This window comes from Lissotriton helveticus, chromosome 7, assembly GCF_964261635.1.
Source record: "Lissotriton helveticus chromosome 7, aLisHel1.1, whole genome shotgun sequence".
Taxonomy (NCBI): Eukaryota; Metazoa; Chordata; class Amphibia; order Caudata; family Salamandridae; genus Lissotriton; species Lissotriton helveticus.
This window is the reverse complement of record NC_136068.1, coordinates 1778493110-1778565198: the sequence shown is the minus strand read 5'-3', so window position 1 is coordinate 1778565198 and position 72089 is coordinate 1778493110.

The following is a 72089-nucleotide window of genomic DNA, read 5'->3' as shown; positions in this document are numbered from 1 at the left end:
TTTATTATTTTTAAAGTATTTGGAAGGGGGGGAGCAGCTAACTCTGCTCCGTCATGAAGGCAGAGTTTTGCTTATCTCCGCGTTCACCATGGAGCGTGGAGTAGGCAAATCTCTACAAACTCCGCTGGCGGAGCGGAGTTACCCACCCAGGATTAGCGTTCTTAGTAGCAGAACCATGCTGCGTAAACATAAAACAAACACCTCTAACCGAAAGAAAAGAGTCTCACTCCTGGATGCAGTGGTAAATAGCTTTTAATCTTCAACTTATATCGGCAATTCTAATGCATTTCTGTTGCATGTCCTTTATCAAAGGAAGTCCGGCAATCTGATAAGTGTAGTGGTGACCATTCTTCCCTTTACTCAATTTATAGTTTTGGTCCTCTAGTGGACCTCCCGGGTGGAAAACCTAGTTGCATTCTGGGACTTGTGGTCACACAAATACTATGACTGCAATCCAGTGAGCGTTTGATGCCTTTTTCTTTGCCGTTATTATTGCCACTCACAGTTCATACTTGAACAAAATTTTGTACAAGGATGAACTTTGAACGGCGGAGTGGTGGAGAAAGGGGGTGTGGCCTTCTACCAGGTCTTAGCAATCCTGCTGTGTTGGACATACTGGAGGTAACAGGAGAGGTTTTTGGCCCCTGAGGACATCCTTGTGGGACAACTAACGCTACTGTTAACTCCAATAAGTCCCAGAAGCGGGATTGCTAATAGGTGTTCGGAGGCCCAGCCCCCTTCCTCCACCACTCTGCAAACGCAGCTTGTGGTGCATCTCCTGTAAGTCCCATACAGTGGGATTTCTGAGAGCTGGTCGGAGGCCCAGCTCCCCTTTCTCCACCACTCTGCAAACACGACGACTATCTGTTAAAAAACCTCTGAAATTCAATGAAAAAGCTAAAGGTTATAATTCTGAATTGCATTTGAAAAACCTTAGAAGTCATTGAAAAAAAAAACAAGGTTACAGAGACGGTATAATTAAGGGCAGATTTTACTTGTACAAAACCAGAGAAATTCAGCAGTCATAGTTAGCTGAGCTAACTATAACTTGTGCTTCCGCAATCCACTGCTTATGACCTCACATATTACATCACTCATGATATGGTTAATGACCTAGAAAAGGGGGCAGGTTAGGAATACCCTGACCCCCCATATATGGTGGGGGAGACCCACAGGTACCCTACCACGTTTTAAAAGCATTTCATTTTCTTTCTTATTTTACCGCGGACTCACAGGTGGATCCGCAAATCTGTGGCAACATGTAAAAAAAAAGACATGCGGGCACCCAAGCATCTTTTTTAAAGTCCCCCGGTGGGCCGAATCCCGGGTGCATGAAGGAGAGGGGATCATGGGGCCCCCCTCTTGGGCTTAAGCAAAGCCCCAGGGACCAGCACCTTGCCAGGGCTGTGAATAATAAAAAGGGAGGGACCCCAGGTACCACTACCGCTCTAGGACAATGAATACTCAAAATATTGGTGCCCACTCGGCCCCCCACCCCCCTGGTGATGGCCAACTCCCCTGGGTAAAGATATGAAAAGTGATGGAGCAACTGCTACTTTCCCAGGGCTCTTGAATAAAATGAATGCCCACAGCCCTGATGAACACCACCTACCCGGGGCTAAATATGACATATGCAAGTAGGCCACTCCGCCCCCCTTGCAGCCCCAGGGACTGCAACCTCCCCGGGGCTATAGTGAAATATTAATCCAAGGGGCATATCTTTAAAATGTAATGAGGGGGCCATGCGGCCCACACAGCCCCAGGGAGCACCACCTCCATGCAGCGAAATTACATTGGAAGGGGCAACTCCGCCCCCCTCATGGAGCTGTACAAGGCCCTGGGAACCTCATTTATCCAGGGCCGGCTAAAGCAATGTCCGGGATACCCACCCCCGGAACAGTGCAGTTTGCTACAGTGCATCTGCTAAGCAACAGCAAACTCAGCTCTCCTTTCAGCAAGCAAGAACAGAAAATGATCTTGTTTGCTGGAAGCAGAGCATGTCTGTCCCTGTACCCGCTGTGAAGTTAGCAGGGAAACAGACATTGCTTTGAGATCCAGGGAGAAGCATGTTAGCAGCTCCCTGGGTCTCTAAGCAATGCCGGCTGCCGCAGGAGGCAGGGTGCCATCAGGGACAGGGGGCCCTGAGGCTCCCTGCAGTCCCCAACGTTCCACAAGTGTGTACCCAGGGTGGGATATGGGGCACCCACATGAGGTGGGCACTGTGGGATGGGGTCCCCAGGGCCAAAATCAGCCTGGGAAGGGGGCCGTGCAGACCAGGGGGTGAAAATCAGCTCAGGAGATGGTCAATGCACCCCCCTCCTTTTTTTAAATAAAAAATAAACAAAAGGGGCTGGCCCAGGGGCATGGGGTCCCCAGGGCCCTAAATGGCCATCGAAGGGGGAGCATGCAGTCCCCTTTCGTTAAAACTAGAAAAAATCAAAAACTGCTGGCAACTTGCTGGAGGCCCGCCACCTTTCTCCTCTACTCTGCAATTTGTCCTCCTGGTGCACTGCTGGTTGGGGGATGAAGGTCCCCTTCCTGCTGAGGGCCCTTAGGGACCAACAAGACCTCCTGTTACCCACACAGTGGAATTGTTGAGAGCTGGTCAGAGGCCATGCCCCTTTTTTCCACCACTTTGCTAATGTGCCTCTTGAGTCACTGCTGGTTGGGGGATTAGGTCCTCTTGCCTCCTGATGGCTTCAGGATTAAAGTAAACTTCTTTCCCCAAGCAGCAGTGTGCCAGGAGGCGCGTTTGCAGAGTGGTGGAGATAGTGGGTGTGGACTCTGATAATTGAAATGTATCAATCCGTATCTAGCTAATAGTGTTGAATGATTACTCAAAGTTTATCAACACCACCAATGATTGGAGGTCTGAAAACAGGGCCGTCTCCAGGAAGTGAAAGTGCTGTCTGCTGTTGGGGAAGGTACTCCTCCCTGGTAAAAACCCACTTTGGTGGATCTATCAATTGTCATGATTAATGACGGATACTATTTGCCTGGACCTTACTCAGTATGTTACAGACTGCTCTTAGCACTGATGACGGAAGGTACTTTGACAGTTACATTACATCTTGTCTCGGTTTTCATAGGGACCCTAAGGCTCTGATTATGAGGTGGTCTTTATATTCCTACCAGTGCGTAAACCCTGTTCCCACATATAGGTTGCATTTACGAGTTGGTAATTATTTAACGCATCTGATATTTATAGAATGTGTTAAATACCCCAACCCTTGCTACATTTTCAGCAGGTCAAACCTGCCAAGATTTAATGGGGGGAAAGTATACAATATTTATGGAATCATGTGGATTTTGGTGAGTTAAACACCAAAGACCATATGTTATTCCCCACCAACTCAAACAGGTGTCATTATCCCACCGGATAAATAACGCGCCCGTGGTATTGTTGTTTATCGGGTGTGATAAATAGCACCTAAACTCATAATCAAGCCCTTATTGGTGCTGAGGACTGGTGGAGCTGTTTTCAGAAGGCCCACCCACATTCTACAATCACATTCAGACTATGAGCACGCACTTTCTACAATCACCTTTAGTCTGTGGGCACCCACATTCTACAATCCCCATTAGACTATGAGCACTAACAATCTACAATCACCTTCAGACTATGAGCACCTACATTCTACAAACTCCTTCAGGCTATGAGCACCCACATTCTACAATCACCTTCAGCCTTTGAGCACCCACATTCTACAATCACCATTATACTATGAGCACCTACATTCTACAATCACCTTCAGACTATGAGCACCCCCATTCTACAATCACCTTCAGACTTTGAGCAACCACTTTCTACAGCAACCTTTAGACTAGAGTGAAGGATATTAACTCATCCTGTCTGTGTTGGTTCTCATTTTCACCTAAATTTACTGTGCAAATTTCAGTCTGACAATCCAGGTTCAAGCCACATTAGATGTCCTCTTTTAATCTGATTAGTAGGCCTGGACAGTGAACTCCGCTCCGTTCGAGACGTTTACGGGAAAAATAGTTTTTTCCTCGCTTACCAGTGGTAATTTGGCAAGAGCGAGTGAGGAAAATCCAACACTAGACCGCTCCCAGCAAGTTTTCTCAACATGGGGACTCGCAGATGGTAGTGTTGAGGAAGCTGCCACTGGAGTAGAACTTCTACTTGAGCAGCAGAAAGAAGCAGCACCCTCTTGCGCTGCACGTGATGCCATTCATTTTGAATTAACAGCGTGGGACAAACACCCGACACTAAAAATCTGTGTAATCGGTGTTAGGTAAAACACTCCACTGCTTGCAGAACTTTGCATAGTTTTGCAACGTTTTTTTCTCATTTCCAAGAGTTTCACTCCAATCAGGTCTGCTGATTCGACTTCCCATTCAATATTTTTATTTTCTAAAAATTTCACCTGCATTTACTTGTTTTACTATTTTCTATGAACGGTTATGTACAATTGCACAAGAATTACCGCGAGGGGTGTGCTTTAATTAATAGGCCATTTAAAATACATTACTTATTCATTTATAGACTAATACTGAAAAGGAGGTACCATATGGTTGGGCACGGATGAACACCTGACATAGGAACGGTGAAATATTAATTATGTCTAAAGTGATGGAAAAAACCTTTAAATGACGACCGTAGGCATCAGTCTGACAATCGGGTGTAAATGTCCCATGTTTTCCATCCAGTGAATCTCAATAGCCACTGCAAGGTTTAGGAGCTAGAATTTTAAAAGCCTAGTTTCCATTTTTGCAGTTTTAATAGATGTAAACAAACAGCAAAAATCATTTATTTCTGTAAATAGGTAAAGGGAAAACAGTCAGTTAGTTCAGATCTATGAATATTGGAAGCAACTGTCTTTTAAAAAACATAAAGATGAAAAAGTTGGAAAGCAATTAGGTAGTTGAAATACTGTTTTTCCACTTCATATGCCTTTACCCACACAGAGAGGCCATGTAACCTGTTAGAAGAAATACCTTGTATATTAAACTACTCCAACCCCATTATTACCCACTAATTTCAGTGCATTCTCATCATTCAACATATACAGAGAGAGAGTCTCCTGCCCATTTCTCAAAAGTTGCTAGGATGAGATGGCATATACCTTGCTGGTCGGGTTGTCTAGCATTCTGGTACATGCTGTAAGCATGTATTGTTTTGCCTTTTCTTGTTGTGCCGGTCAGAGTTGTTTGCAAATCTGGCAGAAGACTTTTTGAGTTTTGGACCATGTGATCCTGACTTATATGAAGTGGACTAATAATACTAAAAAGCTTCTGAGGTCTCACCTTTGGTGATTACAGAAGCGAGAAAGATGGAGGCGGTGAGGAACACCCACATATTGTTGGAGGAAGTATGTAGCTGGGCAGTACAGAAGATCTGTGTCTGAGCAGTTCTTCAGGCTTTCTCCACATCTGATTATCTGGCCATTGTATTTATTCAGTTGCATGGAGGGAAGGTCCTGCCTGAGCACCTCATAAGGAGACAAACGCTGATGTGGCGGTCTCCTCATTTTCCACTGGTCAGTAATCGGGCGCAACATTATTAAAAGAACAGGCTGTCCTGATGTAATGCACTTCTCTCTACCAACAGCTTCAATTATTAGGGTAATGTATACTGACACACCCTTTCTGAGATGAGAATTAGTTTTGGGCATCTTGCCTTTGGTCAGCTTCCAATGCGGTCTTTGAACAGCTGAGGCAGGCCCCTCGGTCTATTCAGAAGGTATTAGACCATGGAAGGTGATACTTCTTTTGGTGAGATGAGTATAAAAAATGGTTGAAGACAAGTGATAGTTGCTCTGTTTTGGGGACTGTTCCAGTAAAATGGTTTATTAGCTTAGTAACTGAAGTGATTGATGTCACACTTGAAAGGTCAGGAAGATAAGGATGGCATTTGCACTGCGGAAACTAAGCACAGTCTCCTGTCTTTGCTGCACTTACTCGGATGAACTGTAATCTCAAATTCAGGATTAGGGACATCTATTTGAAGATTTGAATCACAGTTGTAGGAAATTGAGTTACTAGTTGAGTAGGGTGAAACCCTATTCAAGCAGCAACCACAATTCTTGTCAAGGTGAATGTTAGATTTGGGGGTCTCTAGTTGGCACAGGTAGGTACTTGTGACAAATAGGGACCTTTGTCTCTAGTCAGGGTAAGGGGGTACACTCCTAAAATAACCCCTACTCACCCCCTTGGTAGCTTGGCACGAGCAGACAGGCTTATCTCAGAGGCAGTGTGTAAAGCATTTGTGACCACATACAGTAGCCCAGTGACAATACCACAGATGGACACCACACAGTTGTATAATAAAAATAAGTATTCTTTATATAGACTTAACACAGACCACAAACAACAAAAATCCACAATACTATACTTAGAATGGTAGCTTTAGCTTAGTGCAGTTTAGTTCTTAAGATGCAACACTTTAAGTCAATGTACCTTACGATGCGTGAGGCTTCCACAGCAAAAGTGTTGCAGCGATGGAAATGTGGCAAAGTTTCGGTGCAAAGAAATAAAGATGTGAAGATCTTCCAGATGCGGCACGCTTCTCCGAGGATGCGAGGAGTCTCGGTTCGATGCATCAGCTGGAGTGCCGACACCCTTGTTCAGCGAAACGACGGCAACAGCCTTGACTGCGGCACTCTTTTCCGACTTTGCAAGAGGCTTCCACACAATGCGATAACTACAGCGGCGACATCCAAGATGCGACGGCAGCGCGTTTCTCCGGGGATAGAGGTGCTTTTTTTGATGCAATGCAATACGACAGCTACAGCACCGACTTTCACGATGCAATGGCAACAACAGCGATGGTGCAATACGACAGCTACAGCGGCGGCACCCTCCTTCGGAGTTGAGTAGCGCTTCATGCTCCTTGCGGCACGCAGTCCCTCAGAAGGCCCAAAAACAGCAGCAGGCACTGCCAAAGAACTCTGGGGAGATTGGGTTTGAAGTCTGTTGTCCCCGAGACTTCAGCAGAAGGCAAGCTCTGTTCTAATCCCTTGGAGATCCTTCACAATTTGGAAATAAAGCACACAAAGTTCTTTCTCCTTTCTTTGGCAGTCAGGCAACCACTGCAGGCCGATCCCCCAAGCAGCACTTTAGCTTAGGGATAGTCTTTCCTCAGTCTCTTCAGGTTCCTCTCCACAGTAAAGGTTTCTTCTTGTAGTCCAAAGTGATCTAATTTCTTAGGATCATGGTCCCAATATTTATACCCCAAAATCTTTTGTCCTCTGAGGGGCCTTCACCTAGTCCAAACCAGTTCTGGAGCACTCTGTTTACAAAACTCCTTCTTTCCTTTCACAGTGCAGGGCAGAAACATCAGACGCCCCACTGGAGGTGGAGCCAGCCTTGTGGAGGGAAAGCACAGCCCTGGAGCACTTTGTTGACATGATTCCTTCTCTTCTTTCACGGTGCAGGGCAGAGACATTAGATGCACCACAGGGAGTGGAGCCAGCATTGTGGCGGGCAGGCACAGTCCTATTCAGGTCCCAGGTGCAACTCCTCCCTCCCATCTAGATGCAGATCTCTCTATTCACCACTAGGTGGACTCATTCTGTCTCCTGGAACCCCCAGCCCTGTCACTCAAACTCCAGACAAGGAATACACAACCTAGGAGAGGCAGGCGTGGATAGTTAAACAAGAAAATACCTACTTTCTAAAAGTGGTATTTTCAAACACAGAATGTTAAAACCAACTTCACTAAAAGATGTATTTTATCATTCTGAGTTCAGGCATACTAAACTCGAATTTCTACCATGTTCCCTGAGTCAGTTAGGATTATAAAATTAAATTATCTAACTGCCCATTCTGGCCTGTGGAGAACAGGTAGCCTTGTAATAGTGAAAAACGAAAATGGCTGTAATTCACTATTAGGACATGCCACACACCAGGGCATGTCCTACCTTATACTTGCAATGCACCCTGCCTTGGGCCTACCATAGGGGTGTCTGATATAAAGAAAAGGGAGGATTTAGGGCCTGGCAAGTGGGTGCACTTGCCCAGTCAGCATGGCAGTACCATACTGTCCACTGGCTCTGCAATGACAGGCCTTAGACACTTTTTTACAGGCTGCTTCTGTGGGTGGTACAACCAGTGATGCAAGCCCACTAGCAGCATTTAGTTTACAAGCCCTGGGCACAGTCAGTGCACTGTACTATGTTCTGACAAGTAAACCAAACCAGCCAATCATTGAATCACCAATTCATACATCAACTTACAATAGGGAGAACATATGCACTTTAGCACTGATCAGCAGTGGTAAAGTGCCCAGAGTCATCATTTTGAAACTTTATTTCGATTCATTAGGACAGAATAATAAAAGTATAACAAGACATTAGATAATTTAAAAACTTTCTACAATTGATTTCAGACCGTTATAAATTTTGTCAATACATCATTTACAAATCAATTTAGTACAAATACAATAAGTTAATGTCGGTGCCAAGCTATGAGCTAATTGCATTTGTGAGGGTCAACAGTCTATAACAGTAGTTAATTAATATCGGTTTCTAATGCTGAGTGCTACTCTAATAAAACTAAGAACAGCATTGCATATTACTGGAGTTGATAATGAGAGTAGATGTTCATATCCCTCTTTAAAATTATGGGATCCAAGAGATAACAAGATTGGTCTAATAAATCTATTCCTTGGATCTTTGTACAGGGAACAAAAAAGTATTAAATGAAGAGTATTTTGAGACACTTGATTGTTACAAGCACACAAGGGTAAACTCTCACACCAACCCACCTGTTGTGGAAATGCAAATAAAAAATGCAATGTGTTCAGACGAAACCTAGTTAAATAAAAACGCCATTGTGTCTGCTCTATATACGAAAGATAAGGTTGATGATACAACCTCCCCCTATGGTAGGCCGCACTCTCACTATTTCGCAACATCCCTAAGTCTAAACGGTACGCCTCTTTAGTTAATTGCTTTGATTCAGCACCGATGGTCTCAACTTTCGAAAAAATGTGACCCAAGCCTATTCTAAGTAAAGTATCCCTAACATATGATAACCATGGGATCTTATCGTAATGTTCAAGGTTAAGACAATCTAGTAATATTTCCCTAGTAAGTTTCAGATCATCAGAGCGCCAGACCTTAATCCAAAGCAACAAAGGAGAAACAAGGATAATGTCACTCACAAATTCCAAGCCTACTTCAGTATGGCAAAAAAGATTAGAAGCGCTTGGAGGGACACATAAGAGGCGTTTTATAAACTTATTTTCCATTACTTGGATGTTGTTGCAGGGTTGAATACCACATACACCCGCGCCGTATGTTACAACCGGGATGCATTTAGCTTTGTATAGGGATTTCAAATCTACAACCGGCTTCTGCCCCAGTTTGCTAGAAAAACGAAAAATAGCTTCAACAGTTTGGGTAGCTTTTTGTATATGCGCTAACTTTAACGGATCCCAACTTAGTGTTTTGTTAAATAAATTCCCCAGATAGTTGAAATTATCAACTTTCTCGATAGTCGAGTCCCTTACCACGAGCCTGCGAGATTTAACCCCTTTGGGGCCGCAGACCATAGCAAAGGACTTGGCAAAGTTGACCCTTAGATCTAACACCTGCATAAAAATCTCAAAAGCATTTAGGCAAATCTGCATGCTATTTGCAGTTAGGGTCATTAAAACCGTGTCATCCGCATAGGATAACATCGGTATACATTTGCCATTTACCTGGGGAAAATCAGCACAACTTTCTAATAAAAAGGCTTCCAACCCATTGGTATAGACCAAAAACAAAAAAGGGGCCAATATGCACCCCTGGCGGACACCCTCAGTTGATGGTATGGGCTTTGTCGTCTCCCCTGTGGGGCCAAATCTGATCTTTACTGTGGTGGCAGCATGAATTCTGCGAAGTAATGTGACTAAGGGCTCCTCAAACCCCATAGACTCCATTATTTGCCATAATTTTCCCCTGCACACAGTATCGAAGGCACTGGATAAGTCCATGAAAGCCAGGTGGATACTGCCACGCTTGGCTCTCATGTACTTACCCATGATCAGCGCCAAATTTAGGCACTGATCATTTGTGCCTTTACCCCGCCTAAACCCATATTGGGATTCGACGATGATTCCATTGGATTCGGCCCAAGTTTCTAAACGAGCCAGAATCACTCTGCCCATGAGTTTGCAGGACGCGTCTATTAGCGATATTGGTCTATAACAACTAGGATCATCTTTGTTGCCTTTTTTGATTATCGGGACCAATACAGCTTCTTGCCATGAGGTCTGGATACGACCAACCACAACTGCTTTAAACAGAAGTAATAAAAGGGGAGCCCACTCATCTGTGTTGTATTTAAAGAGATCCAAAGGCACTGCATCCGGTCCTGGGGCTTTCAAAGCTATACCCTTTCTAAGAGCAGCCTCTACCTCTGAAAGAGACAATGAGAGACTAAGCGTGTCTGCTGATTCCCTCCATGTATCAGGGAGCCCTTCAATACAGGAGACAAAAGAAGAAACCCCCTTAGGGTTAAAAATTCCCCCATAATATGCCTCCCATATGCTCCCTGGGATGTGCATCTGCAAGGTTTCCTTTTCCTCACTTTTTAAAAAGGGACGATTCACGACATCCCAAAAGAGTCGACTGTCTTTTAATTCTGACGCTCTGCCCAAGTCGTCCCATGCCTGTCTTTTTAGTTCAGTTTTACGTGTGATAATGGCATCTCTATAGGTTTTCCTTGCCACTCTGACCAAATCCCTATCACGGGGCTCCTGACGTAGGGCCTTCGTTAGACTAGATTGTGCTCTGGAGCATTCAGAGTTAAACCACTTATGAGTATAACCATTTTTTGACCCCTTTGGTTTCAGTAGATGGGAGGCCACATTTATTAAAAGAGCTTCAAAATTATCAACTATTAAATACGGCTCGGTTGACGGCGTTAAGCAGACTTCGAGCGATTGTTTATTTAGTGTAAAAATCTCTTTCTCCAGGAGTTTTGCGTCAGCCTTATCCCACCTTAAGGTAACCCCCTTATTCTGACTAAACTTAATTGGATGTTCTACGGTCTGCGTTCTCTCAAATGCAGGACACAGGCTCAAAACAAGTGGGTTATGATCACTTGTGGCATTAACCTGAATCTGGAAATCTTTGACAAGATGAGCGTATTTTCTTGAAACTAAAACTAAATCTATAACACTCGTCTGGCCTCCTGCACCATGAAAGGTAGGAATACTCAACATTTTCGAAAAGGTAGACATATCAAAAACACAAAGATCATTAATGATTATGATATTATTTAAGGCCTCACCTTGCTTTGTATGCTTAAAATGTGCAAGCGGCTGCTTGTCTAATTCGGCCAAAACCACAAACTCTTGAGTCACTGAACTTACACAAACAACAGTTAAAATCAACTGCCCACATAATCAAAAGAGGAGATATGCTGTTCGTTGCTTTAACAATCTCATCCTGTAGTCTCTGTATCACCACTGTAGATTGGGGGTCGAATATGTTATAATACCAATTTATTAGAAGGAGAGGGACCGAGAACAAGCCCTTTAACACAAGTAATAAGAACCAAGGACATGACATCAGTATCTCAGTTTTTATATTGTCATATTTTACAGAGATGGCCGTCATAAGGCCACCCTTAGCTCTTCCCGATTGTGAGGGTTCTGCTGCAATGTTAAAGGTTTGATAACCATCTAATCCAGGGGATCCCGTACTCCATGTCTCCCTCAGGCAAACAATACCAAAGGGTTCCACAAATTTTAACCATTCCTGATCCTCCAGTCTCCGCGAAAGACCAGATATATTCCACGAGATCAGACAAAATAAGTGGCCATCAGTCATACCATCTAAATCCACCTCAGCACTCTGGGTCACAGCCACTGGGCTGCTGCCTAAGTCCAGTGGAATGGGTTCTACCAGACGGGGGGAAATTTTTTCGCCATGTGGCAAGGTACCCGTAGTCTGCCACCCCCCATCCTTCCGATAACCATTTGGGGTTGGTGGTCAGTCCACCATCTCCAGACAGCTATATCTATTTGTGGTAGGAACTCCACTCCAGTGATCCCTAAAGGAAAGTTCTTGTGTAGGATATCTGGTAGAATTTCCTCCCCAATCCGCCCTGGGTGTATATGCAATGCGGTTGCCACCCCAATCTTCCCAGTCTCTATCCAGTGCTAGGTTACCTACTGTTTGCCAATTTTGTCGGTGACCTAAGTCATTGTGTGTTCCAGGAGGGTAAAAGAAGGAAAGGCGTTTGGTGTCTATTCCCTCAATGATGTTTCGGGGGCCCCAAGAGCAAATGTAATTCACTTTACGGGGATCCTTGTAATTGACCAGTATACAGTCTCCCTGAATCGATTTCCTTCCATAACCCACCCAGGGGACTCTACGAACCGTTAAAATCTGGCACGGGGTGTAAGGTGGTAGAGGACGATTCTTATTCAGCCAGTGTTGAGCCTTATTCATTAATGCCCAGGGAGGTACGTCTGTGGTGTCAGACAACTCCGGAACCCCAGTCAGCACTACCACAAAGGGGCTAGCCTCTGGGGGAAGATTGACGGGACGTCTACTATGATGTATTTCCCTACGAGGGTCCCTATTATCATTCTTTGTGGGTGCTATGGGGGTATTACTGATCACCTTATCCTGCGCAGCAGGGTCTTTGGGTTTTTCAATAATTTTCTTCTCTGCTGCTGTTGCTATAGCAGGAGATTTAGGTAATATGGAATGCCCTGTAGCCACTGCTTTAGTTACTTTTGAGGCCACAGGTTTGTTTGTGGACAATTTGTTTCCTCCCTGCTTTAGAATCCCCAATGTTAATGGATCTTTCTTTTTGGATACACCAACGAATTCGGCTAGTTGTCTTTCAATGCGTAATAAACTAGTTTCTAACGGAGTGAGGTAGGATTTAATTAGCTCTCCCACTTTTATCAAAAGTAGGTTATCTACCCCTCGATCAGTCTCATTTTCTTTTTCCTTTTCACTCCCTGCTGAAATAGTCAAAACATCAGTGGTCATATTTCCCAATGGCTCATTAATAGGAGGGTTTGATGGATTTAAGTTTCTATTTTCCCCCTTCTTCAATACTGGATTAGTTAGATTATTTCCCCGGTGAGTAGCTAGCTTGTGTGTCTTTTTTGCCCTTTTGTTTTTCTGTTGATTCCTTCTTTTCTTAACGGCCCCCTCCCTGTTCCCTCTCAACTGTCTTGTGACCTCTGGTGTAGTTTGCAATGATAGGTCTGGAGTTTTTTCCAGCTCTAGGCTAGTTAGAGAGTCTGATAGGCATACCGATGCTGATAGGTCCACCACGTTTGGTAGACTATGCACATCAGCACTAACCTCTATTAGGGTGGGTTTCCTAGTTTGATCCGGTGTTTTAGCAGTAGCTAAATGGCCCAAAGAAGAACGTTTTTGGTAGGCAACTGCTAGATCTTGGGAAACTCTTCGTTCAAGGTCAGCGATTCCTTGATCAATAAAAGAGTTCGCCTTCATGAGGAAACTATCTAAGGGTCCTACTATCTGGCACCCTTCAGCGGCAGTTTTACTCCTGCTTCCGCGAGTGGTCATTTTCACAGGAGAAATTATACTAATCCAACCAACTATCTAAGTAACAACATACACAGATATTTGATACTAGGGGCAGGAGAACATGCACACAAATCTTTTAGCATAAGGAAATAGGGTTAGAGAGTGGGCCCGGTCCGGTCTTACACGGGCTCTAACGGGCTACAACGGGCCCGCCCTTGGCCCGGGCTTAGCCCCGGGCTGAGTCCCGCACGCGTCCCGCGATGCGCGTTGGGAATTCAATTAAGTACAAGAAAGAGGAGGGGCCGGAGCACGCACGGGAAGAGGCACCAGCTGTGGATGGAAGGGAGAATGCTGGTCCTCGCAGTCCCGGGCGCCCGCTCTGTCTCCTCGCAATCAGGAACTTCCCCGTGCAATCTCAGCCTCTCAGCGTCCAACACGGCAGGAGTTTTAAAAGAGTCACCAGGCAGGGTAAAACTGAGAACCAAGGATCCAACAACTGCTGCGAGCGGCACCCGCGAAGCAAGGGCCACGAGCAGTAATGAGGCGGTAGATGGGGGCGGAGCATGTCCGGGAAGAGGCACCAGCTGTGGATGGAAGGGAGAATGCTGTTCCTTGCAGTCCCGGGCGCCCGCTCTGTCTCCTCGCAATCAGGAACTTCCCCGTGCAATCCCAGCCTCTCAGCGTCCAACACGGCAGGAGTTTTAAAAGAGTCACCAGGCAGGGTAAAACTGAGAACCAAGGATCCAACAACTGCTGCGAGCGGCACCCGCGAAGCGGGGGCCGCGGGCAGTAATGAGGCGGTAGATGGGGGCGGAGCACGCCCGGGAAGAGGCACCAGCTGTGGATGGAAGGGAGAATGCTGGTCCTCGCAGTCCCGGGCGCCCACTCTGTCTCCTCGCAATCAGGAACTTCCCCGTGCAATCCTAGCCTGTCAGCGTCCAACACGGCAGGAATTTTAAAAGAGTCACCAGGCAGGGTAAAACTGAGAACCAAGGATCCAACAACTGCTGCGAGCGTGCCCAGAGTCATAAAACCAACAATAACAGGTCAGACAAAATACAGGAGGAAGGCAAAAAGTTCAGGGATAACCCTGCAAAAAGGGCCAAGTCTAAGAGTGAAAAACAAGCAAACCCCAAATTAACCTGTTCTTAAGCCTCTGGTAGCTTGGCACAAAATCTGTCAGGCTTAACTTAGAAGAATTTGTAAAGTATTTCTGCAGTACTTAAATTAGTAATAAAGTGAAAACGAAAGACAAGAAAAATCCCACACCAATTTAGAAACATAAAGTAACATTTAATAAAATATTTGTCACCAAAACAGCCAAAGTCCAATTGTTAGAACCACAGATATGCAATTTTAAAGATTTAGGTAAGAATACGTCTGAAAAGCACAAATCGCAACCTGAATATCTGGTAACACTGAACTGGGACAAGTTCAGAATGACCACGATGGAGCGCTGACCAGGGACCACATTAGGCCTTCTGAACAAAGTATCTTAAATCCAGGTTACGGAGGGTTGTGAGGTCCTGTGTAGAGGATGTGTTGCACTTGAGTGGTTCAGGGCTGTGCTGTGTGGTCCTGCGTCGAGAATTTATTGTGCAGCAGTTTTTCCGACCAGCTGGGGAGCAGTGATTTAACACCTTCCCTGCTGCGCACATTCCCCTGCAGTGCTGGGGGCGCGCACAGTGCCTCCATGCTCATGACGAGCTCAGCTCCTCATGTAGTAAAGTGCTCCCGTGCACATGACGAGCTGAGCTCATCATGGCCACACCCGTTTCTTTAGAACGTTCGCACAGCAGGGTAATTAGTCCAGCGTGCGAACGTTCTAAAGGCCATGACGAGCTGAGCTCGTCATGAGCACAGGAGCACTGTAGCTGATGACGAGCTGAGCTCGTCATGAGCATGCAAGAGGTTAAGATCCTACAATGAGGATGTGCAATGCTGCAGCTGTTCCATGGAGCTGCAATGCAAAATCCTAAGTTGAGGATGCATTGTGTAGCGGTATTTCCAATGAGATGTGGTGTCCTGCATTAAGGATGCAGCGTGCAGCAGCAGTCATGTAGGAAACCAGGGCTTTTTGCAGTGTCCCCTCTAATTTTTTGGCCCCATTTTGACTGATGGAAGCTGGTTTTCTGATTCTGATTGTGTCCAGGGCTTGCTAACCATACTCAGGGCATGTGCTCTGATCAAAAGTACAACATAATTAGGTATAATAAAAAATGCTGAAGACACCCTACCTCTAAGTATGGTAGGGTATGTACATTTAGAGGCGCTGCAGATTTAATGCACTTCTTTGTGCACCGCTGTGTTGCCTGCTGTCATTTTAAAGGAAGCCCTGCTTTGCAGACCGCTTTTAAAATTAATGTATATGCAAATTCGATTTTGGAATTAAAGAAGGTACTTTCAAAGTCTTAAACTACCTAATTATTTACATATATGCATCCTTAAGGTCTACCCTAAGTGCCTGCAGGGTAGAGAGCCATGTAAAAATAAGTAGGGCCATTTTAAAAGATGTGTTATATGCCCTGTTGAGGGAATAACTGCCAGTCTCGTTCTTCCTCATTGTAGCACATTGGCTCCATGGGCTAACATGGGAATAATTGAATAAAGTATAACTTTTTACAGGAGTGAACAAACAATATAATTAAAAGACTTAAAAGAATAGTTATGATAAATCCAACACCATGCCAATGTTAGATTTAATATAACTATTGCAGAAAATAAGTTATAGAACGTATCTTCTGATGTGCCAAAATACAGCCTTCCAGCAGGCTCTCCTGATTGACCCACCAAGCTGCTCTAGTGAGGTGTGAGTGACCTGCATAGAGACAAAGGACATCTGATGGGAGGAGATCTGCTGCTGCACAAGACAATGGTTGTGCACAGGGCCTAGAGGCAGTGATAGTGCTTGCACACATGGTCTGTTTTTCCAAAATAGTTGCTGCACAGAGGTGACAATAATTGCATGCAGTAAAATGATTACAGGCACCTACCTTGTGCAGCATGAACCTGCTGACAGTGCAACTGGATGAGGTCTAACCCGTATAACGTATAACCATGAAAGTCATTTCTATTTTATCGTTCACAATATGGACCATGGATATAGAGTGTATGTAAGTTGAGAAGCAAACAGAGGGTATTTCCGTTTATTATATCTTTCACTTAAGATTCACTGCTTTAGTGTATCTTAGAGATGTTGGACATCATTTATGAGAAGTGTTGCTTCACTGCATGAAAGCAGTGATGCAACACTTCTCAGTGCACCGTCTTGCGACACCATAGATGCGTCATATTTACTGTATGACGAATCCTGTCAGAAGGAATGATAGATACATCAGTACTACTGATGTATCTGTTGCCGCAAGACGTATGCATTGCTCGAGTTGTGTCGGAAGCATGACGCTACTCCAGCAATGTTCCTTTCACATGGGGTCAGACTCATGTGAAAGGAACATTGCTGACCTGCGTCACCGTTACACCTGCCATGAGGCAGGTGTAATGTTTTGATGCATTGGCATCCTAAAAGAGGCGCAGTAAAATCTTGATGATTTTATTGCGTCCCTCTTATGACCCTCTCTTGCGGGGGAACGCCCACCCTGCATACATTATACACAATGCTTGTATAATGTAGCACAGGGGTTTCCGAAGTGACACCTTTGACTAGATGTGTCACTTCATAAATATCGCTCAACATGGTGCATTATTTACGCTACAACAAATTATCAGGTAAGAAAAAAGGGTCTGCGAGAGGCTTACAAACCTGCGCAGATGCGTCCCCCTACCATATATTTCAATAACATAGAATCCGTGGGTCCCTGGAAAATTAATTATACACAGAGAGTAACCAGCGCAAACCAACAGGAAAGCAGAAAATGGGGAAGTCCTTTTTAAGAGAACGGAGTCCCATTACCCACCGAAGTGGCATGCTTCATCATTTGGGATCTCCTCTTGGCTGCAACCTAGTGTAGCCAAGGAGCTACAACTCCTTGATAGTGTAAAGAAGGAGCTCGCGGATGTTTTAGTGTGATCCGCGGGCTAGATCTCCTAAGACGAAGCATGAAACAGTGTGGTAAAAGTACGTGATGCAGTGTATGGACAAAGTGAGGTAAGATTGACTACCAAGGGAAAAATGAGTTTATTAAGTATCCCGTTAAAAACAGTAATAGCGCGGTCTGAGTAAATGTACGAGCGCGCTGCTTCAGCGCTGGTTCCATGTATGTGTATAATTAATTTTCCTGGGACCCTCGCATTATTTACGCTGCCACTACATCACTAAAAGTGACACACCTGCAGCGCAAATGTGATGCAGGCCTTTATAAATAAGGCTGTTCATTTTTTTCATTTGCAATTCTGTTACACTACATACTTTCAAAATGGCTGCCACTGTTACAAATGCTATACAAACGAAGAAAAGATCAGCTATGCTCTTGTAGAATTCAGGGGCAGATACACAAGATAAAGTGCCGCAGCATGGCACTTTCAGAACACAGGAATGTGACATATCTACAATGATATATCACATTCCTGTGCTCTCCACTGCTCTGGCGCACAAACAGCTGTCATGCGCCAGCACCCTTGCACCATGGTTCAAGGATGTCTGCGCCATGGGGAGATTGTTTTTGTGCAGGAAGGGGCACCCAGGGTGGCATAGCAAATTGACACATTTCCTGGTTTCCCATTTCTCGCAAATCTGGAAATGTGTCTTGTTCTACAGCAACACCCTTGGAACGCCCCTTTCATGCAAAGTGCTGCGTGTAAAGGGGCAATATATCCAAGGACAGGAAAAACCATGCAGGGTGGCTTTTCCTGTCTTGTAAATATGGGGCAAAGAAATGGGCTGCCAGTGCATCACAAAAAAGTGACATACTGGCAGCGCAAGGGGCTTGTAAATCTGCCCCAATGTTTCTTACTAAACCAAGACTTTCAGAATGAGTGTCCCTTAATTTTGAAATTGCTGCAAAAACAGGGGTGTGTGCAGAGGTTGTATTTACAGGATGTGCTAAGTATGTACCCTGTTATTACCAATCGTGATAATGTCTGCCCCCGATATTGTCCACTGGTAGATATTGGTAAGTAAAACATGCCAATATTTCCCTTAGTGAAAATGTCCATAAAATATGTTGGTGTGGAAAGCATGAATATGTGCATGCTAAGTCCCTATTTTAAAGATTTACATAGAAAAAGAGACACTTATGGCACCTGATAAAGTTTGAACTTTGGTGTATAGGATATTCAATAATTATCACATACGGGTTGGGGGACCATAATCAAGGCCTAAGGGGGCAGCTATCACTATACAGAGTTGGTGCAGTGGCACCGGGTCCAGGCCTGTGAGGGGTCCTCTGTACACCAAGTAAGAGTGGTTTTGCCAAATGCTTCAAATCCTTTAGGTCAGTCAAGTTTGTGCTCTATCAAAATGCTGCAAAAAATTTATCTGGCATTGTGTAATATAACTAGTGCTCATATAAGACAATCCAACAACTTCGGGTTACTTGAGTTAACATTATATAAATAAGCATCAGAGAATATGTGATGGGAGTGGCTTAGGACTTGCTCCTAATTGTGCTACAAGTTTGGGTTGCTGTAGGTCTGGTGACCAGTGCTCACTCAAGCAACAAGCAGTGAAGTTTGAGGGGTTTGGGGGAAATCCTTGCACTTTGAAGTCGGAGAAAATGTAAGAGGCAATTTCGTAAACAATGTCTCAAGCTTCTGACATTTCATCTCAGTATTTGAACGAGACGGAGAGATTAACGCCTTAACCGCGGCGGTTTTTCCGCCATGGTGCAGGCGTTCTATTGAGGGGGCGGGCTCCGTCGGCCGTTGGCCGACGGCAGCACTGGGGAGGGAGTGGCCGACGGGAGCACGGAAGGAGTTAAGTGACAGGTGCCGAAGCTAAACCACCGAAGAATGGCAAACAGTGACACGAGCAGCAGCCACAAAAAAAATAGTCCCTCAAATCAACACAGAAGCCTTATCTTAACAGTAATTGGGTGATGCTCTGTGGGAGGAAACTAAACACAAGAAGGAGGGACAAAAAGGAATAATTACCCACGAGCATGAAAGCATTTTTGAATGATAAAATGAACAAATAAGAAGGCAATGGATGCCCTTAAGCCCACAGAGAGATTATAACATATCTCAGAGACACAGCGCATGCGTTGCCTAGGCTTGACCAAATGATAACACGTTTGTCAACTGAGGTGCTAGTCAGCTAAGCTTAATTTGTAAAGAGAAGTCATATTCGGCATGGGAGGAAAAATAGGTAGATCCTGGAAGGCTGAGGTTTCATTGCGGAAATACCAGGGCCATGTTTGCATGCAGTTCATGGGGAGAAGCAATCACCTGCCACCCATGTCAGCATGGATTGGACTTGTTTGATAGTCTGGGCTGTTATTACAACAAACCATGCTGCAAAATATGCTAGGTATATTGGCAGCCTCACCCTTGACATGCTCCTCTCCCCCCCACCTTTGATAGTGCTGTATCTAACCTTAATGGCTCCATTGACTAGAGTGGCTAATGGGTGCCAATGTAAGATTTGAAGGATATCTAAATGAGATAGGCAGGCTTACAATGAATCTGAATGGGTGCAATTTATATCGCCAGTTGTGAAGAAGAAAGTGTGATATAACACCCCCTCAAGTGATGATATATTTGTTTCTGTATATGGCCTTCTTAAAATTCCCAAGAAAAAACACATCACGGGTTCCCAATATGAAGGCGCCAACTCATAGTTCAGTCAACTAAAACAAAGCCACAATTAGTTTTGTCTTCTTACATCAACATACAGTGCATACCTTTTAAATGCAAGTAATGGAGCCTGCACTGTGTGTTTTGCAATGTCATTTCAGTGCAGATGGGCCAGGCTTTCCAACACAAGGACCTGAAACCCCATCTCTTCAAGTAAAACCTCATCATAGAGTTGCTATCAAGTTTGCTAGACCTCCCCTGGTGGGTTTTCACCCCCACTTTTACCAATTCCACTCACCTCACTATCTTGCCTCACCCTGGAAAGGGCACCGTCATTACCCCCTCATATTCAATCCCTTCCAGCTGCTTCAAACAACATTCAGTAGCCACCTCCTGAGATGATGCCAAGGGATATTTCCATGATATCTTGCAAGAGAGCCTTTAGTTCAGAAGACCCAGCCTTTCTGACATCACTATTAGAATAACATGAAAAGAGTTCAAGTTCAAACTTGTCTTGAAGAAACCAAGTATTTGTTGTGGACTTGGATGGATGCAGTCTGAAGGTTTAATGTGTCCTGTGTAAGAGATATACTGATCAGCCACATAGACATAGGTGGCCAGCAGAGGTGTGAGTGGCCACTAAACAGCATGAGTGCTTCAAAATTTGATAGCCTGTTAGACTATTTATTTGTGGCCGGATAGTGGCGTGTAGATTCTGATTGGTCAAGGGGTGCATTGAAGATGATGGTCTGTGCAAAAAAGAAATGGTGCTACTTATGAATTCGGAGATGTGTGTGATGCTAAACTTTAATGACAGGAGAACAGTTTAAAATAAAATTATACGTTTGTGATGCCTCCATGCTGAGAATTCCAAATCTGCAGGCATCCAGTATGACACATCCCTTAACGCTGTACCTCTTCACGGCCGCACCTAAAAAAGGAGAACAGAGTAGAACATTTATGCAATTATATTCTTAATTGTATAGGACACAACTATTTACAATAAAAAACACATCAGACCTTTGCTTCTTATTGAATGAAACCTAAAAAGTATTAGTAATCTAGTCAGATGAATTAAACAAGAGTGCATACAATATACAAAATTCCAAAGATTAGCCCCTATATTCTCGTATGAATAGGGATAAGTAATCCCTATTCATCCGCTCCACCTTATGTTGGTGCTTTACTCTGTTCTAACTTCCTGCCAGTCCAAAAAAGGTATTTATTTCTACAATCTTCAGCAATATATCTACAATTGTTTCTAGAGTACTATGTGCATAGAGCGAAATGTGTGAATACTTAAAAACGTGGGTGTTCACAAACTTCTAAGGCATTCCTACACACAGTCACAAGCAAACATCTGTGTGAATAAATCCTTTTACTAGTGTGAAAATGACTGTTGTGAAATGCAAAAGTACTTTTACACTCACAAAGGATTCTATCAGTTCATGTAATCCAAATGTACATGCACAGCTAGCTTCCCTGTTTACTCTGTCCGAAATAGAAGTAAAACAAGCTTTGGCAAAGCCAATAGTTCTCACCTTTGGGATCTTATAAGTGTTTAGCCATGCAGGACATTATCCTCGGTGCTGTGCTGCCAGGCATTGAAAAGTTATACAATTACTACACACTGGGTCATGCAATGTGATTCAGGAATATGTTTGAAATCTTTATTAGATGCTTTATTGTTAGTACCATGAGCTATGCAAAAACAACAGCTGATGGACAGAATGCAGAACAATGTCATACATTCACCCTACTACAGAGATCTGAGCCTAAATCCATAGTTATTTTGCTCACCATGCCATTCCAGTTTGAACCCAGCCATATGCAAATTAGTCTTAACCCTGTGCTCAATGGGAACAGTACAGCCTGAACTGCCAAGCCAGGTCCTCCCTGGACTGGAAACAAGCATCCTAGGACCGGTTTCGGGCTTTCAGCCCTCATCAGCCAGGATAGCTTGATTACAGTGGCATGGAGAGCACGGGACTCACGTATGAGCATACCTGTCCCACTCGGGATGACAAATGCAGAATCAACAGTTGATGGACAGAATGCAGAACAATGTCAAACATACACCCCAGTACAGACACCTGAGCCTAAATCCATTGTTTTTCTGCTCACCATGCCATTCCAGTTTGAACCCAGCCATATGCAAATCAGTCTTAACCCTGTGCCTCATGGGAACAGTCCAGCCTTAACTGCCAAGCAAGGTCCTCCCTGGACTGGAAACAAGCATCCTAGGACCGGTTTTGGGCTTTCAGCCTCATCAGCCAGGATAGCTTGATTCAAGTGGCATGGAGAGCACAGGACTCACGTCTGAGCATACCCGTCCCACTCGGGGTGACAAATGCAAAAACAACAGTTGATGAATAGAATGCAGAACAATGTAATCAGATCTGTGACTGGGGGTGAATGTGTTGCTATTGTGCAACATTCCGTCCATCATCTTGTGTGTTTTGCTGTTCACCCTATATTGGAACGGTACGGCCATACGAGGGTCCCGTGCTCACTACGCCACTGGAGTCAAGCTATCCTGGCTGATGAAGGCTGATAGCCAGAAACCGGTCCTAGGATGCTTGATTCTGGTCCAGGAAAGACATGGCTTAGCAGTTCGGGCTGGACTGTTCCCATGAGGCACATGGTCAAGACTGATCTGCATATGGCCATGTCTGAACTGGGGTGGCTTGGTTAACAAAATAACGATGGATTAAACCCAGATCTGTGACTGGGGGTAAATGTTGTGCCATTGTGCAACATTCCGTCCATCATCTTGTGTGTTATGCTGTTCACCCCGATGTCCAGAAAGGCTTTAGTTAGTTTGCCTGTTTTAGAGCTGGAGTGCAATAAAGCCATTCTGTTGTTCTCATAATGAGCCTTCATTTGTTTCCTGGAGATTAATGGACAAGCTAGCTCTGGTTCAGCCCAGCACTCCCCCAGGCCCATATCTATCAACAAATGCTTAATGTGGGCAAACCAGGGCAATCTAACAGCACCCCTCGTCTTCAGAACTTCAGACAATTCTTCTTTGTTTGGGAGAAGTTCAAGAGTCGACCACAGACGACGCCAGTACAGTAGTGGTCTAAGACTCAACACTTCTGCTAATGCCATTAGTCCTACATCTAATCGAAGTGGAATTAAAGGAGTGCTGCGCGGTAGCCTTAATAAGTTCCTAATATAATGATTCTCAACCTGTGATAATGGCTCGGAGTTGCAATGACCCCAGAGCTCTGCGCCATATATTGTGCCCCCTCGTACCTGAGTCCAGTAGATTTCTAGCGCTGGGTTGACAGCGCTCTTGTCTGACCTGTAAAAAACCTTCATGATGCCCCCTGTCGACGGGCCAAATTTAGTGTTGACTTCACCATGTGAGCCCCCCAGTCCATAGTCTCAGTAATGGTGATGCCTAAGTATATAAAAGATGATACTCTTTCAAGGGGTTTACCGTTAAGTGAAGGATTGGACGGGTGCTCTTTGATTTGTTAAACACCATAAATTTTGTTTTCTGTAAGTTTATCTCAAGACCTCTTTCCTCACAGAATAACTGAAATCTATCCAAAACCCTTTGAATCCCCATAGGTGATTTAGATACCAAAAGGGTGTCATCGGCAAACATCATTGCTGAGATTCTGCGTGAAGCTAATTTTGGGGCATCTAAATCTCATTTCTAGTGACAGAGCGTCTATCAGGCCATTAATATAGAGGCTGAACAAAGTTGGTGCAAGAACACAGCCCTGGCGTACGCCATGTTTAATAGGTGTGGGTGCTGTCAATTTTCCATCCCTTCCATATCTTCTTTGCGCATAATTATTTTCATGTGAGCGGCTAATAAGTTGAATTAGATACACAGAGGCCCCCAACTCAAGTAAAACTGACCACAATTTTTCCCTTGGCACCAAGTCAAAGGCAGACCTCAGGTCTACGAATATTGAATAGAGGCTACCCTCCTCCAGGCAGACCATCTTCCAGTACAGCAGTTGTAATCTTATTACTTGGTCCAGGGTCGACAATTTTTCCCTGAACCCTGCCTGGAGGGGCAAAAGTACACTCTTATCATCCATCCAGGATTGAAGCCTGAGGAGCAAGACTCGTGCAAAGATTTTCTGAGGGATGGGGGCGCTAGAGGGCGCACTTGCAGAATGGCCGCACTGATGTGAGGCTCCTGAAGCCTGGAATAAATATCCTACTTTTTCACCGTCTTGGATTGTTGAGGCAGCGCTGACTGAGAGAGGGTATCCAGCCTGGACTTTGGTGAAAGAAGCAGCGCTCCAGTACCTCCCTGCCCGGAGAAACGGCTGCCGACAGATCTGCCCGAAGTGGAGCACGGAGCGGTCGGAGGGAGAGGACGGCCTGCTGAGCTACGCGAGGCCGCTGCGAGACACGAGGCAAGTGGGCCCGGCACTGCGACCCAGACAAGCCCCCACTGTGACGCCTGCGGTGAGTGATCCGCGCCGCACGACGGGAGTGCTCTGTGCGTGAACCGGCACTGCGGTCTGTGTGGCGGCCGCTGATATCTCCGCTGCACCTCCCGTGACGGATACAACGACTTGGCTGACTGACGGCGGCCATTTCACGCTGAGGTGGCGGAGGACTGTGTATAGAGGAGCGCTCCAGACGGCTGTTCCTCGCGTACCTGCACCATTGCGTGCTGACCTTGCATACGGAACTGTTTGAGCTCTGCCACCGCTACGAGATCGCTGAGCATGACAGCCTTCCCCTGTGCCCAGCCCCAGGCCTGCACTCAGAAGGTACAGCGCGGGAATCGGGACGGCGAGAGACTACATGTATATTTGAGGCCCCACCGCCCATTGCAAACGTCGTCAACGCGCTGATCTGCCTCCCAGTGCTGCGAGTGCAGGCTGGCAAGCGACTTTATCGTGGAAGTGCTCACTGGTGCACTAACTCCTATAATCCCTCTGAGCAGCTGTGCAGGGTCTGGCTGATTACACTTCTAATTCGTCCTTTGTCTGCTAGCATTGGACAAGAAGGCTGCTGAAGGCAAGTCTAAGCCCAAATAACTAGCTGATTGTGACACTGCAGGGGACCCTTAGCACTGGAGTGGCGGCAAGGGATATGCTTTTACCCACAGAAACAAGAGCACTCCCAGGCTTTAAAGCCGAGGCAGGAGCTACATCACTGACGATTCTGCGATCGGTGCTGAGTGTGGCGAGCATTAGAGATGACGACTACCCTATCTGCCTCGGGCAATACACCTTCCTGACTGCTGCAAGCCTTGCCCAACTCTCAGCATGGGGAAACCGGACAACAGACAGCCCAAATTGTCGTTTGAATCGACTGCCAATAACAAGGGGTTACGGAACACACAAGAGGCGGGCATCTCCCAAGCCCCTACTCCGCCGGACACTGAGACTCACGCTGACACCTCGGATGTCTAACAGATGATGCAAGAGATGCGACAAGGGTTTGCTACCATTGTTGATAAGGTAGACAGAATGTCATCTAGAATGGACGCAATAGTGCATAAAGTGGATGTGCATGAAGAGCGTATCACCGCCACAGAGCAACGCATATCAGACAATGATGACACCACGGCTACACACACGACCCAAATCGCGAGAATGGACAATGTGCTCAGGATCATAGCCGCGAAGAATGAGGAGTTGGAAGCTAGAAGCCGTCGTAATAATATACGCGTAGTAGGAGTGCCGGAATCGACCAACACGGGGCGCATGGAGGACTATTTTAAGAAGATATTCACTGCTGCAATTGGCCCTGAGGCGTTCTCCAAACAACTTATTGTCGAGCGGGCGCACCGATCACTAGCGCCGAGGCCATCTACTGGAGCCCCCCCCACGGCCCATCATTGCCCGCCTCCTCAATTATCGAGATCGAGACGCTGCGTTATGGGCAGCCCGAACCAAGCGCACGCTGTCCTGTGACGGAGTCAATTTTTCCATTTATCCGGATTTTACGCCAGTGGTGCAAGAACAACGGCGAAAGTTTTTGGAAGTCAAGGAGAAGCTGCGGAACCTGCAAATTGACTATGCGCTCCTGTATCTTGCCAAATTAAGAGTGACACACCAGGCGAAGCAGCACTTCTTTACTAACCCGCAACAGGTCGAGGACTTTGTAAAACAACTTAAACGGGAACGCGCGGAAAATAGACGACATGGAGAAGACAGGCAAGAAGACTTTCACTCAGCTAACGAAGATGAATGACATTACTCATCGCCTACGCGACCCCCTGCTCTAATTTGGAGGCGACAACATGGCTGAATGAGGCCCACTCTGCTGTTCTGCCGCATACTACAACCGCTGTCCAGATTTTCACTAGAAGATGGTGGTAATGTATTCCAGGCTTCCCCCCCCCACTACCTGAATCGGGACTGGTCTGGGTATCGGAAACAGGGCCAAGGAGTGGGGGGAGGTTAAGTGCGCTACTAGACTGCACCCTGCAGGGTGTACCCCATTGACTGCAACTGATGCAAATGTTGGGGAGTTTAGGTCTTGTTAAGGGTGGGGGGAGGGAAGGGATTACTGGCAATTTGGGATTGCTCCAGTGGGTGGGGGGTGGGGGCACTAACGTTGGTGCGCTTTGGATTGTTGATTGTGTTCTGCCTTTCTGTAGAAACCTAACTACTGTGATGTTTATGCTTGGCTACTTTTGCTGCGGACTCTGGTCAGTTTATGCTTTGCCAGGTAGTGTCTGTTGTGCGGTATTCATGGCGCGCTCTACACGTAGGGCCTCAGTATTTCATTTCCTCTGCTGTATGACCAGACAACGATGGGCACTTCCAGGCTGCTATACTATGTGCCTATATGCTAACTCTGTGCTTGTGCCGCTGCCCGCTATGTTTGAGGTCTCGTGTGTCTCAATGGAGACGAGGGACCGCGCTGTATGTACCTCAGTGGACTATAATGCACTGAATGTCCCTCATGTTTGGCCAGTTGCTAGCACTAAATCACTACGGTTTCTGCAAGGTTGGGGGGAGGGGGATGGGATTGTTTGGTTAACTCGGTTTGTTCTACTGAGGATTGAGATACAGATTGCAATATCACTAACTGGTGATTTGACTAATTTACCTTGTCGTATACGAGATTTAGGGCATGCAGTGCAGGTTGCACACACGGGTCACAGATTACTTATGCACACGGATGTACATTTCAAGACCTCCTTGGACACAGATGGACGAGTCATAGCAGAGGGGTTGACATTTGGGATGATGCTGCGTATTCCTGATGGGTGACACTGATCTCAATATTTTAACTTGGAATGTTAGAGGGCTTGGAGATCCCAGGAAGCGACGGCAAGTACTATCGTACTTAGATAGGCACTCAATACACATAGCTTTTCTGCAGGAAACGCATCTTAACAGTTCCACCAATCACACCTTTGCCAGTAGATGGGCAATGAATGCTGTATTTTCCTCTTACTCTACGTACGCTAGGGGGACGGCAATTCTGGTTAAGCGGAACACACCATTTGTCTTGGCTGGCTCCAAAGTGGACGATCAGGGACGCTACTGTATACTATGGGGAAGACTGGGGCACACGACAGTCACCCTGGTGTGCTGCTACGGACCTAAGATAGATGACCCGAGATTCTTTACGGAATTATGGGCAGCCATTCTGGGGACGGGACCACACCAAATCATATGGGGGGGACTTTAATACGTCGCTAGACCCCACTTTAGATAGGTCACACCCTTCCCCACACCACTACACCAAGGCGCGTGCGGAACTGCGCGCAGTAATTACTGATTATAGCTTAGTGGACGCCTGGAGACAGCTCCATGGAGATTTTAGGGAAGGCACCCACTTCACCGCGCAGGCGCGCTCATGGGCCAGACTGGATTATATATTCTTGACATCCCACCTCTACACATCCCTTCTTCGTGCACACCACCTCCCTAGAACCTACTCGGATCATTCCCCTGTGAAAATCACACTGCGCGCAGCCGAACTAGGCCCCCCTTCTACTGCTTGGTGGATGCGCCCCTCACTACTACTAGACGACACGTTTCAGGAGGAACTCCGAGATGAGTGCCTAGAATTTTTAGGTTTAAAGCATTTTATTGCAGAGTTATATAGGAGGAAAACAATACATACAACATAAACTCGTCGTCAAAAAGATGCTATTCAGAGTCTCTACATCATGAGCGCCATCAGAATTGCAGACATTACACTCAGAACATGTTGTGGAGCCACATGCTAGGCGTAGGAGCAATGACGACTGACCCCAAAACCAACCCCCCCCTCAACGTAACTGCCCCTCCCTGCCCTCCCCCCGAACCCCCCTTACTCCTTCCTCCCCCCCCCCCTCGGGGTTGCGCCGAGCTAATGTCATGTGCCCTTGTCAACATTTTAGTGAAACTGCCTCCTTTCTTCACAGATATCATCCAGGGCGACTAAGCCTGCGGAGTGGTTAGGGATGTCAATCGCATGAGCCTGAGGTACCGGGGACAGGTAATTTCCTTGAATTCCGACTCCAATAAGGTGAGAAAGGGGTGCCACAATTCTTCAAACTTATCCACCTCTCCCGCCACTGTGAGGGATAGTTTCTCCATACCTAGAACGTGCCATAACCTGTGTAGCCAGCCGGTAGTGTTGGGAATGGTGGTGGTGCGCCAATATATGAGTATGTTCTGTATCGCTGAGCCTAATGCAATTGCTATCTGCCTACCCTTCCTGGACCTCAGAGGATACATCAACCCGTTGGGTAACCCTAATAGGATATAGGCTGGGAAGCGAGGCAGTTCAATGTCAAAACATTGGTCAACTTCATCTAAGACCTCTTTCCAGTAGGGATCCAGCAACGGACAGTCCCATAAGATGTGCGTGAGCGTGCCAGTCTGTCCACACTCGCGCCAACAGGTATCTGGGAGGCCATGATTCATGTCATGCAATCGTTGAGGCTTGTAGTACCAGTATGTAGTTATTTTAGTGAAAGTCTCAGTGAGCCCAGTGTGGTAAGCCGAGTGGCGTGCGCGGTAAGATATGTCGTCCCACTCTTTGTGGCTCAATTCCCTCCCCAGTTCCCGCTCCCAGCGCTCCCTCCCGGGGTTATGGATGTGGAAGGTGGGGGGCTGCAAAAGCTTGTACAGGTCCGAAACGAGCTTGGCATCCGAGGAGCGAGTCGCTAGCCACATCTCGTAGGGTGTAAGTTTCCGGTCTGACAACTCCCTCACCTGCGGCTGCAGCGCCCAGTGGCGAACCTGTAAATATCGCATACGTTCAGTCTCAGGCAGGTGGTAATCCCGTCTGAGGTCCTGGAACGACACAATCCCCTCCGAACCATACATGTGAAACAAAGCGCAGCACCTGGCATCCCGCCAGAGAGCGAACGCGCCAGGCTCCATCCCAGGCTGGAAGTCCGGGTTCCCGATCAACGGCGTAAAGGGCGACGGGAAGGTGGTAAGTTCCCGCGTAGCGTTCACTGCATCCCACACTCTGAGCGGGACCTGGGTGACCAGAGACGCGTAAAGGTTGCGAGGCCGATGAGCCCTGCGCATGAAAGGTATCTCCTGTAAAGTCCTACCCGCCACCGCCTGGTCCTGAAACAGCCAGTGTCTGTCAGATTCCCATTTGCTCCACTCCACGAAGAACCGAAGTTGCGCCGCGTGAAAGTACTTTTAGAGATCTGGAATGCCAAGGCCGCCGGATTCCGGAGCCAGAGTAGACAAGGCTCTCCTAAGCCTGGGTTTGCGACCCTGCCAGACAAAGCGGGCGATGTCCGCCTGTGGCTGACGGATCCAACCTTTCGGTGGTTGAAGCGGTAGTGCCCGAAACAAGTACAGGACCTGCGGCAGGAGAGTCATCTTCACTGCGGCAATCCGTCCCAGCAACGACAACGTGCCCTTGTTCCAGCGGGTCAATTCCTCCTTCAGCTTACTGCCCAATGCCGTGTAGTTTGCCGTCACCATAGCGGGCAGGGAGGGCGCCAGCAAGACACCCAAGTACGGGATCAGATCTTTAGACCAACTCATGGGGAAGCGCCTCTGTAATTCAAGTCTCGTTGCAACGGACAGCGAGAGGTAAATGTAAATGTAAATGTACATGTATTTATATAGCGCAAATCGCCCACATCGCAGGCATCTATGCGCTTGCTTAGGGAACCCGTCCTGGTATTCCCCTGTGAGATACCCCGGCAGGGTATCCACAAGGTGAAAGCCAGGCATCCCGCCGCGAGGGGCCGTTGTGGAGATTAAGCAAGCTATTGCCCAGAGTCGCAGAGTGTGAACCCGTGAGTCGAGTAGGCACCGGAGTGAGAATTATCGAGTCCGTGGAATTATTGAGCCCAACCCCCGTCGGGGCGGGGAATTGAACCCTGGTCCAGGGCCGATCTCAGCTTCCGGGTCTGCCGCCTCTAACCCCTGAGCCACACTTCTCCACCAGGTCTAGGGCAGACGATTTCCTCATATTCATTTTGAAGCCCGCTACCGCGGCGAAGGCGTCCATCTCGGCGATGCAAGCCGGGAGTGCCTTCCCCGGGTCTTCAAGCATGAAGATCACGTCATCCGCGTACAGGCTAATGGTGTGGACGTGGCCTCCCATCCGGACGCCAGTCACCCTCGGGTCCTGTCTGATCCTCTGGGCAAACGGCTCCATGTAAAGAGCAAAAAGAAGTGGGGACAGTGGGCATCCCTGCCAGGTCCCCCGTTCAATCGCAAAGCGGTCGGAGCTGCACCCATTTACCCGCACCACCGCTGCCAGGTGTTTGTAACAGTTAAATACGAGTGTGCGGAATTTCTCCCCTATACCCACTTTGCAAAGCACTCTTTCAAGGTAAGACCAACGCACTCGGTCGAACGCCTTTTCAGCGTCGACTGACAATAGCATGCGTTCCCCAGGGATGCGGGAGGCCTTCTCCAGGACGTGCACCACTCTCTTAGTGTTGTCCACTGTTTGCCGACCGGGGACAAACCCTGCTTGATCCGGGTCCACAAGTCCCGGCAGATATTGCGCCAGACGAGTCGCCAGGATCCCCGTGTAGAGCTTGAGATCCACGTTCAACAACGAGATTGGCCGGTAGGAGCCGCACTCGGTCTTATCTTTCCCTGGTTTGGGAATAACCGAAACACTCGCCCAGAGCAAATCCGGAGGAATGGCTCCCGGTTCCGCGAAGGAGTTAAAGAGTCGCGTCAACAGAGGGACCAGGTCCTGACAGAACGTCTTGTAGAAAAGTGGGGAATAACCGTCAGGGCCCGGAGCCTTCCCATGCTTAAGCCGGGAGATAGCCGCAATCACCTCCTCCGGGCGAATGTCTCGCTCCAGGTACTCCGCCTGCTCCGGGGTGAGAGCAGGGAGCTCGACTGACTCCAGGTAATCTGCCTCAGCTAACACCGAGGGGGGCTCGCCTGTGTATAAGTCGGCATAGTAACCGCGGAATCCCTCCGCGATCTGAGGGTCATCCGTAGCCTTCGCCCCGCCTGGAGTCGATAACTCCGCAACCCGCATACGCTGATGTTTCATACGGAGTTTGTTTGCCAGGAGGCGGCCGCACCTATCGCCGCCAGTGTAATATGCATGCTTCAGGCGCAGCGCCGCATATTCCGCTCTGTCCATATCTAGCGCGGAGGGCAATTTCCGGGTTGCCTTAAGCTGCCTCCAAACTCTGGGGGCCCCTGTTCTCTGGTGCATCTGCTCCAGCTCCCTCACCTGGGTCGTAAGCTCATCCCGTTTCCGCTGTCGTTCTCTATTCTCCACAGACGAGACGGCGATGAATTCCCCGCGGAGCACCGCCTTCAAGGCAGCCCACTGTGTCGCCCAGGATGTGTCCCCATTATCATTATGGGACCGGTATGCAGAAATCGCGTCGTGTATCTGCTTTACCACCGCTGGCTTATGCAACAGGGTGTCTCTGAGGCACCAAACTCCCCGAGAGGGCGATACCGGCGGCAGTTGAAAGGAACCCGACACCGGGGCGTGATCCGACAACGAGAGAACCCCTATGTCGGAAGCCGTCGCCAGCGCAGCCATCGGCCCCGTAACTAGGATGTGATCCAGTCTCGCGTATGTCCTATGCGCATGGGAATAATAAGAATAGGCTCGGGTAGTGGGGTGCAGGCGTCTCCATAAATCATGCATATCAAGATCACCTAGGCGGGAGTGACTTAGTTGCGAGAACTCCCCGGTGTGTGGGCGTCGTTGCGTGGACCTGTCCAGGAGCGAATCAAAGACCATGTTCAAGTCCCCCCCGATGAGTATGTGTCTGTCCGGCGTAGTCGCTATGTGTTCGAGGGCTGAGTGTAGGAATAGGTCCTGGCGGTCATTCGGGCTATAGACGGAACCCACAGTGAACAAAAAAAAACCCAGCTTGACCCTATAAGCTAGGAGCCTCCCCTTCTGCTCCGCAACCTTGTGCAGGACCTCCCCCCTAAACTTTCTAGAGACTAGGATAGCAACCCCCGCCGTCTTAGTGGGCCCTGAGGAGAAAAATTGTACTGGGAACTTCGGTGATCTCATTCTAAGGCAGTCCCGGGCCAAGAGGTGAGTCTCCTGTAAAAGACATATGTCCGCCTGGGCGTTCTCAAGGAGGGATAATATCGCCCTACGCTTAACCGGGTTGTTCAGTCCCTTCACATTGAGGGTGACTATCTTAAGGGCCATGAATAGTCGTCACAAGAACAGCGAGCAATGAGGCTATGTCGGCAATGATCGTCGTGAGGATCAACGGCATAAGGCCGAGCAAATGCAGTAGCCCGATAGCACCGGATCCGGAACCCAATGCGTGCAATGCGCGGCTAAAGGAGGAATAGCAGTTAAACATGACAGCCCAGCACAAATCCCAAAGTCCCCTCCAAGCAACCCCCAACCAAACCAACACCCAGCCACTCCACCCCAAACTTCTGGACCCGTGGCTCCCCCAAACCCCTCCCTCCAATCCCAACCATCTCCCCCCCCTCACCCCACCCGGTACCCCAACGTCCCCACCTCCCCAACTTCCCTTGAACGAAGGTCATTGTCCCAGTCCGGTCCCTATTGGACAAGTCTGTGGTAAGTTATTCGAGTGGACGTCCAGCCACCTCCTGCACTCCCCCGCCGCCCCCTCCCTCCCGGAACCCCCGCACCTGCTATGAAGATGAGGCCATCAAGATCTCCCCCCGGAGTGTGCTCAGGCCGTTAGGGCCACATCACCAGACGACGTGTCTCTGGAAACCACCAATATTGCGTCGTCCCTTTCAGCTCTGACCGTGGGTGAGTCCGGTCGCGCAGGTAAAGCAGTGGGCCGGCACCGTCGGACAATCTGCCACCCACCTCTGGTGACGCGTCGTTGGGAGGGTGTAAGAGTGTCGGCTTCTGTTGCTGTGATCCCCAGCACCTCGCAAGTGTCCTGAAGGGACCGGAGTTGATGCAAGGTGCCGTTCCAGCAAAAGATGAGCCGAAAGGGATGGCCCCAGGAGTACTGTGTGCCGTGTTCTCTCAAGAAGTCTGTGGCTATCTTGAAGGACTTGCGCTTTTGAAGGGTGATCGTGGATAAGTCCTGAAACAGCGCCACTGGATGATTCCGGAAACTTAGCGGTTGCCGGCGTCGAGCCTCGCGTAGGATTTGTTCCTTCAAGGGGAAATCCGGCAGGAAGGCTAAGATATCTGGGGCAGGTGCAGAGGCTCGTCGCTGTGGCCCCACTCTGTGTGCTCTGTCTATCCTCATCGGGAAGTCTCCAGGCTCCCCCAAAATGTCGCGAAACATACCGCCCAGGTACGCTGCCACGTCTTCCCCTTCTTCTCCAGAAGGAACGCCCCGAATTCTAATGTTGTTGCGCCTGGACCTATTCTCGAGATCTTCTGCGTGGGCCTGGAGGTCAATTTGCTGGTCTCTAAGTCGTAGAGCTTCCTGCTGCAGGTGCGTTATCTCATCATCACGGGTTTGGCCAGATTCTTCCATAACGGTCACTCGCTCCCCAAGGGAATCGACCTCTCGCCGCACCTCACGGACTTCCCCCGCCACCTCCTGCTTCAGCGCCTGGAAGTCCTCCCTAAGGGTGCTGAACAACGACTCTAGAAATGATCGGGTCACCGGGGGTTCCCCTCCTTCGGCCCCTCGAGAGCTGGACGGAGGGCTCGGGCGGGCTGGTTCCTATCCTGTCTGGGGGCGACTCTGTTCAACATATCAGGCAAGGTGCGGTCACCTTTCTTACCCCCTCGGTTGCGCGACATCGCAGCAACAGGCGTGGACCGCGACACAAAGGGCACCGATAAGGTTCTGGGCAGCGTGGGCCGAGATGCATGCGTCAGCACTCCTCGCTGCGGCACTCCGTGAACTGAGCACAGCTGTGGGTCTCCTTCCACGTCGCCACCCCGAGGTGGGTGCCGTCGTCCGCCCCGAACGCGGGATATCACCTCCGGCCCACCACGAGGAAGAGAGCGTCTAGGGACAAAGGTAAGTAGGCCACGCTGTCTTTCCACCCCTGTAAGAGCTGTAGGAGTGGGGTCTGCTTGGAAGGGCCCGGATGGCCTCTCTCCGCACCGCGACAGAAGTGGCACAGGTCTATGTCTCTCGCGGCCGATGCCCCTTACCGCAGTTCTTGAGCCGCACAATGTTCCCCCCAGGCCTATAGCCCGTCACCTGGAGTGTCCACGCCGGGGAGGGCCACGGCCCGGCTCCGGTGCGAGGCGTGATGAAGGAGGGAGGGCCCCGTCGCAATCAAGGCCCTTGGGCCGAGCGTCGCCTTCGCTCCGTAGGCCTACCGAGGTCCACTGAAGAAGGGGATGGTGGTGTGGTCCCCACAGCCCGCCCGGGCAGCACAGGGAGTCGTGGCGCGCTCTTTGTTCGTTGCGCCGACCCTCCAGACAGATTGAGGCGCACTGGAGGGCTCCAGAAGCCCAGGCTCCGGGGTAGGCCTCACCGTCCCCCGAATCCCCGGGGGTCGCGTAGTTGGGGCTTCCCGGGTTCGGCGCGGTGTGTTTCGGCCGGTGATTCGCCGGCCCGCCGTGGTGTGCTCCTCCGCCGCCTCCCGATCGGCTCACTCTGGGGGGCGCTTCCCCTGCGGTCGTCCCGGTGGCTTCGCTGGGGCTTCCGGGTGCACCGCCGGCTGGCTCCGCAGGGCGGCCCGCCGGGGCTCCCGGCTCGGCGACAGGCCTCACTTCCGGGGATCGCTCGGCCCGGCTCCGCTGCACCCTGGAGGGCACCGAGATTCTCCAAGTCGCGTCGCTGCACTCCTGTTCGCGCTGGGCACCGTTTTCCGCCTGATCTGGGGGAGATCAGCGGTAATTGGCGGTGCGTGGGCTCCGGGGCTTCGGGAGCTCACGAGGGATGCGTCCTCTTAGCTCGCCATCTTGGCCACGCCCCCCCTAGAATTTTTTAGGAGAAACAAAGACTCTGTTAAAGATGTTGAGACTATTTGGGATGCATTCAAAGTAACATTAAGGGGGATTTGCATCGCTAAAGGGTCAGGGTTGTTGAAAGACATTACCTCCCGCATACGAACTATTGAAAGAGAGCTTAAAGATTTAGAGACGACATTGGCCACTACCCCATCCGACTCTACGCTACTTACGATCCGAGATAAAATCTCTGAATACACGACTGAAGCGGCAAGAGAATCTAAATTCCGGAGCAAGCACTGGACTGCTCGCCGCTACGGTGAAGGCGACCGTCCTGGGAAAGCTCTAGCCTCCACGATTAAATTGATGCGTGAGCCCAACATCATACTTGAAATAGAGGGTCCGGATGGTGTGGTGGTTCGTGACACGACGCAAATCCTCAACTCCTTTATTTCCCACTACAGCGCACTATATACCTCCTCTAGAGTGGGAGAACTGCAATTACAGGATTATCTAGCAGACATATCACTGGGCTGGCTCAGTGAGGCCCAAAGAGCCTTCCTGAGTGCGCCTTTTGAGCTAGATGAGGTGCGGGATGCAATTATGGGAATGCAGTCAGGGAAAGCCACGGGGTTGGACGGAATCCCGATAGAATTTTACAAAACTTATATCGACTTTATGGCCCCTGTACTCCGAGAGGTATATGAGGATGCCCTGGAGGTGGGCCACCTACCGCCCTCAATGAGAACTGCTCTTATTATCTCTCTCCTTATGCCACCGCATATGTGTGACTCATACCGCCCCCTGTCCTTACTGAATTGCGATGTTAAGGTGCTAGCCAAGCTCATTGCTAACCGCATCAGCCTTCTACTTCCCAATTTGATACTCCCAGATCAGTCTGGATTCGTCCCTGGCAGGGCTACCTCCCACAATTTGCGTACCTTCTTTTCTGTTCTCAACTCGGTGCATGAAGACCTGCCCATGGCGGCCGTCTTTCTTGATGCCACCAAGGCGTTTGACTCCCTGGAATGGGACTATGTGTTCCGAGTGTTAGAGAGAATGGGATTCCCGGCAAGTTTCATCGCCTGGATATAACTCCTGTATGAACGCCCTACGGCCGCAGCCCTTATCAATGGTAAACTGTCTGCCACATTCCCCATCACGAGGGGGACTAGACAGGGATGCCCCCTTTCACCTCTCCTTTTTGCGATTGCCACGGAACCCCTGGCCGCTAAACTGAGACAACATCATAATGACAGTGCTCTCCGCTGCTTTCAATGACAAATCTTAATCTCACTGTATGCTGATGATATCACTTTATACATCCGAAACCCTTGCGTAAATCTCAACCCCATCCTCAGAGAATTCGTGCGCTTTGGTAGACTGTCAGGGGTCCAGATTAATTGGAGTAAGTCCTGCATCTTTCCGCTTACACCTTCTACTGAGCAGTTTGACCTAGACTTCCCTCTTACCTGGAGCGAAGGTGATTTTAAATATCTCGGGGTCCACATAGAGAAGGGCAGAGATGAGCTTATGCGCGCCAACTATGGCACTGCCATGAATCGCATAATGGATAATGTGGCGCGTTAGATCACCTTGCCTTTATCGATGGCAGGCAGGGCCTCCCTGATAAAAATGGTAATCCTTCCGAAATTATTGTACCTATTTTTGAACATCCCATTTTATCCGGGTAGATCCTTTTTTAGCCAGCTTCGCTCTGAACTCATCAAGCTAGTATGGGGGGGGAAATCGCCACGGCTCAAATGGGACACCCTAACTCGCCCCTACTCACACGGAGGCTTCGGAGAACCCAATTTTGAACTGTACTATCAGGCGGCACAAGCCCACTAGGCTTATTTTTGGGTGCACCAGCCCAGGTACATGCCCCAACTAGCCGCGAAACACTGGTTAGCCCACCCTATCCCTATAGATGGTGCACTTTACGCGGTGGTCTCCGGCAGGCACAAAATGCCTACGACAGTACTTAGCACAGCCACTGCATGGGCCCAAATACTGGCTAAAATGGGCCAGACGCTATTATATGCTCCGTCATTACCGTTGAGCTACCATCCGGACATGCCCCTATTACAGGAACCGGGATTCCGCAAACTGTTACACAAATTACGAATCATGACCTGGGGTGATCTATACCGCGCCGGTATATTCCGCACCATGGAGCAATTATATGAAGGGATACAACCCACTCCACTTGAAATGTTTTTATATATCCGGCTCCGTCAAGGTGTGAAAGCACTTACACCTGACTTTCCACAGGAACCAGAGGTGTTGGCCACCTTGCAGGCCCTGCTCCAACTGGAGGCTCAATATAGATTGGTATCGACAATTTACAGGGCAGTACACACGCAAATGGACTACACGGCGCTACCCGCTAGGCTCAAATGGGATCAAGAGCTTGATAGCCCCCTCACGGACAGGCAATGGGTGTTCTCCCTTCAACACACAGAACACATCTCGGCTAGTAGTAGACACAGCTCGAATGTGCAGACTTCAGCTACGAGCAACGGACAACTGCGATAGATGTCATGCCTCTGGGGCGGACTTCTTACATCTCGCCTGGGCGTGTGACACAGTAAACCAATACTGGATTCAGGTGATAAACACACTTTCTGAGATGACTCACACTACAATACATCCCTCCCCGGTTCTGGCGCTACTGGGATACGTAGAGCCCATACAAGCGACACATCGCAGATTTATTGCGCTGGCCCTTCTGGTGGCTAAAAGGAGAGTGGCGTGTCGCTGGGGCAGAGGCAGGGCCCCTAAATTTAAAGACTGGATGAATGATTTAATATATTGTCAAGATCAATTAAATACTTATTCGGAATTATTGCCGATTGCTTCTCGACCATGTGACATTTGGGCTCCATTGCGCAGATACCTTGCTAGGAATGCTGCAAACTCTGTAGAGGGGACACCCACCTAACATCACACCCGACCAACACGTTAGATACAACAATGCTGGGCCTATACGAGGTACTACTGTGTGCTGTTATTGGGAGGTGGGAGGGACACTATTAGTGTCTGGTTCACCTTCGCACACCATACTGCGGCTCTGGGCCCCGCTGAAGAGACTGCCCTTGTAATCCACTGTGTCCGTTTGAATTGTTAGAGACTCTTGGGATCTGCGATGTGCAGGAAAAGGGAATCATTGTGCTACGAACTTTACTTGACTGTCCTGCTTCCCTTGATGGTTATGCCAACCCTGGTGTGTTTTGGACGAAATGTACTATTTCTTTTTCCTTTTCATACATTGTTTGTGATATGTGCCTGTGCCGCACCTGCGTAACGTTACTGCATTTTCTGTTGTAAATCTGTGTGACCACGAAAATTACAAAAATAAAGTTTAAAAAAAAAAAAGTTTGGATGTCAATTAAACTAATTGGTCTATAATTACTCGGTAATAGAGGGTAGCCCTTTTTGAAAATCGGGATTATCTCCGCACCGACCCAACTAGCGGGGATCTTCATACCCATCAATATTGCGTTAAAGAGTACCCAGAGATACGGAGCCCAGATGGATGGCTCACTCCTGAATAGATCCCCAGGAAGCTTGTCCAAGCCTGGGGCTTTGCCTGGGGCTATTTTTGCCACTGCTCCCTTTATTTCCTGTAGGCTAATACTCGGTCCTGAGCTGCCATCAGAATAATAATCTATATCCCTTATAACTAGGGGGTGAACCACTAATGGAGGGCATCCAACTATTGGAAGTGCCTCTGGTCTCCCTTCTTCCTTGTAAAGGGGTTCGAAGTACTCCCTCCAGACCTCTTCATCCAGATTTGGTTCTAGTGCTCTTTTGGGTATGGTCAAACCAGAATTTACAACTCCCCATGTCCATTTCCCACCTATGTTTCACCTCATGGACAACCGCTTTATAGGCCCTTCTCAAAATTTTAATTTGAGGGTGATCCTTTGCTTAAGTAGAAGCCACTAATGCACTTTTAGCATTGCAGCAGAATGCGTTATACCACGGGTGGGGCACTGGCCTACCAGGTCTGTTAGGTTTATTGGGAAAAAAGAAATTTAATAAGATTTCTTTTAATTTATCAAAATTTTACCCAATCGCCTCATCATCCATAAGCTCCCTATTATAATTATATAGGCTAGAGGCTTCTATAAATACGGGTTATATAGAGCATCATAGAGACTGCTCATGTTTTCCTGTGATTGGTTAAAATTAATCCAATGTACTCTCCTCCTGCAGTTCGAAACAATTAACTTAGAATCGTTAGGAGTGTCATCAGAATGAGCTCTCTCGGGGTTTAATATTTGGAGATCTACTACTAGCGCATCTCGGTCACTATCTGCACGAGGAAGAATTCTGAAATCAGCCATCCTATCCCAAAAGTTAGTGTTGATAAGAATATAGTCAAATCAAATCAAATCAAAAGAGACTTTATTTCGGTTATATTTCAAACCATAAACGTACACATATATACAACAGTTTAAAAACATTACAGACATTATTACCATGTATAAAATCATTATTCAATACATGTTTCCTTTGTCCCACTATCGATATTTATTTATTTATTTATTTATGGTTTTTGTATAGCGCGTAGTCACCCTTGAGTATCCCAGCGCTGAAACCTCGAACTCCTAATGGGGGCACAGGAAAAAGGAAGAAAAAAAAAAAAATTCAAAGAGAATCAGGGAAAAAGGAGGGTTTTGAGGGACTTCCTGAATCGAAGGAGGTTTGGCTCAGCTCTGAGATTTAGGGGGAGAGCGTTCCATTTTCTGGCTGTGTTCACCGAAAATCTACGGCCGCCTATGCGGGTCTTCTTCACCCTGGGGACGACAATAAGGTTTCCTTGTTCGGACCGAAGCGCTCTCGAGGGTCTGTATGGGGTGATCCAGGCGCTCAGAATGGGGGGACCTGTATTGTTCATGATCTTGTGTGCCAGACAGAGGGCCTTGAAAACGACTCTTTCCCTTACGGGGAGCCAATGAAGTTTTTTCAAGGCAGGTTTGGCCGAAGTTCTTGCTGGGGTCTTTGTCAGCAGGCGGGCTGCGGCGTTTTGAGTTTTTTGTAGTGTTTGCAGGGTGGCTTCCGGCGCCCCGAGGTAGATTGCGTTACTGTAATCCAGCCTTGCTAGCACTAAGCCTTGAATAAGTAGCAGCCGGGACTGGAATGGAAGTAGGGGGAGTACTTTCCTGCATGATCTCAGGAGCCCATAGCAGATGCCGGCTGTTTTCCTGGCCTGTGTCCGGAAAGTAAGATCTGTCTCTAGCCACACTCCCAGACTCTTGACCTCTGTCTTAGGGGAGGGGGGGTCACCCATACAAGCGGGCCAGATGTTCGGAGGGAGACTCGGAGTTTTGTGTCCGAGAAGCAAGATCTCTGTCTTTGACCCGTTCAGTTTTAGGTCGGAGTCGCCCATCCATTGATGAACCGTGGACAGGCAGTCTTGCAGGTTGGAAGGCTGCAGCTTGGGGTGGGAGAGGGTCACCACCAATTGAGTGTCGTCAGCGTAGCTGACGATCGTGACTCCAAAAGGGGCGACCAGCTCCTCCAGGGGGGCCATATATACGTTAAAAAGCGTGGGGCTTAATGAGGAGCCCTGGGGCACTCCACATCGGAGGGGAATTGAGGGGGATCGGCTTTCTCCCTCCCAGACTTGGAAAGAACGTCGGGAGAGAAAGGATGTAAGCCATCTCAGCGCACTGTCTTGTATGCCAGTGCTCTCTAGGCGCTGGACTAGGACCTGATGGCTGACAGTGTCGAATGCTGCGCTGAGGTCCAGGAGGACCACTGCCACTGATCCTCCTGTATCCATGATTTCCCTCGCTTTTTCTACGGCCGCCAGGAGGGCGGTATCTGTGCCCTGGCCTGGTCTAAAACCTGTTTGAGAGTTCTTTAGGCAGTGGTTTGATTCCAGGAAGTGGGACAATTTTTTGTTTGCGAGCTTCTCCGCGACCTTACCTATCCAGGGGAGGAGCGAGATGGGCCGGTAATTAGATAGGTCTGTAGGGTCTAGTGACGGTTTCTTCAGCAGACCTTTAACAACGGCCTCCTTCCAACTTTGTGGGACTATTCCTTGGGAAAAGGAGGTGTTGATGAGGGCCGTGAGTCTGGCTGTGATGGTTCGTGCTATGTCTTTCGTGAAACGTACGGGAACTGAGTCACTGGGGGCTCCGCTTTTCGTGGCTGCTAGAATGGTTGCCACATCTTCTTCTGAAACTGGTCCGAATGCGGTTAAACGAGGGGATACCGAGTTGTCCATGGGGTTTCCAGATGTAGGGGTGCGGTCCTTAGCGACTCCCGGGGTGGTCTGATTAGTAGCAGGTAGAGAGGAAAGGATTTTCTTGATTTTGCTATCAAAGAAATTGGCCAGGTTGACACATTTCTCCTCGGCTGCTTTGGGGTCCAGGGGTGTCTGCGGAGGGGGTGGGACATGGAGAAGCTCCTTAAGTATGGAGAAAGTCTCTTTTGCTGAGCACGAGGAATTTTGTATTCTTACCTCAAAGAAGGAGCTTTTAGCGCTGAGGAGGGCTTGTTTATACGCCTTCATGGCAGATTGATAGGCGTTTTTGTCCGTTGCTGTTTTATTTTTTCTCCATGTTCGTTCCGTCTTTTTGCACTCTTTTCTCAGAATGTTCAGGGCTGGGGTGTACCAGGGAGCGTGATTGATCCTCTTTACATGTTTAAGTGAGCATGTTAATGGAATAAGGCTATCTAGGGGGTTGGTGAGCCAGCTGTTAAATTCCCTATCAGCGGTGTTAGGGTCAGCTGCGAGGGGGCCATCGGAATCCCTAAGCTTCGCTTCCCATTTTTCTGGATCTAACTTGTGCCAGCGTCGGGTTAAAATCCTGGTTTTCTGTTTGGGAACGCAAGCGGGTAGATAGGACCAGTGCATAGGGACCAGAAAGTGGTCTGTCCATGGGAGGGGGGAAGGGTCTTGGGTTTGGAAATTCTTGATATTGGTGAAGGCTGGGTCTAGGAGATGACCTTTCTCGTGTGTGGGTTTCGTGTTCCGGAGCTGGAGGTCAGCTGACGCGAGGTCTGCTAGAAGATTCGCGGCGGTGTGGTCTGCCGGATCTAGGAAGTGAAGGTTCAAATCTCCTAGAAGAAGAAAGTTAGGCGTTGATATTGTTTTTAGAAGGATGTGGTCCATCAGGGTGTTTGAGAAATCACCTATTGGGCCTGGTGGTCTGTATACCAGAAGGCCCGATAGTGAAGTAATAGGCGAGATCTGAAGGGTGAAATTACAATTTTCACAATCCTTGACCGTACCTTCGGTGATATACAGACAGGATAGTTATAAAGTGCAAACAGTGCTTGATAGGATGCAAAAAAGGCATAATTAAAAAGGTCCAATGAGTTTGCCAGTTAGACAGATAAAATTCATAGGGTCATTGATCCAAACAGGTTCTCATTCTGACGGCTAGTTTTAAAAATGATATTATTTGGAGAACACTGTCCTGATGCAGAAGCTGTAGATAAATAAGAGCTGGTCTGATTTGATTAAAATCAAGTTTTCTTAGTAAGGCAACAAGATAACGACGGCGGGGATATTCATAAAACCTACATAAAAACATAAAATGCAGCATATCCTGTAGTCTAATAAGAACCCTCGGTCCTTACTATGGAACGTGTAACCATGTGATGTTTCAGAGACTGATCTTCCGTTACACGCTCTTAAAGAATGTTTAAGGACAAGGCAATTCATCTGAATTACAAGGGGAGACCATGTATTCACTATTGGGCATCTAGATTCCGGTATTTCAAAAAGGAGGTCCTCTTCAAGAAGACTGTGAAGATACAAGCCCTCAAGAGGCTCAAACTGACAGTTCAAGTCCCCTCCTACTATGACCATTTGTTTTAAAGCGATGATGGATAGAAGTATATCTAATTCCTCCACAGTAGTGGACTCCATTAATCTCCAGGAAACAAATAAAGGCTCATTATGAGAACCACAGAATGGCTTTATTGCACTCCAGCTCTAAAACAGACAAACTAACTAAAGCCTTTTTGGAAATAAAGGATAGTTCTACCTTTGAGAAGGTCTTAGATCTTATTAAACCTGTGACCGCAAGAAAACTTTATTTACAATTTAGATTTGGGGTCCTGCCTCTCTGCTGTTTTACATCGAAGTGGAGAGCTCAGAATGCGGCCCGGTGCCATGCCTGTGATTATCCAGAGGAATCAGAGTTGCATGTTTTTTTTAGTTGCCCAGGCTATAACAAAGTGAGGAAAAGATGGCTGGTGCAGATTTGCAGGACCCTGGGCAGTAGGCGCTGTATTGAAGTGTTCAGGATACTGAAGTACAATGTTAATATCTCAGTTGTCGACTCAGTCGCAGGATTCCTGTTTTCTATGTGGTGCAACAGAAGGGAAATTTTGAAAGCATCTACCGAACCATATGATAAGTTACAGTAAATGATAAGACTATTATTGTCATCTGGTATAATCTCCCTCTGTACTATAGTACACAATTCTCCACTGAAGGGTTTTCCTGTCGTTTTTTATCAAAGTTTTTTACTTAAGCTATTTATTTATTTAAAGCACGATGCTCCCTTTAATAAAGATAAAGATAAACTGATCAAAAATAATGTTGTATCTCAACAAAGGTTTAAATAACAAACACTGTCACCACTCATGAAGTGTAGAGTACGTTCATGTCGGTATGTGTAGTTCACTCTCAGTGGCCATGATATGACCTCATGCAATGAACGGTGTGTGGATGTTGTGAGGGCTGGCAGGGAGATACCCTGAAAGAGAGACTCAGGATCCGAAGCTCTGTGAATTTAAAGTGAAAGCGGTTGTTCTACACTTCTGTGTAATGAAGGGAACACCCTCCCCATACACTTACAGGTGGGGTGGTGCTCCGGGTAAGAAAAGGGAGAAAGGGGTTTAGGGTGGAAGCATGGTGGGAGGGTGACTCAGTGAGGGAAGTGGAGATACATTCCCCCCAAAAATCAGATTGTCTTGGAGCGAGGATGTGGCATAACATCCAAAGCTGTCGACTTTGGAACTAGGGAACCAGGTTAGAGTCACTGCAGCATTTCAGAACAGACGAGACAAGTTTTTTTAAAGTAAACAGAACGTAACAGAAAATAACAGAAGAGAACACCTACATGTAACAGCACCAGTCCCATGGGAGGGAACTAAACACCCAATGGAGGGACAAATACAACATATGAAACACCAAAAAGCCAGCATGTGCTCGAAGCCCAAAGAAGAGATAAACCATGTCTTGTAGACAGCGCATGACATAACTTGGCTTGACATAAAAACAACTAAACAAATAATTTCTTATTCCAGAGTGGTCTAGAATGTGCCATGTTTTTCTTGCAAATATAAATCTAATCGAATTAAATATGCATATTTCTCCTCATTGAGTATTTTTATTTCAGTACCAAAAAGTTGCTGCCTACTCCATTGGTAGCAGCCGCATCATATCCGTATAGGCTTAGTATAGTGTGATCAATTTTTTATAATAGGTGCAGAGAGACATGCACAAGGAGTTATTACGGCATCTACACATTTTTTCATCTTGATTTCTATTCCTTACATAAAGTGCCTTGCCTGGTATAACTATGTTTTGACTGCAAAACATCTAATTCCTCCATGCAACTAAATTCATGTAGGAGTACAAAACTGGCATTCTGTAATTTGAAAAGTAGTTTGTACTTATAAGTCAGGCCGTTTCTTTAAGTAAGTCTGATTTACACTCGTGATAGATTTAGGAACAAGAACTCAAGCTTTTCTTGTCTGTTTTTATCAATTTTTATTCTTATTTATTTATTCTAGCCACTCAGTTTTCCGTTCTTACTTGCACCTTAAATGTTGAACATTCTGATCTAAACATTTGTGTTGTTTGAGAAGGCACGTATTACCCAGACAATTATTATTATTTTAAATTTATAAGGCGCATAGCTACCTGGCGGTTTCCTGGCACCATCGGACACAGTGCAAAAGAAAGAGATAACATCTACTGATTAAATAGCCAAGTTTTAAGCCCTCACTGAAGTTTTTACAGCTGGTTTCGTGCCAGAGCGAAGCGCTTAGCGAATTGCACAGTGAGGCGGCCAGATAAGAAAAGGACCGCCCACCCATACGTGACAGTTTGAACCTGGGAACTAGAAATTTGGCTTGAGAGGAGGAGAGATGCAGGCGTGTCGGAAGATATGAATGGGCTAGGGAGCTCAGATATTGAGGAGCAGTGCACAACTTGATCTTATGCATATAACATAAGGCCTTAAATTTAGTACGATTCTCTATCCTGAGCCAGTGGAGGTCACGGAGAGAACCTGCGATGGAGGACTTTTTCGGCGCATGGCAGAGCAGTCTAGCCGCAGAGTTCTGAACCACTTGCAGGTTACGACCTACCTCCTTATTTGCTCCTAGGTACAGGATGTTGCCATAGTCCAGCCTGGACATAATCAATACAAAAGGGGGTGGTGATGGACGGAGCATCTGAACCAATCAAACACTCACACCCGGTCAAAAGATCTGGGTTTAATCCATCACCGTTCTTTAGCCCACTCTGACACCCCAGTTCACACATGGCTGTATGCAAATCAGTCTGACCCTGTGCCTCATCGGAACAGTCCAGTTCGAACTGCCAAGCCATGCCTTCCCTGGACCGGAAACAAGCTTCCTAGGACCGGTTTCTGGCATTACAGCCGTCTTCAGCCCGGCTTGCTTGAATCCAGCGGCCACCCCCTTTTGTACCGCTTTGGACATAATCAAGGCCTGGATCACAGTTCTTTGTGTGGGACTAAGCAACATCCAAAGTACTTTACGGAGCCATTTTAGGATGGTGATGCAAGTTGAGGCGACCCTGACTGCTTGCTGCCTCATAGATAGCTGATGATCTATGACTATGCCTAGATTGCATGCTGTTTGCACCAGTAGAGGCCGAGCGTCCATTTGGGGGGCCAATGACGGGGGCCCCAGAAATCTTTATTTTTCCCCAGGATCAGAACCTCAGTCTTTCCACCGTTTAACTTTAACCAATTAGTGTGCATCTAGCTAGCTATCTTTTGCAGCCCTACCTGGAGAGATGACACCATGATTGACTCGTTGGAAGACAAGGAGAAGATTAGCCGGGTGTCATCTGCATAAGAAAAGATAGTCAACCCAGCCTCTTCCGCTATTGTAGCTACAGGGCTAACATAGAGATTAAATAACACTGGACTAAGGATCAAGCCATGTGGTACCCCATAAGGAGAAGCATGGGTCTTAGAGCTAGAAGATGAGGAAAAGATCTGAAAAGTCCGACCAGTTAGACAATCTTTAATCCAATTAAACGCTGAGCCGACTATGCCCAGAGATTGAAGTACTTTTAATAGAGCAGCTTGTGACATAGTTTCAAAAGCGGAACTCAAGTCACGCAAAATGAGTGCCACCATTTCACCCATGTCAAGATGTTGGCGCAATGCTTCAGTAACTCCCAGGATCGTGGTTTCTGTGGAGTACCCTGCTCTAAAGCCCGATTGTGACGCATGTAAGATTTGATGGGTCTTCCACAAACTGCATAAGTTGTTGATTAACATGCTTTTCCAAGAATTTTGAAAAAGCAGGAATTAATGAGATCGGGCCGAAGTTTGTGGGTTCAGCCGGATCAGCATTGGGTTTTTTCAGAAAAGGAAGAGCCATGGCGTGTTTCCACGCAGCTGGTAAGATTGCTTCCCTCAATGACGCATTGAGTAACTCCATGATAAGTTTCAATGAAGTAGGTTCTAGTATTTGGAGAAGGGGAATCGGGAGAAGATCGTTAGGTGAACGCGATTTAAGGCTATTTAAAATTAGATTAAATGACAAAATGTCCAGTGGCAGCCAAATATTTATCGTATTAGTTGGTTCCATGCCCTTAGTCCCTGGTGGAATAGCATAGCCTAATGTGGAGGGAAAGCTTTTCATTTGCTGCTCCATATTAGTTGTTACTATATTTAGTTCTGAGCAGATCTTCCCTACTTTGTCAATAAGGAACATTGGCATGTCCTCACATTGTACTTCATCAAGCACAGGTGGTGTCGGTAGGTAAGTTGCTCCTGAGAGGTCCTTTACTATTTTAAATAGGACTTTGGAGTTATTATGTGGCCATGTAATTGTGTTATTAACATATTCTGCATGAGCCACTTTGCACAGGGAATGATAGTCCCTCTTGGCAAGTTCGTAGCTATGCTTGGATTCAGGCACATAATCCTTCCTCCAACGTCTTTCCAAGGCTTTACATTTAGTTTTTTCAAGTTTTAGCTTTTCCGAGAACCAACGTCTTTTTATAGACGTTGGAAGGCATGTATTAACAGATGTCATGATCCAAGTGTAGATGGTGTCCAAATTCGATGTTTTAATGGAATGTAATTAATTATACAGTGCAGAAGCGGGCCTTTATAATTAGGGTAAATTGTTGCTATGTTTTACATTGTGTTGCACCGCCCAAGTGCCCTACAGCACTTTAGTAAAGTTACCCCTTTGTGCCTCGAATATTAAATCAAATCAAATAGGATTTGTAAAGCGCTGCTTATCACCCAAAGTGTATCCTGGTGCTGGAGTGGGGGTGCGGGTGGTGGGGTGTTGCTTCTGTGCTGAATTAGTCAAAGAGCCAGGTCTTCAGTTCTTTCTTGACGTTTTGCAGGGTGGGTGATGTGTGAAGATAGAGGGGGAGGTTGTTCCAGGACTTGGCTGCCAGCTGTGAGAAGGTGCAGCCACCGTTAATGCTTCTGTGGATGCAGGAAGGGTGTGCCATATAGAGAGATGAGGAGCGAATTATCCAGATGGGCTGGTGGAGGGTCATCCTGGGGTCGAGGTGGGCTGGGCTCTTGTTATGAAGAGCTCTGTAGGCGTAGGTGAGCAATTTGAACTGGCAACATTTGCTGACGGGGAGCCAGTGTGGGGCTTTGATGTGTGGTGAGATGTGGGTCCTCTCCAGGAGGTCGTGGATGAGCCTGGCTGCTGTCATTCTTGATGTTTTGGAGTCCGTTATGAAGTTGAGTGGTGATTCTCACATAGAGGGAGTTTGCGTGGTCCAGGCTGGTGGCGATAAGGGCCTGGGTGATGGTGCATCTGATGTCAAAGAGTAGCCATTTGAAGACTTTTCTGCACAGGTGCAGGGTGAGAAAGCACGCACGTCAGATGTACAACATAGTGTTTTTTTAAATTACAGAAGGACGTGAGAAGCATAACTGAGAGTGGCCAGGCGGGGAGGCGGCAGACAACAGGTAAGTGGCTTCTTGTACATTTTTATGGAGGCGGAGTTTTTGCGTACTGTGCATTCGCCAAGGAGCGTGGAGTAGGCAAATCTCTGCAAACTCCACTGGCAGAGCGGAGTTACCCGCCCAGAGTTAGGACTGTGTAGTGGAATTATGTGGCATGGTGGATAGATAGTGGAGAGAGTTGCACAGAATAGATAGACAGGAAGACAGAGAGGGTAGGTAGTTTGTGCCCAAAGTGCTGATTGAGATCCAGACAGAGGAGAAGAAAGAGCGTGTGAGAAAGAAAGAAGGGGAGAGCAGGTGACAGATGCATAAATAGGGAGCGCCTATGTATGCAGCAGGCACCCCTGGAAGAGGAGGAGAGTGTGGTATGTAGGCACGGAAAGCTTGAAATGGTACAGGAAAGAAACTGTGCTCGAAGACCTAAAGTCAAACACATGAGAGAGGCAGGAAGAGTGTGTGAGAGAGCAAAAGAGAGGGGTGAGAGAGAGCACGAGAGAGAGAGAGGGACTGGTTGCTCTTCCCAAAGAAACCTCATTAACCACAAAGTAAGGCAAGTGGTCAAGGGGGAAAGGACCACCCACTGTCTGACGGTGGAGCACCGAGGATGGGCACAGGAACAAGAGAGATGACAGAGAGAGAAAGGAAAGAGATGGGCTGTGCACTTCTTCCAGTTTCCGACCATAAATGAGAGAAACACCAAGGCAGGTGGGAGGGGCGCCTAGACGGGGGGGACAAGAGGTGTACAATTACACATCAGAAAGGTAGCATGCATGAGCAGGAAGAACAGAGAGGAGACAGGAAGTGTGAGGGAGGGATGATAGGAGGCAGTGGGAGTGTAAGGGAGAGATGAGAGGAGCAGGGGGTCTGGAGAGAGATGAGAGGGTTGGTGGAAGTACAAGGGAGAAATAAGAGTAGGCTGTGGGATTGCAAGTGAGAGATGATAGTGTCAGTGGGAGTATGAGGGAGAAATGAGAGGTTGTTGTGGGAGTGAAAGGGAAAGGGGACAGGGTTGGTGGGAGTGCGAGGGAGAGGTGAGCAGATTAAACACAGACAAATATACTTTTTGGAGAAAGATCCAAAAATCTTTATTGAAAAGATGAAGAGCCATGAAATAGGTATATTCTCTTCGAGACTCCTATCGCAGCATTATTTACAGTCTGTGTGCGGGTGCACTGAGCTCACAATTCACTATTTACAGAGTGAGTTTTGTGCATGTGGTGACCACATGATACCAATTATGCAGGGTCAGGCCAATAAACTTTCCACAGACTTACAGTCTGCTAAATCTGATGGTAGCAGTAAAATGACGAATCATCCACTCCTACTGGAAATACAAGTCACATAGACTGCAACATGTAAATAGCAAAACTGAAGAGTCTGTTTTGCAAAATCACACTGTGCCCATCCCCCAAACATAAAGCGCTTACAACGTCTTCCACTAGGGAAACCTTTACATAGGTAAACACAGAAACACAGTAACTCTCAGAAAAAATCAGTCTATGGTTACATCTGCATGAAGTGCACAGAAGAAAAGACAAGATAAATATTAATTACTGAATGCCAGTTATAATTCATTGGGTCAATCCCAGAGAAAGAGAGATATAACAACACAAACTGGAACCTTACAGGAGGTACAAAATTCAACTGCTTTGTCCAAAACCCTAATCACCCCAACTGCCAACTATTGTATCCTTGGAGAGTTTTAAACTTGCTAATATGATTGTCAGCCATTGCTTGAAACTATTTTCTTTCTTGGTGAATGTCTTTTGTTCTGGTATTTTATGGTTGGGTTCAAACCTAACAAACATGTGACAGACCAGAATGGATTTCTTCCACCTTTTCTGCAGTCACTTTACATAGGGAAACATATAGACAACGCCATTAAGTGCTGTTCTTCCATCTCTATGGAAAGTATGACCACTATACGTCTCTGGCGTGGGAAACATGCATGTGCTGAGGGTATCAAAATGTGTAACCCATTATTGGCGAATTATGAAATTGTCTGTTGAAAGACACTTGTAAATAAATCAGCCTTCATCAGTTACCAACCACCATTTAATGTAAGATGTCAAATGTCTAAACATCGTAAACTGTTTAAAAACAATACAACGCTTAATCACACTTAGCCGCTCGGTAACGCTGCAATCATGGACATCATCAGTGCTCAACACAAAATCTTCATTTTGAGTTGGATATCCTAAGAATGTGGGCCATTGGATCCAGGCTCTGTTGATCTGAAACATGCTCAGTGGAGTACTTATAAGAGTTGAGAACAATATGGTCTTAAGATAGCAATAGATTTGTCTCAATACTTACATCTCTGGTTCTTTTGTCAGGCACTTAGCTGGAAGTACAGCTTGTTGAGACAGGTCTGTGAGATACCTCACCTCTACCTGGCGACAGCTCAGGGAAGGGAACACTGCTCTCTCCGTCGGCATCCCAGGCAGCGTGAAAGCTGCAACAGGTTGCAGTTTTAAACCCATACTGCAGGTGCACTGTTTATTACCCTGGCAGCGAGAACAAGCCAATAAAGTAAAAATGTTGCTTTTGCTAGTTAGTTTTAATATCACTTCCTACACAGTTATTTTCTGCTGTGCTGCACCCTCACCGCAACCTGTTCCTCTCATCTGCTGGATTTAGAGTATCCTTTATAGAGTAGATATACAAAAACATCCCTGAGCTCCTCCCTCTCAGAGATGGGGTTGTTGCCCTTGGCGGGGCTAGGTTTTTCTGCCACGAGGAGAATCCCAGATGATGAAGCAAGCCACCTTCGGTGGGTGGGGGATTACGTTCTGAAAGGGATTATCCCACAGTTATCTCTGTGTGTGTTTTTTTTAGTATCTATGACTGTTTGCCTCACTATTCTAGACCCAAGGATTTCTATGTTGTTTTTATAATATGGACAGTGTCAAGGCATACTCACGACAAAGGAGACTATTTGCCATTAACAAGTGGATTGGAAGACCAGTGCTGTACGGAGTCTGCCTTCTGCCTGATGCCTCACATAATTGGGAGCCGCCGAGAGAAGAGTGTAGGATGGGCAGATTTTGGGCTAATTGGGAATACACTATGTTGCCTTAGTAAGGAACAAGATTCATTTGAAGGGCATAAACAGGAAAGGCAAGGCAAGGTGAGCTTACTGCAAATATATTGAATGACACTACAGCCTCTGCCTCTAACTGCAAGGCAATGGGCATCACATGAGATAAGAGCAGCCAAAGAAATCTGCAGGCAAATGGTGGGCCAGCATGAATGGAAGCTGATCAGTCTGGCCATCAAGGAGACCTAGATATTTTTACAGGAGAGGAATGAGGTCTAGCTGCACAAGAAGACCTTACAGTGCAGAGGCTGGCACTGGCTTTGGTGAAAACTAATACAAACATGCCCTGATAGCCAAGCATGGCAGTGGTGAGGACTGGCCATTTTCAACGATGGGGGGCTGTGGGTATTGAATGAGCTGCTGCCCAGCCGTGGCATGTGCCTTGCTTCCACTACACCACCGATGTTCTGAAGCAGGGGGGTAGCTAGAATGGGCATTGGTAGCGGGGTGGCTCAGGCAGTAAGGGCAGGGATGTTGGCATTGAAAGTGGATAGACGCAGTATGCAAAAGGCGAACAAGTAGCATGTTTGCCCAGTGTAGAACGGCTCATTACCTGAAACACACAAATGACAAATCAGTGGGCGAGCTGAAAGTCCACAAAGAAATATGTTCAAGTAACAAGAGGTCTTGAATGTTCGCCCTAAAAAGATCTTTGTGTTCCTTGGGCACTCACAAACACGTTGCTGGGCCAAAACTATGAAACACTGAAATGGGAAAACGTCCCTGAGCTTTCTTTCACACAGTTAACTACAGGGGAGTGGGTGTGCTGACTGAAAAAGGGGAGGAAGAGAAGAGAGATGATTTACTACTCAAAACAAATTGGGCTGAGTCACCACTCAGGAGATTGGTATGGACCCAAAAATGTTTTTTGAGACTGTGCACCATGGGAAAAAACAATAAACAGATAAGGGAAAATGCATATGTGTCAAGTTCATAGACATTTAACATGATAAACAGCAGAACAATAAACATACGTTTAAAGATAAAACCATGTAAGAAAGGACACTTAGATCGCCCAATGGCAGCAACAAAAGAGGATTTGCTTGAACCAGATAAGTAGACTACAGGGATGCATAGCTAATCATTGGTTCATGATTAAACTATTTTGATTGGTGCATCCACTTCTGTGGACATCTGAGAAGGGTAAATGTTCTCGTACGAATAAATATGTTTATTGTTCAATTAATTAAAACTTACAATCTAACACACGTAAAACACATTGTGCATAAATATCATCAAAAAAATCTTAAAATACAGTTAAAATCCTTTTTGATCTATTCGAGGCTTCAGATTAAATACTATTTGAAGACACAATCTACAATAGTTTCATCTTCTAGATCCTATTGTGCTAAATAGGCCCCTTATGATGAAGGTATCCTATTTACACTGTTATTAGTTAAACCACAAGTCATTTAATACAAAATAGGCAATAACGTGCCAAGAGCCCTCCTGGATCCCTCTATTGTCCGATTACTATTTAATGGTCGTAGATTGAGCCGACATAATTACTAAATGCAATCATGCACCAGAACTAATTTTAAAGGCAGCAATCTTCTGTTGTTGCATTTTGTTGACCTTGTTGTCCATGCAGTGGCATAGCTAGACCTAGTGCCGCCCGCGGCGGTCCCTGCGATTGCCGCCAGCGGCAGCCACATGTCGGAGAGGGGGGGTCCTGGCGATTCCTGTGATGGCCGCCCAGCGACAGCCCAAAACTAGTGCTGTATGGGCCGGACTGCCCTCCCCAACTCCTCTTTGCTACGCTACCTCGCCTATGGTTAAGTACCATTGCACCTAGAGTTAGGTACTGACCCTGGAATAGGGGGACGAGAATATAAATTATCCAGAAAATTAAAGTGCAGCATGCCTTTTATAAAATCATTTCACGTCTTAATACTATATGTTAGTTAAAAAAACCTTCCCATTTAATTGTATATCGGAAAAGCCCATTGGAAAAAAGAAAACACTTGTTCTAGTTGTGCCTTGTATGGTCTACTAGCGTCCCTGTCAGCAGGCATTACTGTTCGCACTTTACAAGTTTCCACTGGGCTATGGACATGTATTTTAGACATTTCCCAGAAACTATTCGGTCCTCTCCCTGAAGACCAGCTATAACTGCTTGTTGACATGTAGGTATAGTGTTTAGTTTAACATATTGTTGTAACAAAGTTTTTTGTTGGTCCGTTAGGGATGGGCAACAGCAGACAATATGACAGATTTCTTCCCTACAATAATTACAAATGATGGCATGACATTTCTTTGCTCAACCTTTTCCAAGCTGGTAAATTACAGTGAAATTGGAAATTACCAAGCTGGAGTTGAAAAAGCTTTAATTTTTCTTTTAATCCGCTCAGGCCACCCAGATAATTCTGGGATTTTGATGCGCCAAACGTAGCAATAACCATCCATGTGTGGGCTATTTTTGAAAACACCTCTCTGTCCATCAAAGCTGAGACCTTTTTGCTCATACCATCAATACCTTTATTAAATGCAGTTTATGAAAGGGAAATAGCCTAAGGTTCCTCTGCTTTAAAAGTAGAACCAGCCAGTTTAAAATATGTGTATGCTGCAATTTTTCTAGAATCACTTTTAGCCTCCAATGCTCTTCTACTTACTAAGTATGGATATTGTATCAGTTTTTAATTCATGACAACATTTCACGTATGCTCCATGGCTACTTATAGTTTGTCTCCTAATGCCAAATTTGGGCTGGCAAGGCCTGCAGAGGTAGGTTAAAAAGGCGACGATAAGTTCCTACCATGAGATTATCTATGGTTTTATCAACTCGACCTCTTCTCCACACCGTGCATCAATGAAGGAGCATGTTTAGCTGCAATTACTTGCAAAAGAGGCTTAAGGGACAAGCCTTTTAAGGTGTTCCATAGAAAGGTAAACGCAACTACTAGTGAATTGTTCCTTCTTGAAATTGCATCACACTGTTTCTTAAATTCACCTCTAGAGTCAAATATCAACCCCATATATACATACTCTGATACTGATTCTAGCGCTTTCTATTCTATACAAAATGTTGGGTGAGAAACTATTCCCCTTGAAATTAGCATGGTTTTAGTTTTGCTTAAGTTGGCTTTTAACCAATCATCAGTTGCATACTGTAGAGTGTTGTTAATTAAGGGCGAAAGCCTCAATATTGTACAGCTAGTCAAGACAATATCATTGGCATACAGTAGATGGGAAACATTAAAACCAGCCACAGTTGGGGAGTGCAAATTAATTCTGTTCAAAGCAGGGATAATATCAGCAAGGTACAATTTAAACAGAAGGGGTCTAGTGCACAGCCTTGTTTCAAACTGTTCCTTGTAAGGATTTTTTTTTAGACTGTTGAACCGTAGCCCAGTCTGACTCTTGTCTAGGTATCTGTGTACAGAAGTTGGATCGCTCTGAGAATGTAGGAAGAAAATCCCCAGTCCATCAGCTTAACCCAAAGAATATTTCTCTGTGCAGCATTGAATGATGAACGAAAGTCAACATAACACACATGAAGGTTAACTGAGCGACACCTTGCTTGTTCTATTGTTTGAGCCAGCATTTGGATGTTGGTGGTTGTACCAATTCCTTTTAGGAAACTGGTCTGTTTTTTGGCAGCAGAGCATTGGATTCCACCCAAGCCATAAGATCTGTCAGGAGGTATTTAGCAAAAAACTTAGCCTAACAGTCCATTAAGGCTATCAACCTGTAGCTGGATGTAGAGAGATTTGACCGGCTTTGTGTATAGGGGCCAATATTGATCGCCTCCAGCTATTAGGTATTTCTTAGATGAGGAGGATGTGCTGACTGTATTTGTACTATTCACTTTCCTGCTTGTTGTGGCACATATACTGCATGTTAGGGCATGTTAGTTAAAATAAATATTTTAAACTGTTTTGTGTCCCTGTCCGATCCTATTGTTGAGAAGTACAAGAGAGTGAGTGAAAGGTTTGTGTCTTGAGCGGTTTGACCGGCTTGGTGTATACGTGCCATTATTGATCGTCTTCAGCTATCAGGTATTTCTTGGATGAGGAGGACATGATTAAATAAGGTGACCACCTTATCTGCCCAGAATTGTAAGTTCTGTTTGTAGAGCTGGATTCCTGAGAGAACTGGGAGCGTTGTATTCTGGGGTGTATAATCACTTGTTTCTCTGTGAGTGAGGAGGAAAGTAAGTGAGACGTTATAGCTTATCGGTCCTGGGTTTATGGGTATTAAGGTGGTAGGATGACTCAGTCCCTATACATCAAGGTGCTATAATCCTGTGCATAGTTCTGTTTCTGGGCAGAATCCCTGCAACAGTGATTTGTCCTCCAGCTGGCTGTTGTGCACTGGGCAACAGTGTGATGGGTTTGAAGACCTTATTGATCATTAGAGGGGCTGCAAGTTGGGTCTGATGCATCCAAACTTGACAATTGTTTCTGTTATCTTTGTAGGAGATTGCCTTTTCACTAATGGGTGAATGCACCCCCCTTACAGAGTGACAGGCCCTGGATTTGTTTTCCTTATTTATCAGATGAGCAGTTGTAGAGGCCTGGTTATTTATGAAAAAATACTGATTCCCCACGTGTGGGGCTGTTTCTTCCTGCTGGGCTTTCTCTTCCTTTAACCCTACTGTATTAAGACTCTTGTTTCCCTGTGGAGGGAGGACTTCCAATAGCGGGTTTCACTTGTTTTGATTGTGGTGACCATATTTGCTAGGTTGGTGACCGTGTTGATCACATTGTTGTGAATATCTGCCTCCTCAGTATGATCCAGTTCCTCTTCCGGCATTTTGACTGATCCTGTTGTGTTTACTATTGTTATTGTAATTACCATTGTTTATAAGATGCTTTCCTGAGCCTCTTGCGCTGTCTTTTACTTGGCTGAGCAGTATCTCAAGTGGAGCGGTCCTTAGTGAAATATGTTTCACTGGTTCTCTCAGACCTAAGCAAGTGTTATGGGGTGGTTGAGGCGCGGGTCTGTCACTGCTTTCAAAATTTATGAGATGCTTATTAGTTGAATACCTTCCCGCTCCAATACCCTGCTGTTCCAATTCTGAAATACTCAAACTTACAGTGGCATTTACAGTTTATGTTGTTTTTTGGTAATATATTGCTAGGAACATGTTAGAATTGGGGGTCTCTAGTTGGCAAAGGTAGGTACCACTGTCCAAATAGGGACCCTTGCTTCTAGTCAGGGTAAGGAGGAAACCTACTCACCCCCTTGGTAGATTGGCACGGGCATTTAAGGCTTATCAAAGGCAATGTGTAAAGTATTTGTACCAACACTCACAGTAACACAGTGTAAACACCACAAACTGATTCCACAACAGTTTAGAAAAATAACGATATTTAATCTAAACTAAACAAGACCAAAACGAAAAAAATTCCACATACACGGTTCAAGAATATGCTTTCAAAAGTGTTCTAAAGGTTGCGATAAAATAATCCACGGTTGCGTGAAAAGTTCACAGTTGCGTTACGTTTAGCCAACAGTACCTTTAAATGTGACAAGGTTCCAAAACAGAAACGGGTGCAGTGGAAAACAAGCGATGCGTCACTCCTGAGACCCTGGGGAGGCGATGCGACACCCCCACTGGATGTAGCATGCATGGTGCGGTGACTCCGGTCTGTATGGGGAGGGATGCGATACCTTGTATGGATTCCGGTGCGGAGGTTCCGTAGTGAAAAAAGTGATGATCTTTGGGACTGCGACGATCTCCGGGGCGACAATGCGAGGTCCAGCGGTGATCCTCCTCTCGCAGCTCCTTGATGCAATGGCTCTGCGGCGATGTTCGCAGCAACATGACGCAAGTAAGCGGTGCAACGATCTCACCCAGTGACGACAGGCTCTGCGACAACACTTGCAGTGATGGTAATCTTCCCGCACCGGACTGGTGCGTCCCACAAACGAAGGATGCGACAACTCTGGCAGCGGCAACAGGCGCTGCGACGATCTCGGCCTTCCGAGAGGCGGGAATTTCATCTCACTGACGGGGATGCGCTCCGCAAGCGAACGATGCGACGCGACAAAACTTGCAGAAAGTCTTTAAAAGCTTGGTTTCCAGCTTCCCAACACAGGTACAACTTCCAGAGGCACCACGACTGGCCCAAACACTCTAGGAAGGACACAACTCTCTCAGCAGAGTTCCGAGAAGCTGGGTGTGAAGTCCTTTTGTTCCTGGGACTTCTTAACAGGGAGCCAGCTCTTCTCAGGCCCTTGGAGATTCCTTCAAGCAAGGGGACACAGCACCAAAAGCAAAGTCCTTCCTCTCTCCTTGGCAGCAAAGCAACGACAGGACAGTCCAGCAGAGCAACAGCAGGACAGTCTACCTTCCTCAGTTTTAGCTTTCTCCTTGGCAGAGATTCCTTCTTGATTCCAGGATGATTACCTTTCTGTAGTCAGGGGTCCTGTACTTATACCCCTAAAGGTTTTTGATCCCTTTGTGCAGGAGGGCTCTGAGCCAGGTCGGAACCAGTTCTGGGTGTTCCTTGAGCACTTCCTGGCCTCTCCTTTCCTTTCAGAGAGAGGGGCAGGGTCATCAGCTGCCCTGCAGGACGTGGAGCCAGGATTGTGGAAGGCAGGCACAGCCCTATTCAGGCCCAAGTGCTACCCCCTCACACCACTCTAGATGCAGAAGGAGCTATTCAGCCCAGGGATGGCACACTCAGACTCTGGAAGCCACCGAGCCCCTGTCACTCACAAACTAGACAGTCAATACACAAACAGGTCAAGGCACACAGAAAGGTCAGGCAAGAGAACAGCAACTTTCTAAAAGTGCTGTTCTCAAACACAGGATTCAAAAACAACTTTTCCTAAAAGATGTGTTATTGCATTCTGAGGTCAGGGATACCAGACTTTTATGTCCTATCTTTCTCCTATGGGAAGATATGCTGGTAGCCACTGTAGCCCGCATCCCCCATGATAGCCTATGGGGCAAGATAGCCTTACAATAGTGAAAAACGAAAATGGCTGTAATTCACTACCAGAGCATGTCACCTGCAAAAGTACATGCTCTACTGTTCAAATACACTGCACCCTGCCCAAGGGGGTACCTTGGGCCTTCCATAGGGGTGACCAATGTGTACAGAAAGGGAAGGGTTAGGCCTGGCCAGTGGGGACACTGACCAGGAGGACATGGCAGTACACAGACTGCACACAGGCACTGCGGTGGAAGGCCTGAGACACCATTTTAGGGCTACTCATGTGGGTGGCACAATCAGTGTTGCAGGCCCTCTAGTAGCATATGTTCTCACCAGCCCTGACACACTCAGTGCACTTTACTAGGGACATCTTGGTGACACAAATATGCCAATCATGGATAATTAATCATAATAACAATTACACAGGGAGCATTGCACTTTGACACTGAACAGCAGTGGCAATGTGCCCAAAGCATCTAAACCAGCAAAAACGAAATCCAGCACAGCTTCCAAAAATACAGGAGGTAGAGGCAAAAAGATAGGGGAAACCACACCAAAGATGCCAGGTCTAACACGTGTCCCCTCCAGCTGAAAGTGGGGAGAACTACCCACCCTCTTAGGAGTTCTCTTCACTAAGGTGGAAAAACCTGGACAGATCATCACGATTGGCATGTTCTGTGCCAGGGCTGTGTTCCACCGTGAAGTCCATTCCCTGTAGGGAGATGGACCACCTCAACAATTTTGGTTTGTCACCCCTCATCTGCATTAACCATCTGATGGGCCTGTGGTCTGTCTGAACACGGAAGTGAGTCCCAAACAGGTAGGACCTCAGCTTCTTCAGAGCCCAGACCACAGCAAAAGCTTCCCTTTCAATTGCACTCCACATCTATTCCCTGGGGAGTCGCCTCCAACTATATAAAAGCTACAGGTATGTCCCAGCCCTCCTCGTTGATCTGTGAGAGTACTGCTCCCACACCATGCTTTGAAGCGTCGGTCTGCACTATGAACTCACTGGAGAAGTCAGGTGCCTTGAGCTCCGGTGCTGTGCACATGGTAGTCTCCAGGGCATCAAAAGCAGTTTGGCAGGTTTCGGTCCAATTCACTTTCCTGGGCTACTTCTTGGAAGTCAACTCTGTCAAGGGGGCAACCCGGGGCAACCTGGTAAGACCTAAAAAGGCTCTCACCTCTGTCTGTGTCTTGGGGGACTCCCAAGACAGAATGGTATCAATCTTTGCCTGTAGGGGCGCCACCTGGCTGCTCCCTACTTGGTATCCCAAGTACACCACATATCCCTGAGCTATCTGGCACTTGCTCGCCTTGATAGTGAGGCCAACCTTTTTCAGAGCCTTCAACACTTCACAGAGGTGTTGCAAGTGTTCTTCCCACGTGGAGCTGAACATAGCAATGTCATCCAGGTATGCGGCGCTGAATTCCTCCAGCCCGGTCAGTACTTGGTTTACCAGTCTCTGGAATGTTGCATGGGCATTCTTCAACCCAAAGGGCATGACTCGGAACTGAAAGTGCCCGTTTGGCCCCCTCAGTTAAGGCAATCTGCCAGTACCCAGATGTTAAATCAAACGTACTGAGGTACTGGTCAGCTCCCAACCGATCCACGAGCTCATCAGATCTGGGGATGGGGTGTGTGTCAGTCTTGGTGACCGCATTGAGCCCACAGTAGTCCACACAAAATCAGAGTTCTGGATTGGCACCGGGGGCAGCAGCTTTTGGAACTAAGACCACTGGGCTAGGCCAGGGGCTGCTGGAGGGCTCAATTACCCCTAGCGCCAACATCTTGGAAACCTCTTCCTTGATGCTGGCCCTGACCTTGTTTGCTACTCTGTAAAGTCTGTTTTCACAGGCAGACTATGTCCAGTGTCCACATCATGGATGCACCAATTGGTGACACCTGGGGTCAGGGAGAACAGGGAGGAAAACTGACCCAACACCTAGCGACAGTCCCTCTGCTGTCTGAGGTAAGGCTTGGCAAGAGGACCACACCATTCACTGACCCGTCTTGCTCTTTGGCTGCCAGGAGGTCAGGGAGAGAATCACTATCCTCTTCCCTTCCAGCATCTGTAACCATGAGCGTTGTCACTTCAGACCTCTCAAAGTGGGGTTTGAGGCGGTTCAAATGCAAGACTCTCAGGGGCTGCGTAGGAGTCTTCAAGTTAACCAGGTAGGTTACATCGCTCTTGCGCTCCACCACCTCATATGGCCCAGTCTACTTGTCTTGGAGCACACAAGGCTCCCCTGGCGCCATCACCCACACTTTTTGCCCAGGTTGAAATTCGACCAGAGTGGTATTCTGGTCGTACCATCATTTCATTGCTTCCTGGCTAGCTTCTGGGTTCTCCTGTGCGAGCTTCCTGAAGCATTGTGTCTGATTGCGGAAGGCCAACACGTAGCTGAACACATCCTGGGGTATCCTCCCACGGGATTTCTCCCACCCCTCCTTCACCAGTGTGAGAGGTCCTCTAACAGGGTGGCCATACAGGAGTTCAAAGGAACTGAACCCTAAGGTCTTCTAAGGCACCTCCCTGTAGGCAAACAACAGGCATGGTAGAATGTCCCATTTCCGCCTCATGGGCTCTGCTAGGCCCATAATCATATCTTTCAGGGTGCAGTTGAACCTTTCAACCAACCCATTTCCTTGAGGGTGGTAAGGAGTGGTGAACTTATAAGTTACCCCACAGAGACTTCATGTACCTAGAGATGAAGTTGTTACCCTGGTCGGAAACCACCTTTCTGGGGAACTCCACACGGGAAAAGATCGCCATCAATGCACGGCCCACCATGGGTGCTGTGATTGTCCTGAGAGGGACTGCTTCCGGGTACCGGGTGGCATGGTCCACCAAGACCAGAATGAACCTGTTGCCTAAGGCTGTCTTGGGGTCCAGGGGCCCCATGATGTCGATGCCCACCCACTCTAAAGGGGTGCTCACCACAGGAAAGGGTTGGAGGGGTGCCTTGTCCTACCTGACATTTTTGGCAAGTTCTACAAAAGGTACCAACGTGCTTCTTCATCTGGGGCCAGTAGAAGTGGGTGACATGCCTTTGGAAGGTCTTGTCTTGCCCCAAATGTCCTGCGAGAGGCACGTCATGAGCCAGACCCATTAGGAAGTTCCTGAAGCGCGTGGGTAACAACAGCACACGGGCTGCACGGGCTCAGCAAACTTAGGCTCACTATATAACTACTAATCTTCCCAGTAAAGGAAATGATTTTTGGACGCTCCACCTGCTGCCTGGCCTGCAGCCTGTTGCCGCACACCAATGAGGGAATGGCACGCTTTCTGCACCTTGCAGAATTCCTCCCTGGAGGGCCCACCTTCTTGCTGCCAATGGGTCAACTCAGGCAGGTCACCCAGTTCGGCCACCTGTTCCCCTGTAGGTTCCAGGGCATCCCCCTCAGGTTGTGCTCCTTCCTGGACCGTGGGAACAGCTGGGGCTGGTTTTCCACGCCCCCTGCCTCTTCCTCTCATGGCAGGTCTCTGGGCCACTGTTTCAGGCTCCAGTTCTGCTGAATCACCCTTACTGGCTGCCATAGCACGCATGGTCACACAGATCCACGCAGGCAAACCCAACATCTCCAAATGAGTTTGGTGTTCCACATCCTTCCATGGAGAACTCTCCAGGTCAATAGCTAGCAGACAGTCTACAGGCAAGGCATCACTGACAACAACTTCCATGAGACCAGAGACCCCTCCCCATTCAAAGGGAACACGCACCACTTTGCAGAGTTGCACTGAGCTGTCAGCTGCCACTACAGGGTGGAGTACATTGGGAATGACATGCTCCTCAGACACCCACTGACACCTCACGGATGTCATGCTGGCTCCTGTGTATCTCAGAGCCTTTATCACTCTCCCATTGAGGATCACCTTCTGCCCATATTTCTTAGTGTTAGGGGGCAGTAAGGGTTCCTGGACCATCTCTTGGTCTCCTAAAGAGACAAGGGTCTTAACTGCTAGTACCTCCTCCCCACTAGAAATCAAATCCCCTCCCAAAGCTACACTTGCTAACCCTGGGGCTGCAGCACCAGTTGGGTGCTGGAGATTTCTTTGGACATTTAGGAGCTAAGTGGCCCACCTCATTGCAGTGATAGCATGTAGGGGACCTTTGTTGTCCCTGTTGTCTCTATTGTCCCGCCTGTCCCTAGGGGCCATGGCTGTTTAGGTCTGGGGGGTTGGGATTCCTTTCCCTGGGAACTATTTTGGGGCCCTTACGAGAACTCCTTTTGGTAACCCTTGTCCCCCCCACTCTTATGCTGGGGACCCTGCCCACCTTTGGCTGTGGTACCCACAATTCCTCTATGGACCCTAGTACTGGTCCAGTGGTCCGCCGCCTTGGCAAGCTCAATGGGGTCTGTCAGCTTGCTGTCTAAAAGATGCAGGCGCAGCTCTGGAACACAAAGACTACTCAAGTGCTTCCAACTAATTAAATGCAACAACCCCTTATAATCAGTTACTTTGCTGCCATTCATCCAACCTTCCAGTGCACGTGAGTACAAATTCACACACTCTATCCAAGTCTCAGACTCTCTCTTCTTAGAGTTCCTAAACTGCAGTCTGTACTGCTCTAGAGTAAGTCCATACATGAGACATAAGGCCTTCTTCATATTGGGGTAGGTCATGGTACCTGCTAACTCTAAGGGCTCTAGAGCACTCCGTCCAGAAGCCTCAAAATGTTTCCACAGGCCCGCCCCCCAATGCTGTTCAGGCACACCGTTCATTCTCAATGCAATCTCATAAGAAGTAAAAAAGGCATAACTATCCTCACTCCTAAGGTAATTCTGTACCAGATCCTTGGGAATATATACTTTACCCACCTGCACTGGCTGTGCGCTGCCACCATTTGAACTGGAATCGACCTGCTTGGCCTTGATATTCAGTTCCCTCATGCTCACTTCATGAGCCAAAAGCAATTTATTTTTCTCCAGGGCACGGGCATTTTTGCTCTCCTCCGCTGCCTTCTCTTTTTCTACCTCCAATTGCTTCATTTTCATTCTCAAGATTTCAATATCGTGGTCTATCACTTTTTGATTTTCTTCTAACTCTTCTGGGGTCAGACCCCGGCCAGAGTGGTTGCTGCCAGCCCTTGAATCTGGTCTGCTCACAGGCAATTCATGGGGCTGAAACCCCCTCCCCCTTCCACTTGCACCATCTCCTTCTTGGGTCTCCCAATAGGCCTTCAAGATGCTCTGCAGGTCCTCCTTCCTGAGGCTGCTCTTAATGGGGCACTCAAACTGACTGCAGAATTGTTTAAGCTGTGTAACCTTGTAGGAATACAAATTCTCAATGCAAAATTCCAATTCTGCCTCTTTCACACTGGGTGCCTTTCCATTCACAGACATGATGCTTTGAAGAGTTAATCAAAAATAGAACCAACCAAAAAAACATAACCGTAGTATGTGGTGGCGTAGTGGTCTGCACTCACTATTGATGTACACCAATCACTTTGGGTCTAGTGCAAATACAAGTTCAATTCCCACCGCTGACCAACAATGTTAGAACTGGGGATCTCTAGTTGGCAGAGGTAGGTACCACTGTCCAAATAGGGACCCTTGCTTCTAGTCAGGGTAAGGAGGAAACCGTCTGAGATAACCCCTGCTCACCCCCTTGGTAGCTTGGCACGAGCAGTCAAGGCTTATCAAAGGCAATGTGTAAAGTATTTGTACCAACACTCACAGTAACACAGTGTAAACACCACAAACTGACTCCAAAACAGTTTAGAAAATAAAGGTATTTAATCTAAACTACACAAGACCAAAACGGCAAAAATCCAACATACACTGTTCAAGAATATGGTTTCAAAAGTGTTCTTAAGGTTGCGATAAAATAATCCACAGTTGCGTGAAAAGTTCACAGTTGTATCACGTTTAGCCAACAGTACCTTTAAATGCGACAAAGTTCCAAAACAGAAACTGATGCAGTGGAAAACAAGCGATGCGTCACTCATGAGACCCTGGAGATGCTATGCGACAGCCCCGCTGGATGTAGCGGGTGTGGTGCGGAGACTCCAGTCTGTATGGGGAGGGATGCGATACCTTGTATGGATTCCGGAGATTCCGTAGTGAAAAAAAAAATCGCAAAGGCACGACGTGATGATCTTTGGGGCTGCGATGAGCGGTGATCCTCCTCGATGAGATGGCTCTACGACTATGTTCGCAGCAATGTGATGCCGTTCGCAAGCAAGCCGTGGGACGAACTCACCCAGTGACGACAGGCTCTGCGACGACACTCGCAGCGATGGTAATCTTCCCGCACTGAACTGGTGCATCACCCAAACGAAGGATGCGACGACTCTGGCAGTGGCAACAGACGCTGCGACGATTTCGGCCTTCGTAGCGGCGGGAATTTCCCTGCACTGACGGGGAAGTGCTCCACAAGCAAACAATGTCACAAAACTTTCAGCAAGTCTATAAAAGCTTGGTTTCCAGCTTCCCAACACAGGTACAACTTCCAGAGGCACCACAACTGGCCCAAGCACTCTAGGAAGGGCAGAACTCTATCAGTAGAGTTCAGGTAAGCTGGGGGTGAAGTCCTTTTGTTCCTGGGACTTCTTAACGGGGAGCCAGCTCTTCTCAGGCCCTTGAAGATTCCTTCAAGCTAGAGGACACAGCACCAAAAGCAAAGTCCTTCCCCTCTCCTTGGCAGCAAAGCAACAGCTGGTCAGTCCAGCAGAGCAACAGCAGGACAGTCTTCCTTCTTCAGTTTCAGCTTTCTCCTTGGCAGAGGTTCCTTCTTGATTCCAGGATGATCTAATTTTCTGTAGTCAGGTGTCCTGTACTTATACCCCTAAAAGTCTTTGATCCCTTAGTGCAGGAGGGCTCTGAGCCCGGTCTGAACCAGTTCTGGGTGTTCCTTGAGCACTTTGTTTTCCTGGCCACTCCTTTCCTTTCAGAGAGTGGGGCAGGGTCGTCAGCCACCCAGCAGGAGGTGGAGCCAGCATTGTGGAAGGCAGGCACAGCCCTATTCAGGCCCAGGTGCTACCCCCTCCCACCACTCTAGATGCAGATGGAGCTATTCAGCCCAGGGTTGACCCACTCAGACTCTGGGAGCCACCCAGCCCCTGTCACTCACAAACCAGACAGTCAATTCACAAACAGGCCAAGGCACACAGAAAGGTCAGACAAGAGAACAGCAACTTCCTAAAAGTGCTGTTCTCAAATACAGGATTTAAAAACAACCTTTCCTAAAAGATGTTATTAAATTCTGAGGTCAGGTACACCAGACTTTTATGTCCTACCTTGCTCCTATGGGAAGATATGATGGTAGCCACTGTAGCCAGCATCCCCCATGATAGCCTATGGGGCAAGATAACCTTACAATAGTATAAAACGAAAATGGCTTTAATTCACTACCAGAGCATGTCACCTGCACAAGTACATGCTCTACCTTTCACATACACTGCACCCTGCCCAAGGGGGTACCTTGGGCCTTCCATAGGGATGACAAATGTATACAGAAAGGGAAGGGTTAGGCCGGGCCATTGGGGACACTGACCAGGAGGATATGGTAGTTCACAGACTGCAAACAGGCACTGCGATGGCATGCCTGAAACACCATTTTAGGGCTACTCATGTGGGTGGCACAATCAATGCTGCAGGCCCACTAGTGGCATTTGTTATCACCAGCCCTGGCAAACTCAGTGCACTTTGCTAGGGACTTCTTGGTGACACAAATATGCCAATCGTGGATAATCAATCATAATAACAATTTACACAGGGAGCACTTGCACTTTGACACTGAACAGCAGTGGCAAGGTGCCCAAAGCATCTACACCAGAAAAAACTAAATCCAGCACAGCATCAAAAATACAGGAGATAGAGGAAAAAAGGTAGGGGGAAACCACGCCAAAGATGCCAGGTCTAACAGAACACAATAGTCAAATGTATTGGTATTGGTGTGTCCTCTGCTCATGAGGCTGTTTTTAACTACAGCTTACTGTATGCTAGCACAGATTCTAAAATTACAGGGAGAGATGCTAGTTTATTTAAAACTGGACTGCAGGTACAAGAAGAAATATATTGAGCATCAGCTTGTGACCTCTGGACCAGCGAGTTTAATGCACCAAATGTTGGATCAATTGCAGTGATGTAAAGTGCCATTGTGTTGAGTAGGTCTGCTTGGATGTCTAACTTACTAGACTGATATGTTAGCTTGTCAACTACAGCTTGAAATGAATGAGGCAAGATGTCTCAAGTGTTGCTGTCTTTGCTACCTGGCAAGGGGATTGTCTGTGTGATGTATCGGCTTATGAAGACATGTCTGGGGTCACCAATAAAGGGGAACCAGCCAAAGGCATTCCTTCATCGTGTTTCGCCACAGGCTTCACCCGTGGCTCTACCTGTGAGAGTGGAAAGACCTCATCCAACCAAGACTCTTGCACCAAGGATATGTTGGTATGTGGCTGTCCTATGAAAGAAACACCCTTAGCTGTTTGCTGTTCAGTTCCCTGGGAATAAGCACTGGCAGCGAGGCCTGTTAGTTCAGACTAAAAGCGGTTATTATTGTAGGTCAAATGGTGGTGCACCTCTACTGCTCCCTCAGTAACCTTGCCCTTTGCTGGGACAAATGTTGGCTCCATGCTGTATTAGCTATTACTAGCCCACTAGGGTTTAAATTATCTCCCTCAAGAACTTTGTCCAGGCGAGGCTGAGAAACCTCTAGGTCGTTGTTGCTTTTTGATGAACTGAGCTCCTGAGGTGGCCTTACCTGCAAGACTTGGATACTCCTTTTTGCCAAATCCTCCCACGGAAAGGCAGTTTTTTTTCGGGTTTTTTTCTTCAGGGATAACAGCCCCCAAGGAATTATTTTGCACTTAAGGTAGTAAGTCAGAAACACCAGGTGAAAGCAGTTGTAACAGGCTTTTTAATCCACTTGCATCTTTGTGATATGCAATTAACATATTCACTGAATTAATCCAAAAAGTAATCTGATTTTCGTTTTCCCCTCTGATTTTTGGCTGATAGTCTGGACCTCTGTTTTAATACGAGGAAATCCTCCTTCTTGTTGAGCAGCGGCTGTCGCAGCCTCTACTTGCTCATGTGCGACTTTGTTTGAAATTAGCCCATTGGGTCGCTCATGTCTATGCCGGGCAATTGTTGAAAGTAACCCTTCTAGACCTTCCTGAGCGCATGACGGAAGTACTAAATAGTTTAATGAACACAAAGGTTGTGATGGTAGTTAAATAGTGGACACCTTTCCGGGTTGCACGCTTTATGTGCTGCCTGAGGCTTGGAGTTAACACTGAGCACCCTGCATTGTAGCAAATAAGGGTTGTTAGAGCGTGAAGAATCTCACACAAGTCACAACATCAGCAGAGTTGTTTATCAGATTAAATTGAGAAGAGTTGTAAAAAGACAAGAGAGGTTAAATTATGTGTAACAGGAGTTCGTATATTAAGAGTGTAGGTGTTTTTTTCACACTGGGCTCCTGGCGTTTGGACGACAGCAGCAGGAGTGGACCTCTGAAGGTGCAAGCTGCACCGGCCTAAGGCTGCCCACTTTCACACCTATCGAAGGTTACCGCGGCACTAGCCTTACCTGCTGCCTGCAGCTGGGCTCCCAGTAACGTTCCCCGGCTTTGGCTACTTCGGGCGATACTACCTTCTTCTTGCACCAAGCTCCGAGCCCACTCACCAACCTCTCTCCTCTGCCTCTGCCCATTCTCTGCCGACTGCCTCTGCCCACTCTCTGCCGATGTCTTCCTCAGCCCTTTTCTTATGTTGCGTAACTGCTATGGAAGTAAAACAAAAAATGATAAGCATTTTAGGAGCGTCCCATCTAGTTATAAAATAATCTCAACTTAATGAGATCATTGCTTTTCATGTAAGTCACGTGCCTGTCTTTGCTCAAGGTGTAGACCATAAGGATAAGATAAGAAGAAACATGTGTCACTGTGAGAGAGCGCCATTTACAGTGAAATTTGTAGGGGTGCAGCATATGTACAAGTAGTCAGCACCCGCATATATAGAGGCCTGTTAATCATAGTTAGATGCAAGATGTGAAAAGTGCTAAAGTGAATTGGTATCAGAATATGTGCAGAGCCAACGTTACAAAGTGCAATCCATGCTTGCTGACATATATAGATGCTTTAAAATGAAACCTTCTCCTAATGCAACGTGTGTTTAACAATGCAATAGAACTTGAGATCTGCTTTATCTGAAACGTAACGAATTACATACATATATATATATGATTTGCTTAAAGTAGAAGATGCATTTATTGTTTAAGGTTGATGTCTAGTGAACTAAGAGAACAAGTTAATGTAAAACGTTGGGCCTATAACACAAGCAGAGGCCTAGTTAATGGAAACAGTGCAGGCCTGTTGAGAAATGTCTTGTTTAAACATTGAGCTGTAGACAGGAGGGATAGATGTGACCTTTAAGAAATGTTGCAATAATCATAGACTGCGAGTTATTTGCGTATATTCCTTTGCAGGCGCCTCATCAAGCAGATAGTAGAGTAGAAGGGCCCATTGTGTGAGTATGTTAGGATTCTAGACTCAGACATGGAGGAGTAGACCAGGAATTTACAGAAGCAACTTGAAAGGATGAAGAGCCTGAGACCCAAGGACGGCTGAACGGACAAAGATGGATCCTCGCCATGTGGAATTTTACAGAACTTAACACCTTCTAGAGGGCGTACCTATAGGCGTGTCAACAACATTGTGGGGTTTTGTATTAGGGACAGTGCCCCGAGGGTGGAGGCAGAGCAGATGGCTGAGGGACTAGAGAGAGCAGTCGCATGGGCAAGGAGCTTAACAGCAGTGATGGAAATTTTAGTCTAAGAGAGAAGGTGGAGAACTTCTTAGGAAGTCTCCACGACTGACACCTTTGGTTAGGTTGGGCTATTGTTGAGTGGGGATGTCATCTAGTCTAGAGTAGGGACAGACTAATCTGAATTGATGTCTTTTATCCTGATGAGCACCAGAACACAAGTTATAGCTATCCTGTTTAGTTTAATGGTTCTGGAATTGATTCTCGTTCTTTTCATTAGTCGATTGAGACTTTTCCGTAGGATTATGTTTGTACTAGTACCTGTTTATCTTCTGAACCTCTTGTTGAGGTGCCTGTATCTTCAGTTATTTTTGGTTATGTAATAAACCCTTTAAATTCAGTCTTTAGTCAGTGGTTCTTTGGGGAAAGCAATTGGGTATTCTGAAATTGATTTATTTAGTTGTGACTTGATTGCCTAAATTTACTCTATGACAGGTAAAAAGGTTCAGTCGACCTGTGACGGGATTCTGGAGAATGATAAGCCGACTCTAGAAGTTAAATCCCGCCTTTTCAGTTGGTAGCAGAGGATGGTTACCTTCTAGAGAAAGGGTAATCTAGAAGTAGGTTGAGATTTCCCCGAGGCCCATAGAGAAGAACATGAAGAGTGTCCAGAGAGCCACGGACGGAGGATGGCGTTCCATGGAATCTGACGGAGAGTAACAGTGCGGCGGAAAGCAGCAGGTCGGAGGAGAGTGAGTATGAAAAGGGTCATGCGTTGCTAGATTGCGGTGTTATGTTGTGTCATTGTGTTGTAATGTCTTGCGGAGTTGAATGCCTGTAGTGTGAAAGGAGATCAGGTTGTGAGCGCGCGCAACCGGTGAAAATCTTAAGCTCAAGGAGAGTTTAAGTGGTCTGGGTGTATCGAACATCCAAAGTAATTGTCGACTGTTGTGAAAGGGGGTCATGAGGTACCATTGATCGCCCGAAGGAGTGTGTGGGTAACGGACGCTGGTCGGAAGTTACCGGATGTTGAACAGTTGAGGTGACTGTCTGTTCGCTCGCGGACAAGCATTTGCTGGGAAAGGTGACAATTACAGTTAGACTGTGGCCGTACAGTCAGGGAGGTGGTTGCTTGATCGGAAGTAATCATTTCTAGTGTATGATTGGGACGCATGCGTGACCGGCGAGACATGGGAGAAAGGTTGGGAACTGCTGCAAAACGGAGGCGAGTGACGTCAGAAGGAGCCGCGCTGTGATAGGGCGGTTGGTGTGAAGCCGCGCTGTGATAGGGCGGTTGGTGTGAAGCCGCGCTGAGATTGGTGGATTGTCATCAGGAAGTAAACGAGGGTTGTAAACAAGGAAACGTTGTGGTTTTCAACATGAAATGTTTTAAAGTATTGCGGAAATGTTTCAAAGGAGAAAACAAGATAGAACCTCGGGGCGGGGAGGAGGCTCCACCCGAGGATACTCCAGCTTATTACATGGCAACGAATGTTGGGTTGCATACCATATTGTGGCTTGATAATTGGTGTAAGATGACGGATGGAAATGAGGAATTGACTTTTCCTAAATATGGAACGTTTAGACTAGAAGTGTTATACCAGTTGAAAGCAATTATGGCTGCATTGCGACCTTTGCCCAGACCAACACAGTTTGAAGCGCTCAATGCATGGATCAGAGCAGCCCACGACAGGAACAGAGACAGGAGACAAGAAAGAGTGAAGCGATCGGTAAGGGCGGTTCAGGAAGCGAGATGGGATGCCATGGAAAAGAGGTGGAGGGTACAGACCATTACAGTAGATAAGTTGTATCCGTTACTGGAAAGTACAGGGGATGGGAGGAAAAAGAGTACAGAAGAGGAAGACAGCAAGACAGATGACAGCCTGATAGAGAGGCTGTTGTCAGAAAGGCCACCCCCATACAATCCAGAGCTAGAGGGAACGCAACAACCGAGAAAGCATTGGGAAGCCCCAACAGGGGAAGGCGGAGTTCCAATGGGGAACGGATGGGACACAATAGGGGACAAGTTTACCCCAGATAAGGGAGAAAAGGCACCTCCACCCTCACCCGTAAATAGAGTAGTGGGAAGATTTACAGTACAGAAGGTACGGGTGGAAGAGGGTGTCCATTCTCAGAAACTGCCAGACGCACTTACAGTACCGGTTACTATAGGTCCTATAGTATCAGTGTACAATCCAGAACAGACACATCATGAGAATTTACCCCAGAGGGGGAGTGAGAGAAGTGCAAGTGATGGTAGAACTCATGTGGCAGATGGGTGGAAGACATTACCTCGACCTGTAGAACGGAGCACCCCATTGGTAACATCGGCAGACCCTTCGGAAGACAGAGGGGGTTGGAGGGGATTGATGGATCTGAGAGGACCAAGGCCGAAGTCGATGAGGGAGTTGAGGCCAGATTTGAGAACCTGGGAAACAGTTGTGGATACCCAGAGCGATCGGTCGAGGAATGTGTTTGGGTCGGAGAACGAGGAGAATATAATGGTCTCTCACTGTGCAGCTAGCGAAAGCAGACAAGAATGGGAACGAGAAGGTGTGGGAAGTAGGGGGACGTCCCACCACACCTCTGGAAACAGCAGACAGGAGTGGGACTGCAAGACCTGTGAGGGTAAAAGGGTTCCTTCTAACACACCTGAAGAGAACAGGGGAGGGAGTCAGAACGGCAGCGGGAGGGACTCTAAGGAAACTTCTAGCCAAGGCACGTTGAGAGCGGCAATAAAGGCAAGAAGGTTAGATGTGCTGAGACTAAAGTCAGAAGTAGAGGAGATTGTGGAAGGTACACTGCCACTAGA